Source organism: Coptis chinensis, chromosome 4 (genome assembly GCF_015680905.1).
Source record: "Coptis chinensis isolate HL-2020 chromosome 4, ASM1568090v1, whole genome shotgun sequence".
Taxonomy (NCBI): Eukaryota; Viridiplantae; Streptophyta; class Magnoliopsida; order Ranunculales; family Ranunculaceae; genus Coptis; species Coptis chinensis.
In genome coordinates this window covers 30,581,297-30,653,385 of record NC_141459.1, presented here as the reverse complement: position 1 = coordinate 30,653,385, position 72,089 = coordinate 30,581,297, and the positions used below count along the sequence as shown (strand labels likewise).

At 37.9% G+C, this 72,089-nt stretch overlaps 2 protein-coding genes, 3 long non-coding RNA genes and 1 pseudogene across 9 annotated transcripts; 5 read left to right on the top strand and 1 right to left on the bottom strand.

The window, feature by feature from the left end:
• Positions 1 to 5,836: 5,836 nt before the first annotated feature.
• LOC147503153 (ubiquitin domain-containing protein DSK2a-like) lies at positions 5,837 to 11,275 on the top strand. 5 transcript variants are annotated; one of them, XM_086607944.1, is made up of 8 exons: positions 5,837 to 6,118; positions 6,260 to 6,784; positions 7,262 to 7,431; positions 7,520 to 7,627; positions 8,654 to 8,709; positions 9,544 to 9,572; positions 10,746 to 10,838; positions 10,947 to 11,275. In XM_086607944.1, exons 1-8 carry the CDS (start codon positions 5,917 to 5,919, stop codon positions 11,093 to 11,095), a joined length of 1,332 nt encoding a protein of 443 aa, XP_086464070.1. In that variant the 5' UTR covers positions 5,837 to 5,916; the 3' UTR covers positions 11,096 to 11,275. The 5 variants fall into 5 exon arrangements, with proteins under 5 accessions (XP_086464070.1, XP_086464069.1, XP_086464068.1 ...); XM_086607943.1 differs by having other exon boundaries at positions 6,215 to 6,784; positions 7,268 to 7,431; positions 10,749 to 10,838; XM_086607942.1 differs by having other exon boundaries at positions 6,215 to 6,784; positions 7,268 to 7,431.
• A 7,184-nt stretch (positions 11,276 to 18,459) lies between these two features.
• On the top strand, positions 18,460 to 19,906 carry LOC147503152 (uncharacterized). The gene is made up of 2 exons (XR_015220131.1): positions 18,460 to 19,693; positions 19,802 to 19,906. It is a non-coding gene; the product is annotated as an uncharacterized LOC147503152 (long non-coding RNA).
• A 21,438-nt stretch (positions 19,907 to 41,344) lies between these two features.
• LOC147503151 (uncharacterized) lies at positions 41,345 to 43,675 on the top strand. The gene is made up of 3 exons (XR_015220130.1): positions 41,345 to 41,621; positions 43,141 to 43,194; positions 43,310 to 43,675. It is a non-coding gene; the product is annotated as an uncharacterized LOC147503151 (long non-coding RNA).
• Positions 43,676 to 44,992: 1,317 nt separating this feature from the next.
• On the top strand, positions 44,993 to 47,086 carry LOC147503150 (uncharacterized). The gene is made up of 3 exons (XR_015220129.1): positions 44,993 to 45,330; positions 45,931 to 45,995; positions 46,783 to 47,086. It is a non-coding gene; the product is annotated as an uncharacterized LOC147503150 (long non-coding RNA).
• A 3,457-nt stretch (positions 47,087 to 50,543) lies between these two features.
• Positions 50,544 to 51,590, top strand: LOC147503149 (zinc finger protein ZAT2 pseudogene; annotated as a pseudogene).
• Positions 51,591 to 57,467: 5,877 nt separating this feature from the next.
• LOC147503148 (uncharacterized) lies at positions 57,468 to 59,531 on the bottom strand. The gene has a single exon (XM_086607939.1). It carries the CDS (start codon positions 59,147 to 59,149, stop codon positions 57,890 to 57,892), a length of 1,260 nt encoding a protein of 419 aa, XP_086464065.1. The 5' UTR covers positions 59,150 to 59,531; the 3' UTR covers positions 57,468 to 57,889.
• Between the last annotated feature and the right edge of the window lie 12,558 nt (positions 59,532 to 72,089).

Here is a 72,089-nt window from a genome sequence, read left to right as displayed (position 1 = left end):
ATACCTCAGCTTCATCTTTGATTTCCTTGATTTTTTACATATCATTCAACATATATATATTTTTTTCCCGAAAATAAGCTAGGGTTAGGCATACCCTTACCTGTATTACTCAAAAACTATAGTTTGTTGTACAACTTGCCAGAGGCATCTTCCTCCACTATTACATTCAACTGTCTCGGGTACATATCTTTTAAGTCGGCATATTTGTAGCTTAAATGGATTTTTGATATTGTGAGAGTTCACGGAGATTTTATGGTTCAAGGGGAGTGATCTAAGAATTGCAGAGAGATCTCAGACCAATGAAACAAAATCGATTTTGGTGCTTTGGAGATGACTAACGTAGAGAGGAGATGAGTAAACCCAAAATATATCTTCGATAAATCTTGTGATTCTTTTTGACTCTAACAGTCTAACTATTATTCCCGCCGCTTCATCAGTATATCGAGAAGTAAGTTCTCTAGGCAAGCTTTTAATTTTCTCTTGATTTTCATGAGTAAAATTTGATATGGACACCTTGAGCTGAGAGAGCTCAAAAGGGAAGCTAGGCGAGGTGCTTCCAACTTATGACCCCTAGGAATCCAACTCACGCCCCAAGAGGGTCTAGAACATAAGATAAACAATACAATACTATATGTAGCAATTCAAAGTTCGAAAAAAGTTAATTACAAAGAAAAAGTCATACCTGATTCTAGTGTTAAGTTGCTTCTCCTTCTCATATACATATAACACGATGACAACTAAAAGTGCATATTAATGTCCCAAATCCCTGATTAGTTCACATTACAGATTAATTATAATCATCAGCCTAATGAAAACAAATAGTAGAAAATTAATTGTACATACGTGCCTATGCATTTACACAATAATCAACCAGGTTCTGAAAATCAGTAATGACAATATATAAGTGCTAAAAAGTCTTTGAGCCCTACTAACATAGGTTGGAGGCAAATCGTCCCACAAATAAATTTTAAAAAATTAATAGCTTCTTGAATCTGCAACATGTTAGGCTTAAACTAAGTTAAATAAGGATTAGTATAGTACTGGATCAATGACAACACATATCTGATAAAGTTTGGTTATCAAAATGGATATCTAACCAAAACTTCAATATAAGTATAATAATATTTTCCTAATCCAAGTTCATGTCTATGTTCTTTATTGTCATTATCTTTGAAAAACTCAAAGGCATATACATATATGGTTTTCAAAATTTTCCTATACATTATGTAACTTATTAAAAGCCTATTATTCCATTGTATACAATGGTGAGAGAGGGAGTCATCCATAGATAGATTAGGTTTTCCAAAAGGAAGCATTGAAATTAGTACAATATATGTTTAGAAGAAAAATGAATGCATAAATTAATAATAGAGGGAAGTTGAAAACAACAATAAATAAATAAAAAAAAAAAAAAAAAAAGAAGGAAAAACCATACCTTATTTAGTGTAAACGGAGAGGCAGAACTGGCTGGAGTGTCGGGAAACCAAAAAGTATAAGAGAAAGCTGCGAAAAGTGTATAGTGGGCCTAACACGGATATATGTGATGGTTAGATGTACACAAACTTTAGGTGTGATTACAAGGAATAAGAAGCTGAAAAACAAATTGTACAATTGATCAAAAAATAAGGAATTCGATTGTAATTCAACTTAGTCTAGTAAATTCATGGCAGACTAAATTAAAGTTAAGTTTGCAGTAAAAACGAATTTAAGTGCTTATATTGAAAAGGACAACAATGACCAAGGAAGCGGTGAATGCAGTAGATGTGAAATCTTCAATCTTCTGTGAACAATTCAAAGAAAAGTTTTAGATTCAGATAGTTGTCTTCAAGCAAGAGGCTGAAACATAGCTAACGCAATTTGTTGCTGGCTTAAAGACTATCAGATCGAGCTTATCTCTAATTTCCCAATAAAGCTCGTATGTCGAGTGGAACCTAAACTTTGATAGAGAACCATATCCGTTAGAGAAGCGTATAACACAAAGGTAAGAACCCAATATCAGCCTATAAATCAGAATATCAGTGTCTACTCATCCAGTTATGCTTTAAAGAAGAAAAGCTTAACAACTCAAACTATTAGGGCGTGAGGCAAATTGCTTCCATTTACGTTGGATGTACATCAAACATATCTACATTGGTGAGAAATTCAGCTCTTAGTACCTCATCCTCAAGTTTTCTTAGTAAGGGAAAACACGTTGTGTTACACAGACTCTAACACAGACCAATGAGAACCAACCCATAGGCCTTGTGTAAGCTACAGTTAGTGAGTGAAACCAAAGATAAATTACTGTGTATATACCTTTTACATTTTGTGCTTCTCATGCATCATGGGTTCACCGTTCACAAATTAAAATTTCCAACATCGTACATTCCATTTCATTATGTTCAAGCAATACCTTGTGCTAATGGTTAATTTTCTACACGTCCCAGTTTTTTAGTAGTTGATACTATTTTTGACTATGGCATAGGAGCACATCAAGATCGAAATAAAAGATGTTTACCTTCGAAGAAGAAGAAAACCAATTAGTTTGCCTTTGCAGAAAAGAAACCGAACGAGAAGCGATGGCGAAGTTGCTCTAGAAATTGCTTCAGTCTTCTTGTACATACTTGAATGGCTTGACTTGTACTTGAAGTGGACAGAGCAAGCAACCTGAAACCAACACCAAAATAAGATATCATCTTCTTCCAAAACTATTTGTAAAAGAGAATATAAATAAGACATTCCACTACGTTAAGAAAAACTTAAAGAGATGCAAAAAAAAATTGTACTATAAGGCAAACCCACAGTTTATTCAAAGCATCTGAATCCAGTATCCCATTCTTAAAAGTGGTGACCATACATATTGATTGTTGTAAGGTTCCAAACCTTTACAATAACTTGCACGATAAAGAACCACACTTTTTAGTGTCATTCTTGGTAGCAAGACTTTGAACAAAGTAGGATATTCTGAAACAGAGCATTACACAGAGATATGATTTCCTCGAAGTTGACTCTACTTGTTCCAAATTTTAATTCAAGTGATTACAATGATATCAAACAAATATAACATAATTAATTGCAGGACCTGGTTCTGCATGCATTTGCACAATAAAAAAATTTCTCGAAACAACCCTAAGAAAGAAATCTAATAATAGCATATAATGGTGCGTAGTTAATTACGTCATTACTCACAAAAAGGCAGAGTTGATTTCGACATTATTCAGCTTCTCAAATTTTTAAAAAAAAAATGTGGCTCTTAAGCTTTATGCATTACCTGCTTGTATGACTTATTTTTTTAGGTGGACGTTTGACTTAAAACCATATAAAATTAGTATTTTGAATGCAACTTACGGACATGAATTAAGTTACCTTTGGCTTGTAAATATTGGAACATTGTGTACATCACAACTTCTCATATCGTGTACAAACTGCAAAGAATAAAATAAGATTGATTATGCACATTGATTATAATTATTAGGGCGATCAAAATAGAACCAATTAGGCATATCATGTTAGACCCAAAAAAAAGCATGTCGGTTACACATTTAATATAGGCATATTGAATGAGCTTTGGTTCTCCTGGATCACATTAAATTCAAAAGTCTCAAACATGTAATCTCTATTACACTATGCATTCATCACTACTAAATACATATCATGAGGAAACATTCTTTCCTTCTGTACTGGACACCTATCTTTAAAAACTTAAATACATTGTTTCCGTTGCTGCCCAGGTTCAAACCTAATGGAAAACAAAATACTAAAAGCTCAAAACATTTGTTCAACAGGTCAAAAGTTTCAACACTCGACTAGTATAGATTAATGACAAATGGGAGGGGTAGCATGCTCGTCAAATTAATTTACTTAAAATACTACGTATACTTGCAGATTGAGATTTCGAATGATAGACTCCAGTGGCTGAGTGCGGTGAATTAACAAACGATAAATTGTTTTACGAAAGTAGAACATATTGATTAAAATCAGTGTAAAGAAAATAAACTGGTGTAGTTCTAATAATTGTTGAATCACAGTGTTCAAGACATAAACGATAACTTATTACCATATTTCTGGGATTAAACACGATAAAATTAGTGTTGGAAACCCTTCGATTGCAGAGATCTCAAATTCTATTTTTGGAAATATATAACGAATATGAGGAACTAATCTTCATCATCAGAAGTTCAGAACCAACCTTAAAAAATAAAAATCAACACTCCTAATAGAACAACTTCATTCAAAATAATATTAATAATAAAATAACTTCATTTTACCTCACAATCATGGAAGTTGTATTGAGGATACAGATGTAGTCCCTTGAAGATTACATCATATTGAAGTAAAATTTAAATAAGCACATAGATTGTTACATTTAGGACCTGAAGGAAAAAAGTAAACAGATAAAGACACCTGTATCACCATTTATCTATTTATATCGTCTTGTTACCATTTGTTTAAATAATAACAAACCTCATGTGAAAATTTGTTGAATGGCCATGCAATAAATACAATATATTTGAGTTGAACCAATAAAGACGAAGCACAAAACCATGTTGTACGTTAAAACAATGAACAATATACATACAAATTGCCTATGCTCTAATTCTAGAAGTAACAACAGTTTTATCTAGTAACCGATTTTCCTTACCAAAATACAATAACCAATTTCTACTATGACCAATCATTGGAGAGTTCAATTGATCCAATTGTGATTGCCTTAGATAACCCAAATTGCTAGTCCAGTCTTATTTTTATTGAGTGAGACTGCAATAAAAATCTGATTAATCAGTTCAATACAAATACAAACTAAAAGAAATTTAAAAATAAATAATCCTCGACATAAGAAGAGGAGGATTGAGAGAACGCATATATGAGTATGCGACTAAGAACACTTGTTATTTAGAAGAGAGACTTGAAGATGAACACTCGTAAGTCGTTAGGAGAGGGGTGGTATTGTATCATTAGAGTGGAGTTGGGGTTTGAACTTTGAAGATTGAGTCATCGCCGCGTTCTTCTTCGTGAGAGAGAAAGATGGGTTTGCAGTTTTTGCCGTATTCATAATGTATGAACTCAACCTATGTTCAAGAGCTGGAACAATGAAAGACTTGATTTTAGAGTTCGATCTAGGTTTCATCATTGTCGACAGAAAAAAGGGAGTGTTTTTATTTCCTTTGTTTGTTGATTGAATCCCGATATTTTGCCTTTGTTTTGGCTTTTCATTAGCCTAAAAGTCCAAGAGTAGGCCTGCTCCCCCTTTCCATTTAATCACTGACAAAACCTACCTTTCAATTTGACTTAACGAAACGACTTCGACTTTAGAACAATCAATTGAACGGCCAAGGTAAGGACCTATTCATAATCCCTATTCAAATTGCTTGCTTGACTGGTGGGTTTTTGCCTGTTGTTCCAATCATCGCGGGCTCTTGTTTGGTTTAGGAAAGTCTGAAGGCACAGAGGTGAAAAGTGTTTAGATTATAGAGACTGGTCCTGATTTTTAGGAAACACAATTAATTGAGACTCTTAGTTTCGACAGTTTTTTTTCCTATTTTTTCTTAATCCCCCTATTGGACCGCCCGAAAAGGACTGCTATTATATATATATATAAAGATAAAGATGTGAAATTTTATTTCATATATTTACACTTGATAAGAAATTAGGATTTTTTTATGAGCATGTCTTCAGTGCGCGAGATGTATGGTGCGCAGGTAATGTGGGCCTTTGGATCAATACTTTTGCCATGCAATACACACGCACCCCTTGGTATGAGTGGCCCAGATTTGATAGCATACCATACGAACTGCGCACCATAGATTTAGCCTTTTTTTATATATATAAAAACAAAAGAGAAACTAAAAGTTCATGGTATCCCCCACAAAAAAAAACCCAACATAAATAAGACTCCACTTCTCTATCTCTCTCTTGTACCCTCACAAATAAAACAAGATGAGTGGTGACGTGTCGTCATCTGAGAAAGTGAATTTGAACGTAGTCCATGGTTCGAAATTCTCAGTGGAAATAAATCTGGACTCTTCCGTTTCGGAATTCAAAGATGTTTTGGCTCAGAATTTAAACATTCCAGCTCAGCAACAGAGATTAATCTACAAAGGCCGCGTTCTTAAAGACGATCGAACCCTAAATAGCTATGGTATGTGGTACATACTCTTTATTTTATCATTATTATTTATTCATTTTGTTGTCCCATGTCACTTAGCTGTTACAGTTTTTATATATATATATATAGGTCTGCAGGCAGATCACACTGTTCACTTGGTCTGTGCTTTGCCAGCTGCATCCACCAATACAACTGTTGCAACCAGTGTGGTGCCGGTTGAAATTCCAAACTTTGGACAAACTCAGAATTCCGATATGATGATGAGGGATATAATGAATATGCCTGCTATTCAAAACATGATGAACAATGGAGACATAGTACGCGACTTAATTATGAGTAACCCTCAAATGCGTGAGGTCATTGACCGGAACCCAGAGCTGGCACATATACTCAACGATCCAGCTACTCTACGGCAGACTTTAGAAGCTTCAAGGAACCCTGAATTGATGCGAGAGATGATGCGAAATACTGATAGGGCTATGAGTAACATTGAAGCGTCTCCTGAAGGTTTTAATATGCTCAGACGCATGTATGAAACTGTTCAGGAACCTTTAATGAATGCTACAACAATGGCTGCTAACAGTGGGAGTCGGATGAGGGATATATCAAGTAACTCTTCAGCAACTGGGGCCGAGACAACTACTGCTTCTCTGGCACCAAACACTAACCCTCTTCCTAATCCGTGGAGCAATGCTGGTGGTAAGCTATCTTATATAGAGTACCGAGTCAAATGTTTCGAGAAGGATTAAATTCTTGATTCACAATTCTACTGTAGATTAAAAGTTTTGCATAGGAGAGAAGTAAGATGTCCACAAGTGGATATTCTTCACACATAATCAAGCTCTACCCATTTATATAGAGAATCAACCAGTGAGTCCAGAATATGACTAGTAGAAAGTGTTACATTGCTTTTGTAAGTTGATCTAATTGAAGGTATTTTTGTCCATCAGGCAATCATAAACCCAGTAGCATCCCTGAACTGTTTTCAGCTACTTCGGTGAAAGCCACAATCGTCTCGAAAGAATCATTCTCGTTTTTAAAAAAAAGTATCAGGCCGAAAATCCATCTCTAGTTCTTAACTGGCCTACAACTCTCTATTTTGTGTATTTCATCGTTTTGGTCACTGTCTCGTCATTTTACATTCATCTCAATTGTGAATGTTAAGTGTGCATTCAGCTGCAGGTGTTGCCCAGAGAAACACAGCAAGGTCAACCCGAGCAGGGGGAACACCTGGTATCGGCGGGTTAAGTGATCTTGGGCTCCCAAACATGGATCAGTTTGTGCCAAGTCCAGCTGTTGCACAACGTATCCGAAGCCTTCTATCTAACCCTCAGGCCATGAACCGGGTATATTTGAGATGAATGATAGTTGGATCGTTGAGAGTGCTGTTTTTTAGTTTTACGCTATATCCTAACACTGTTACATTTTATATAGGTCCTTGGTCCCCAAATGCAGAACATGCTTGATTCTAATCCTCAGTTAAGAGAAATGATGCAAAACCCCAATTTTGTAAGTCGTTTGACTTCTCCCGAGACATTGCAGGTAACTATAATTTAACTAGATAGGTTCCTACTTTACCTCTTAATTCTTTTAGTAAAATCTATGTGTCAGTTAGCAAGAATCCATGTTTCAGCTCAAACATAGTTGGTTCTGCTAGCTTTAGTGATCAAAGCAAGACTTGTATGGACAACATTTGTTGACTATTGACAAATTTAAGGTGTCACACTATCAAGGTTGATGTGCTTAAAGGATGTACCGTTAGTAGCCTAGTATGGATGTGAAATGACTGGGCCGGGCAAGATAGGCCCTCAAACCACAAAGTTCTCAAGCTTCGAGGCCTGGCCTTGGTCCAACCGTCATATGTATTGAGGTCCTGGTCTGGGAGGCGAGTACTTAAATTAACAAATCTGTATATGCTCCTCAACCGTCGCGAGAGGGCTTAGGGCTCAGTTGGAGTGCCTATTTTCAGTATTTTGATTTTTATAATCAATTCTTTGGTAAAATGGCATAAAATAAATCATTACAAATAAAAAACTATATTCGGTTCCTTAAGTAGTACTTTGCATGTTCAGTAAATTACATAAACCAAAAAGTATATTTGAAACTATGAGTTACATTATTTCATAAAGAGAGCTTATCAAGATTACGTAGGAGTGTAAGACTATTATGGTCAATGATCAAAGTTCTTAGAATGACATAATAAGGAAAGTAAACCTGAAATATATTTTGATGCCTCCTTTAGTATATTTTGATGACAATTTGGTAAACTGGGATAAATTACAAAAGATATAGGTATATGGACTTATTTTGTGTTCGGTACCTTATGTGCTACTTATTGAGGGTGGGCTGAAGTCGGATCTGAAGCTCCAAGCTCTTGGCCTCTACCCACCCTTCCAAGTCTTAAGGGCCAACCGACCCACCCTTAAATCCAATAGGGCCTTACTATGAGGGCTTTTTCAGCCCATAGACTGGGCCGGTTAGGGTCGTTCAGAGGGTCTTTTCACACTCTTACTTGTACATGATCTTCTCTATTGGTTCTTGACTTTTCCTTTTGTTCTTATTTCACAGCGAGTGTCGAGTCTGCAGCAATCACTCCTATCATTCAGTCAGCAACCAACAACTCAGTAAGTAGAAATCCCATATCTCTCTCTCTCAGATTCTTCTTTTGATATTTACAATAAGGTGGAGAAACATGGTGAATTATAAAATGGTAGCGAGGTGTAGCAAGGTGGATAGATAAAAAATTTATCTACTTTTAGGGTCTCCTAAGAGGTCGTAGACAACTCTAAATGTATGCAATCCACATAATTTGTTCTGTGTGTCTTGCCCAAAGGGTTGACTTGAGATTGCTCTAATACCAACTTTCACGGACATGTCCTAAGCAAATGCAAAGAGGGGACTAGCGTACATGATCGTGTGTCTCGACCCTTGCAAGCATGATTAGAATTGGTGCTCATGCACACATGGATATGCTAGGCTGAATGTTATCCCATTACACATAGCTGGTTTCTCAGGCAAGCTTGAGAGGAGACTGCACACAGTGCATTGGACGATATGGTCCATTGGTACAAAGAGACGATGCTTAGGAGCTGACCCAGTCAACACACCCAGTGTGTGGTAAGGAGCATTAAACAAGTAGCCCTCACAGTCCCAACAAAACCGTGAAGCATTAGCTGCTCTTTTGCAATTACAAAGCCTTAAAGGAAACTAGAACGCTATTAAAATTAATTACTTGGACCCTAAAATGAATTGCCAAGCTAAAATAAAATAGAAACAATAATTTAGATGTTAGTCTTGGGCTTGGATGCTTTGACTCACAAAACACGCATCATGTGCTGTCACGTGATCATTGCACTGCTCATGTTTAGCCTCATTATTATTGAGTTTCTGATTTCTTTCAGGCCTCACTTAATTCATAGTTTCATGTTTTTCTGATTCATGTCATTTTTTCGTTGCAGGGAACCTAGTCAGACTGATACTGGGGCAGGTATTCACATTAAACTCCATATCCATATTTGTTATGTACAGCCTACTTCTTCTTTTTATTTGTTTTTTACCATTTTTTTTTCGTATTTAATATTTTGGAAATATACTGAACAATAGCCCGCACAAACAATATTCAGCTGATACGATATGTCAAAATCATTTTTCTATAATAGCCTAGATTTTTCAACTTTGTGGTTTCACACCAATCAATCCAGACTGATCTAGCACTATGCTCCAGTGAAACCTTCCTACCAGATGTCACTCCTTAAATGATTTTAATTATTCGTAATTATTTTAGTTGGCAGTGGATGGATAGTCAGTTCTTCCCGAGAACGAAACCGTTCTTGTATACAACTATTGATGAACACATGAAACTTGGGACTCGGTCGGCTCCTAAAGGAAGTGGCTACTACAATTTGGGGTTGGAGCTGACCGACTCAAAGATTCATTCCTAGTCAGTTGCATATAAACCGGGTTGAAACCTGATTGATTGGTTTAAATTGTTTGACTTCACTGTGTTGCAAATACCCATTTATTTTTCTGAAGTACACTGTCCTAAAACAAAAGCATCTAATCGAACTTCGATTTTGAATCAGTATGATTTTATTCCTTGTCTGTTTTGACACACTCAACTCACCAAGATTCGATCTTGAGTTTACCAATTTCTTGTGTAACTCGGTTCTTTGTTCTCAACCACTCAATCTTCCAAATTCAGTCTTGGACAAACCCATATGAAAATTTTACTTCGTTCTGTGTCCTCCGACACCCCCATCTAATTTGGCTCAGATGATGAACGGTTAATGGAGAAACTCATGATCATTGCAGAATCTTATGAAGACCGTAAATCCAAGTCATTTATTATAGCGTTATAGGCTTACTACTTGACCATAGCCCATAGGACGTAAAACTATTGGTCCTCTATATCATTTATCCCTACAAATATTTTGCAAGCTTTGTTTCTTCTTCTTCTTCTTCCTCCTCGGGTTCAGCAATCACAGACACAACAATCTTCTGAGGAATAAAGATTCTTGGTGTTATGCTCGTTGTGTGTGATTTCTGCATATGATTCAAATTTCTTTTCATGTTTAGCACATGCACATCAACTACTATTGTCCCTTTTTGGTATCCCCTGCTTTGAATTTGGGACACGTAAATTTTTCTTTCGTATTATTAGCAGGAGGACTGAACAATATGGGGCTGGACTTTTGGATGAACATGTTAGGCCTTCTCGGTGCAGCTGGAGTTAATGTTCCGAACGCACCTAACGGTATATATTAATGTTTCCTGCAAATGGCCACCCATCTTTCTTTTGTGCATTTTTGTATCATTTTACACCCCCCCCCCCCCCGACACTGAGGGTTCTTTGTTTATGTAGTGCCAGCTGAACAACTTTATGCAAATCAGCTGTCACAGCTTCAAGAAATGGGTTTCTTTGACACCCAAGAGAATATTCGTGCCCTCAGCGTCACAGCAGGAAATGTCCATGCTGCGGTGGAGAGGCTCTTGGGCAACCCTGGTCAGTGAACTATTATCTCATTTTTCCCTTCTACATTTAACAGCTGCTCATTCGGGTATGTAAAATTGGTCAGTTTGGAGTGATGTATTGCGTTATAGTAAAGAGCTGGGAATTTTTGATGTGGTTATTCAACCATCTTGTACATACATACTTATAAGATTTATCTTATGGATTGTTTGCCTGATCCATTGGCAGTCTTGGTCGTGACAATGGTTCTAAGTTCTTGTCTATTGCTTTTTGTGAAATTAACGGAAATCTATGTAAACTCAATTTTGGTTCCTTTTGCCATATGATGTAGTAAAGACCAACTTATACTTGGTGTAGTTACTGTGGCCCCTTACTATAATCTGGCAATTTCACTTTCACGCTGTTTGATGTTCAGGAAAATTCTCGAGGCTCGTAAGATGTTTAGAGTCTTGCAAATTTTGATTTATAGGATCTCAAAATCAGAATTCAGAATGTACTGAGCTTTACTTTGTAGCTAGCATGGATTCCATAATTGCAAGTTTGCAACTACCCTTCTTTATTTGTGGTTAAAAGCTTGTCTAGAGTGTGAGATTGGATGGAAGGTGGGAACCACTCCCTTGAGTCCCTTCAACTCTCTCATTTGGCAACGAGCATTTGATATTGGGCTGCCAATGGATCCTTTCAGTTTTTGTATGCGGTTAGCCAGTCCAGTTATCCGTTGAAATTCATTCTAATCAGAAATTGAACTAACCATTTTAAGCAATGTGTTTAAGGTCCCTTATCTGAATGGACATTTCTTTTTTCTTGATGTTTTCTCAAATTTGAAAGGATAACTTTTTAAGCATGGATGAGAATTCTACTTTCCGGATTTAAGTTAAAAAAAAGGGTTAACTAGTATTACCCCTCCACTAGATGAGCCAATTAGGATTTTCCCCACTAGATGGGAAATTAGGGTCTCTTCCTAAATACACACAAAAAAAAAAAATCAAATTGGGTTGACCGAAATTTTTTTCTGTGTATTTAGGGGGGAGACCCTAATTTCCCATCTAGTGGTTGGGGGGGGGGAATCCTAATTGGCTCATCTAGTGGGAGGGTAATACTAGTTCACCCTAAAAAATTGGACTATATACATACCCTATATATATAGAGAATTAAGAAAGATAAAGTAGATTACACGCATAACTGTTACAAGCAAAATCTTGTCTATCGTTCCAAAATACAGGGTGCAGCAGTTTCATGGTCTTTTTTCAAAAAAAAAAAAAAAAAAAAAACCCAGTTTCATGGTCTTGATGTCGCACAATCAAAATGTATGAGAAACTTAGCAATGTCAAGGTTAACTTCGCTAGTTCGCTGTAGGTCGTTTTATGCACCCTGTTATTTATACATCAGAGATCAGACTCCAACACAGGGTAGCCAATTTATTTTGCAAGCTGCTACTTCATATGTCCTTCGATTACGCCTTAACATGGTCTCTAAAAAAACGAAATAAGATGGTATTATTCCCTTTGGTCTAAAAAGTTTGAGAGCATTCCTAATGGGCTAATGCAAGGTGACTATAGTCAGCTCCACCTAAACGTAGCTGCAGCCAAATATAGAAGAAAAAGGAAGGGTAAAATTCTGCCGACCGAAGCTGCTGGACTAATCGATTTTTCAGTGGCATTGGGTGAAATGTGATGGGTATACTTTTCATAATTGAAAATATCTACACTCATAAATTTGACATTTTAGTTTGGTTTGTTGGACTTCTGGTAAATGTCTTAAACTTCTCAAACCGCATATCTTTCCCTCTCCAAGCAGTCAGTCCGTGCAATGCTGAACTATTAGTAGGTGAGTTTACTTTGGATTTTTGTTTTCCATTTCTAGGCAAACGCTGCCCTATGACATTATTGTGAGAGACTGAGAGTGGTAGATTTGTTTTGACCATTATTAATTTCTTTGCCAGTTGTGAAATTAACTTATAGCTAGCGGATTGTAGGTTCATGAGAGCTTGAAATTCACCTACATTGTTTTGTTGTATGTACGTACATGTTTGCACTTTTACGCCAGTTCTTGGTACTAACTACCTAGAAATGTAGAAATTTTCTCTATATGGAAATATTATAAAAAATTGAAGTTACTTCTGGTAATTATAGAATGCTTCAAATATTTCATTGTTGGAAGCTAGCTATTGACATTAAAGTCCAGTTTCAAGATATGATAAGTTATAGTGGTATATCTGTGATGCTAAGCAGCTAAGGGCATCACCAATGCAGGCCTTTAAAATCTAGGGCCACGTCAGCATTTTGGAGGGCCACGTCAGTGTTTTGGAGGGCAATAAAGAGGAGCTAAAACTCTATATCTATGGGTGTTCCAACGGAGAAGATGACTGCTCATTTATAACATGTGAAACAAGACCAAAAAATAAAAAAGTGAAGTCACGTGCTGATTTAAGTGAAATCATGTGCAAAGTTTCAATTACACTTTGGGCTTCAGGTTTTTTATAAATCTTTTACCTTGTAAACAAAACTCCCCCAATAACAGTAGTTTTTTCCATTGATCGGATTTTTTTTTCCAAATTTGTCCCTTGCCAAATACTGATATTACGGTTCATGCCATTTTTATTTTATTGTTATTTTGTCTTTTTTGTAGGAGTGTAAAGGTAAATTAACTGATTGAGTTGTCCTATCACAGCAGAATTTTTTGGACAAGTTTGACCCGGTTAAGACAGTTGACCCGGTTAAGACAGTTGACCAAATTTGATCAAAAAAATAACATTTCAAAAACCTTCCAAAAAAAAAAACCAATAATACAGTTTCTGTCATTTTTTTGTTTTATTTATTTATTTATTTATTTTTTACAGTCCTGACAAATTTAATACAATTAGTTTAAATTAGTGTGTTAGTTGGACCTTTTTACATCTATAACAACAAATCGGGCCGGGAATTTAGATTTTTATGTTTGATTCGAATTTAAATTTTGGACTCGGAGTTTTTTATTATCTCGATTGATTTCGGTTTCGAAAATGTAGCATAAAATAATAGCGAAAAAAAACAGGCGCATCGTTTTATTTATTTTTTATCCCAACAAATTTAACATATTCAGTCTAAATTAGTGTGTTAGTGAGACCTCTTTACATCTAGAGCAACAAATCGGATCGGGAATTTAAATTTTTATGATCGATTCAAATTTGAATTTTGGAATCAGGGTTTTTTATTAACCCGATTGATTTCAGTTTCGGATAGTTAACATAAACTAAGTATGTAAAAAAAAACAGGCGCATCGCGCGTGCCAGAATAAATTTCACGCTCATCGTTTCGGATAGATATTATAAAATAAACACGAAAAACAAACATGCGCATCGTGCGTGCGTGCCAGAATAAATTTCACGCTCATCGAACATGCCCAAAATGCTAGTATCTATAGAAATAAAGACATATCCAGATGGTTAAATTGAAAGGCCTATTTAGAGGCTGCGTTGGAAACAGTTTTTCACTAAGTTCTGTTAAATTTGGAGATAGAGGCCCGTATCCATGCCCCATTGGTGATGCCCTAATTACTTCCAAATTATGTCGTGTTACACTTTCTTTTAGTTCCTAGTGTATCAGCGCTTACCATCACTTCTCACCTCAGAGAAGATTACCTAGATTTATGCTTCTTAATTTGCAACCGCATGTGAGCTTTCTTCTCTTATTCCCGATATACTTTCTCTTGACTGTCACTAAACTTAGAACATTAAGTGTACGATAGTTTCTGGTGGATGTGGAAGACTCTGTTCCAAATGATATAACTGTACAGTGTGAAGTTCAACTTCTGTGAAGCCTTATAAGTATGGGATATGTGTTGACCCATGTCTTTGTTACCAACAACAGTGACCATTTTTCATAGTATTCTTTGCTCCACCGATTCTTTGTACTTGGCCGTTTTGCAAAAATGAGGTCAAGAATTTATTTCCCTAGATCTTGTTAGGTAAATTTGTATTTTATGGACATATTGTAATGTCCGTATTTAAAATACGTATTTATTAATTAATTAATTAATTAATTTAATTATTTATTTAAAATTCGCTGGATTGGATTTGGGATATGTGGGCCTAATTTCTGAGCTCGAGTCTGTGTTGGGCTTAGGTTTCAAACCCGAGTATATATTCATAGTTTTATAGAGAATAGGGTTGGGAGATAAAAATAAAATAAAAAAAAATGGAGGCAGCTCGTTGGCTAGAGCGTTGGAGCGCGACGATTCGGACTAGGAGGGATTCCTCGAGTTGTTAATTAAGGTGAGTAGTTATATTTTTAAATTTTCAACTAACCTACGGTACTGTCAGAGTTTTGCTTCGGGCTAAGTATATTTTTGGCTATGCTTACTGTCGATAATCTTTTCCTCCTGTCGTTTTGATAAACTGTTAAATCTGAAACTATGTCGTATTGACTGTCGAAGCTTTATAAGTAGTTAACGGCGGCTAAAACAAAAAATAAATAAGTCGTCCTGCATGTTTTGTTTGAACTGTTATTGGTATGGTTTGTATTGTTGGTTGTTAGTCGAAGATGGGTGCTGGCGAAGCTCTGTTGAAGCTCGGCAACTGTATTAATGGCGACACTAGGAAATCGCCAGAAAAATTTATGTAACTGTTATTGTTATTTGTGTGTTGATTGAACTGTGTTTAGGGATGGATGTTAGGTTGGTGTTGCATATGGTTTGGGGTGTTGTGGAAGCTTTGAACCGGCGTTAATGGAGGCGCCTGCCCATAGAGATCAGTATTGTTAACTATTTTGAACCTCGATAATGTTTATTGTGGTGGTTGTGGGTTAGTTATGTTTGGTCGATTGAGTGTTGGGTAGGTTGATCGAGTGTTGGAGATGGGAGCTGTCAAAGCTTGGGGAAGCCATTAATGGAGGTCGAAAACTTCCAGATCTAGTTTGGAGGGAGTGAGATCGAGATAGCGAATTGAGTGGGGGCTTTTATTAAAGTTGTTTGGTTTTTGTCAGGGATCAAAACCGCTAGGTTGAAAGGGCGGACGAGTGGAGGTGGTGGTGGCCGATTTGGTGGCTGCTGGAGCTGAGAAAGATGACCGGTTGGGCCTTGGGCCGGTTTCAGTTTTTGGGCTTGGGGCTTGGGCCTTAGATGGTTTAGTTGCTGGGCCGAAATCTAGTTTTAGTTGTTGGGCCGGATTCATTTCTATTAGTTTTGTTTGGGCTAGTTCTAATTCTGTATACTTGGGCCGGTTTTCATTTATTTTGTGGGCTGGGTCATTATTGTTATGTGGATCCGGCTAACATTAGTTGAACCTTTGGTTGAGTCATAGGCTTGGCTAGTTGGGTCTGAACCATGGCTTTAACCATGACTTTAGCCATGAGCCCATGAGCCATGCACCTTTACCTTAGCCATGACATGAACTTTGACCTTAGCCATGAACGATGGCTATGACCATGAATTGTTGAACATGGAAACGACAGTTTGACTTTGACAATAACATGTTGATTTTGACTTTGACCGTTGACCATTGACTGTTGACCGTTGACTGTGGAATGTTGACTTTTTTTTTTTTTTTTTTTTTTTTTCAGATTTTCACATATTTAAGAATATGGACAAAGGTAGTAATAAAATATTGTCGAATTGTATGACCTTGTTTGGCATTATCTAATTAAGATTTGACGTGAGTAGTGTGTAAATAATATAATATTGGCACGTAACAAGAGGGGAATTCTTATGAGAATTAAACTACACATGGACTTAGATTCATGAACTTTAGTATTGGGCTTTGATGGTGGATTGAGTTCACATAAATATATTGAATGAATACATTTCATGATTGATTGTTATTATGAGTTGCTACTTAAGTGAATTGTAGTATTTATGAAGGTTGAGATATTCCGTATGGTGTAGTACAATATATAATTGGCACATAAAATAATAAGTTTCGAGATTTGATATAGAGATATTTGGATATCGTGCAATGAATAGTATTGACATGTGATAATTCGGATTGTATTATAACGAGAAACGTTGAACTTCAGTACAATTAAGTATACTGGCATGAGATAGAATAAGAATTATTCTGAGATATAAATGTATGACACTTGAATAAATTACGTAACGAAAATCCTAGAACCTAGCTACCACAACTCATGTGATTTGGCCTTTGTGATGGGCGTATGTGATATAATTGGCCTTTCGAGGGTTTCAGTGAATCTGAATGGCCCTTCTGGCGTAAGTAATGTGATTGACCCTTCTGGCGTTTCAGTGAAGCTGAATAGCCCTTCTGGCGTAGCCGAATGGTGGCTTGATTATTCCGTTCGCAAAATTTGAACGAGACGCGCGATATTTTTATGCCGAATAATGGCAGTACTCACATAATGGCTTTCGTGTGAGGGTTACATGGTGTGCAGCATTCCGCTCAAGGTAGTTACGCACGGAGTTGTTCATTAGGTGAGGGGAGGCATGTGGATGTACATGTTCGGTGTTGGGAGGATAGCCTAGGAAAACTAGGTAAGACATAGATACGACGTGATTTTAGGGACACGCAAAGAAAACCTTAATTAATATAATTATGGTAATGTGTTGGTTAATGATGTATCTTTAGATAGATGATTGTATATGGTTTTGCAGAAGTGTGTGTTAAACTAATTACTTGTGCAGAGACGACCCACTCTGTAATTGAGCATGAAATGCGGTAAGTATAGAATATGCTTGGCTGGTTATTAGTTTAGTTAGAACCTAAGGCGCCTTGTGGAAGAACTAAATGTCTTTTTATTATGCGTATAGTTTGTTGTGTGGTTAGTGGGAAGTTAAGGCGCCTCAGTGGAGGAACTACTTACCTTACTTATTGTAGTTAAGAATGTCGTATTAGTTGTTGGAAGTTAAGGCGCCTCGGTGGAGGAACTAACTGCCTTATGGATGGTATATGTATATGTATAAGTATATATTGTATTTTAGAACTACTCACACCAGCATTGTTTATAATGCTGACCCGATTTGCATGTTTGCTTATCGGGTGTGTTCATTAAATAAACATAGTTGATAAATCTTGACAGATTTCATGTTGAAGAAGGTTGGTTGCTGCTTGTGGTTTGTATTAACGTCGCATTTCAAGATATGTTTTGTTTTCCCTTGAGGTGAAATAGATTTTCAGTTGAGACAATGTCATTTGTAGTTTCATTTGTAATTTTAAATAAAGAGATGGAAAAAAGATTTGTAACCTAATCTTATTTGTGAATTTTTGTAATGAAGAGGACTTTTGTTTAATTGAAAAAATTTTATTGGTTTTTAATTATCCGCATATTTAAACTGTTTATGGGAGAATTATGGGTTTTTAGTAGTTGAGAGTGCGTCACAGCTTGAATATCGAAGAGTCGGGAACTAATATTGTTTTTCCGAATTCTGTCGAAATTCGGAGTGTGACACATATCTTAAACAAACACGTAAACAAACTCAAAATCGTTAGGGCATTTATAAGTTTTAAATTTGCCCAAAATTTTGTAGATATGATTTCCTAAATACTTTAAACATTGTCACAAAGGGCTAATTTTCTTATGAGTGTTTGTCATGTTGTATGTTTATCAGTATGCACTCTTTTCCTCGAGGTAATATTTACTTAACACTTGAAGTTTTTTGTTCTTTTTTAATAAGCACATTTCTTCCTATATATTCACTGCAAAAAACAAGAAGAATTTGTACTGCAAAATTTTGGTTATGATATAAAATGGTGTTTGAAGGGGTTCGTGTTGTTGTCTTGGTTTAGAGTCTCACTACAATACAACATCTGGAGGTGAAATTTAATCATCTTCTCAACTACTAAGTTAGTTGAAATTTTGAATAGTTTCTTCTTTATATATTGTCTGTATGATATATAGGTTTTATTTGAAGATTCTGTCTCATGACTGTTATCCTACGTTTTGTGTCCAGCTATTTTCTCGCAATGTACTAATCAGAGAAGATCTGTTAACATAGATATTACTAAACTAGCACAACAGTGGGGTCTACAGTTGATATAAAACATGCAGCGTTTATGGCGCAAATAAGAAACTTCAATCTAACAAACTTAGAAGACTCGAGGGAAGATGCTTATAATCCAATATGAGACCTTTATCTATAACAGCTGTAGAACATGATAGATATGTAAAGCAACAGTATGTGACACATCTTTTGAGTACATGACATAAAGACTATATCAGTCCTCTTTTAGCTGCTTAGCGTTCATTTTGTTTGTGATCTTATTTCTTTTGTGATTACTGTTGGGATGTAATAGATGATGTTGCTGTTGGAAATAGAAAGTCTTCCGACTCCGTTTACCGATTGCACCTACCTTGAATTTATTGCCAAAACCTTTATGTTGAACAGATGTAGAACTTGATAAATATTTAAGTAACAGAAGGTAACATACCTTCTAAGTGCATGACATAAAGACAATGTCAGTACGTCCTCTGTTAGTTCTTATTCTGTTTGTGATCTAACTTCTTTTGTGGTTGCTTTTGGGATGTAATAGATGGTGTCACTGTTGGAGAGAGAAAGCCTTCCTACTCCATCTACTGATCGCACTTACCTTGAACTAAAGGCCAATCGATCTCATCAAATGGGACCTCCCAGGATTACTAGCACTGCTGAGAAGTTCTTATAATCTTAATACATTGACTATAAAGAAGGGCGATAGAGATGGCAGCGTTGAAGTGCGTTCATGAAATCCTTGATGGTCTTTTATAAGCATTTTATTTTCGATTGAGTAGTGTAGTTCATGATATATTGAACCGCTAGTTGTGTTTCTTTTGGATTTGCAGTTTAGGGATGAATATCTTAAATGCTATGATTTGAATGAAGCAAACTACTGGAGTATAATGCTGGTATCCACCTATCTGATGAAAAAATTCGAGTTTGTTGATATATGAATCTGATGGTGGGTCTTCTGAGAATTATGATCAATATATATATGAATTCGATAATGGTCAATATTACTGGAGTATAATGTGCGGAAAACTTCTACACCAAGAAGAGTTACATCATTCGTGGATTAGTATGTTTGGTACTTTTTTAAACAATAAAGATGTTGTGAAATGGTCTATTCAGAAAGGGTTTCAAGGACGTAATGTTACTGATGCTTTATGCTTTAAGGGTATTCTTTTCCTATCTTGGTCATATTTTTGTTTTCTGTCTTTAAGAGTTATTTCCAGCTGTGTTTTCATTTAATTAAATTGCATCTTTAATGTTTATCATGAATTTAGTTTTATAAATAATACTAAAGGACGACAATGATAACTTATTGACAATTACTTTTGCATTTAATTTGATTAGTTTTTTTGAGAATTTTGAGCTTTAAATGAATAATTTGGATTGATTTTTTTTTTGGGTGGTTAAAGGAACATCCAAGCTGCCAAATTTCTGGGCAGATTGTGACTACAGATCATCACGAAGAATTGATTAAGGTTGGGTAAGTCCATCATTGAAAAGAAGTGAGTCATTTCAGAAGTTTCTTTATGTTATCTTCTGTGCTCCACCATTGCGAACTGCAAACTATCCAAGTAATGTTAGGTACTACTGAGAAGTGATCTTTTCTGTCACCTTCGCTCAAGCAGCACTGTTTACAGGTATCTATTGCAAATAGTTTTGAAATATGTTTTTTACTTTTGTTTCGCATCAGTTTTTTGGCTTCAATAATTGCTTCATATAATTGCAATACATATATTTTTTTTGTAGGACTGATAATGTATGATGGTGAGATAGACTTTACAAAGAGCAATGAGTGGAGAGAATGGGAGTGCTACGCAACACTGTGCAAACCCAAGGTTAACCTAGGTATTTCACACCTTTTTCTTACCAATTCTAGACTTTTTTCTAAGGATAAGCTCTCCATCTTCATGCCTTAGATAAAGCTTCCTTTTTTGGCATAGTTTGACGGGCTTTGACCTGTCAAGTTAGTACCTTTTTTATTCAAGAAATTTGGGCTAGAGAGTCTCATTTAAAAAAAAAACAACTCTAAAGCCCTATCCATAATTTTTTTGGGTTTTAATACCCCTACATTGTTTTTATTCGCCATAAGTGTTTTTTTATAGAAAATCTTTAGAATCTAAGCTTTTGACTCGAGACCAAGTGCCACATGTTATTTTTTAATATAAATTATTCTCTTTTTCACCCTTCCAAAATAACTACTTGTAGATAAGATAACTACCAGAATAAAGATTGAATAAGATAACTACTTTTAGATAAGATAACTACTAGAACAAAAAGAGTAGATTTTGGGTTTGAATAGAATTTAGCAAAAAGTACCGTGTATTGCTCCAAAAGTTAAATTTGACACTATCTGTTTTCATCTGAATGTAGACGTTATAAACTTATACATTTCAAAATGCAGATGCACCATGTTATAAATTATATATTTTAAAATACAGATGCACCACGTTATAAATTATACATTTTAAAATGCATACACACCACGCATTTTAAAATGCAGATACAAAATGCATTTGAAACGGGTTGGTTTAGAGTTTAATGTTTATAAATTTAGGATATAGGGATTAGGGTTTAGTGTCTTAAGGTTTAGGCTTTAGGCTTAGGGTCTAGTTTATATGGGTTAGGGTTTAGTGTCTTAAGGTTTAGGGTTTAGGCTTAGGGTCTAGTTTATAAAGATTTTGGGTTTAGTGTCTAGTGGTTTGGAGTTTAGACTTAACGACTAGTGTCAAATGCCTCCACAAAATATTGGAGGCATAATATTTTTAGTTTTTTCATTACCGAAAAGCTAGTGTGAGCAGGGTGTACTCAGCGTATAGCATCTGGGCCACTCATATAGGCACAAGTACTGGTGTATTGCAGCAAAGAAGTATTGTCCAAGGGCTCTCATTCCTGCGCACTCATACACTCTGATGCACCCTAGATGCCCTCTTTTCATTATATGCATTTTTAAATGTGAAGGCAGGTAGTTATAAGTGAATTTTTTGTGTGAAATTCAATTTTTTGTTTTGTATCCCACTATGTTACTGGGTAGATAGTTGGTTATGTTTGTTTCCAAGTGAGGATATTTTCGTCTATTCCTGGTAAAGTTGGATACTTGGTGGTTAGTTCCATATTCTGGTCAAATTGGGGTATTAAATTCTAAACAAATTTAAGAGGAGTCTTAGGACTACTAAATATTTATAACTAACTCCTCTAAACTAATTTTCTGCTTTTTTATTCCCCGCAACTATAGGGGTATGGCAAACGAACCAGCATGCCCTTGGGCTTTCTTAGAAGGTCTGGAAACACAAAACGAGTTAAATGTTGCAGATGGATGGAGGGGCTAACATCCCAACAAAGAACGATTACTTGAAAGGAACCGAGGAAAACAACGTCTCTTTTGCGACAAGGTAAGGGGAGAACAACCATGTCATCCGGATCTCTCGGATCTCCCTACACCTGAGATGAAAGGTAACATGCCGTCAATCAAACTACCCAAAAGAGCACTTTCGAAAGAGGAATGCAATCACGCAGATTCACTGGTGGGTAGATTTGGATTTCCAAAGGCTTAAAGTGGAAGAAGTTAGAAGAATGGCCACAGAGAAGTGGAAACCCAAGGGAATTTGGAAAATTATACCACTTGGAAAAGGATTCTTCATGATATCTGACCGGGTTTGCGAGAGGATTTTAGATCAATATGGTGTGGGGGCCGTGGAAGTTTGGGGAACAAATTCTCGGGCTCACAAAATGGACTCGACTTTGATCCAAATGCACGAGTGCTTCTAATGCACTTGGTATGGACAAAATTTCCCAAACTCAGCCAACAATATTGGGACTATGAGATCCTCATGGCTATGGGGAAGACTCTTGGGGCTCGGTAGGAGTTGATAAGCACATTTGGGCGTGATTTTGGCTTTCTTGCGAGTGTGTTAGTGGAAATTGACCTCGAAACCGATGCACGGCAAAATATGGGTCGAGGAGGAAGGCGGGACATCTTTTCTTCAAGAGATCGAGGTGGTCAAAATACCCAAATACTGCCCACATTGTAAAACCGTCGGACATACCATGGTTGATTTGTAGAATCCTCAAGAAGGTGAGAATTGATGAGGAAACTAAGAAGAAACAAATAGAGGAGACTACCGTAGCAACAAATAAAGAAGGACCGACTAAAAAGAAAAGAAAGAGGAGCAAGAAGAATAAGAACAAAGGTGGTGAAGCTAGTACTAAGCGGAGCCAAAGACATGACCGGAAACATAGTTGAGACACCATTTGTTGGTGAGGCGACAAGGTGGGAGAGTCGGCTATAGTTGATCTTGCTTTCAGGAAATTTGAGACACTGGTTGAGGAAACTTCGAGCGTTGTAGAGGCTAATATAGCGGTTGAGGTCGGTCCGACGCCACCAAATGATGAGCACCTAAATGCAGTTGCACTTATGCCCTTAAGTCTGCTTTAGCGAGATAATTCTCTTCTTTGCAACCCCAAATGATAGGGAATTTGGCGAGTTAAGTATTTCTCTAAATTTAAATGCTCCCTGAAAATGCACGGTAGCTCCTCAAACTCTATTGTGTGGAAATATTGCAATGAATGATGATAGTAACGGATCGATTCCCCATCTCGGAGGGGCGTGGTTGAAGACTCCCCTATTACTCCTCAATCATCTAGTGGAAATCGGCAAGCCACGAAGCACAAAGGTTCTTTGGAATCACCTAGTTAGGCGGACCAAACTGAAGGAGAATGGCGGATACAAAAGAAGAAAGGTAGCAAGTCGGGCCGGGAAGGAGCCCACTCCACCCCCCACTAGGACAAGAACTCTCCCAACAAGGTATAGATGAATTGCATTTCTTTGGAATGTAAAAGGGTTTAGGCGTTCTCGCCCTACAACCTACCTTGGGGAACCGGTAAAGGAGTATAAGCCCGGACATTATATGTCTAGCGGAGCCTATGATAAAACCCCCCACCCACACACCTAATTTTATTAGGAGGCTGGGTTATTGCAGGAACTTCGTTCACAATGATATTCCTTCAAAGACGGGTTTCCTTTGGGTTTTTTGGAAAGAAGAAATAAAGGCTACTGCTGTGGTTTCTTTGACATGTCAGCATATAACAATTCAGTTTGATAAGTTTACAGTTTCTACAGTTTATGCTAGCACTTCTTATGTTATTAGAAGAGCTCTTTGGCATGATCTGACGGGGATTGGGAGCAATGTGGATGTTTGGATGGTAATAGGCGACTTCAATTGCATCACTCAAGCATCAGAAAGAAAGGGAGGAGGCCTGCCTTGCCAAAGGGCGGTTAATGAGTTTGTTGGCTTTATGAACACTAACTGCCTATTGGATTCCACTACCCTGGGTCACAGATACTCTTGGTCCAATAGAAGATTTGGGCATAAGAGAATGGTACAGAAAATAGATCGAGCCTTGGTTAACCAAAGCCTTTGGATAGATCTGTGATTGGAAGTGCAAGATAGCCATGAGGAAGTATTCCGATCACTCCCCCATAATAGGTTGGAATGCTAACATACCGAAGCCTTGCAATATACCATTCAGGTTTAAGAAAATTTGGCTACAACATGAAGGTATCAAGCAAATCATTTCTAACAGCTGGAATCAAACATTGGATGATGTCCCAATTAGAAAGGTGATGAAAAAAATTGAAGAGACTGAAAGAAGTTTTGAAATACTGGAGCTGGGAAGTCTTTGGTAGCATAAGGAAGAATCTAAAGAAAATGGATGATGAACTGGACCTTATTTATCAACAGCTTGAACACGACCCACTACCTATTTACAACAACAAGAGTATGACAAAGAGCTCGATCTTGAAGAGCTTAAAGGCACCGACCTCAGTATTTGCAGCAAAAAGCCAGGACAAGCCGGGCTTTTGATGGAGAAAGAAACTCTTCATATTTTCATGCCGTAGCAAAGTCAAGAATGAATAAATCTCAGATAGCAGAAATCGAAGATGCACAGGGTTAAGTGATCAGGGAACAGAGGGACATAAAGAAATTTATTGTTTCATCGTATAAGTTGAAATACGAGCGCCAACATGTCACAGTGAACCCATACATCATGAACTTGATTCCACACTTGATTACTAAAGAAATGAACGACTTCTTGACTGCAATCCCTAATGCATTGGAGGTTAAGGAAGTCGCATCTTCGCATGGACCCAAATAGCTCCCACGGGGCGGATGGATTCCAAGGCTGCTTTTACCAAAGCAGGACATTGTTGGGCCAGGATGTAAGTAGTGCGATTATCTCTTTTTTTAGAGACAACAAGCTACCACAAGCCATGAATGCTAGTTTTCTGGTACTGATACCTAAGACTTAAAATGTCAGAGCCCTTAACCAGTTAAGGTCTCTCTGCCTTAGTAATTTCTTTTTTTAAATTATTACTAAAATCTTGTCTTTAAGGCTTAAAGTGTACACTGACAAGTTGATTAGTAAGCAGCAGCTAGCCTTTGTAAAAGGGAGAACAGGTATCACAGGATTTGCTCTGGCTTCAGAAATGATTAATGAACTCGATACCAAAAGAAGAGGAGGCAATGTGGGGCTGAACTGGATGTGACTCAAGCTTTTGACACACTCAGTTAGGATTTCCTCATGGAAGTACTCAACAAGATGGGATTCAATAGTAAATGGTGCAGCTGGATAAAAACTATTCTCAGAAGTGCTAAACTCTCAGTCATGATAAATGGTGGGCCTTGTGGTTTTTTCGCGGCTGCGAGGGGATTGAGGCAGGGGGATCCACTATCACCTATCCTCTTTGACCTAGCAGAGGATGTTCTCAGCAGGGCACTTCACTGGATGTATACAAATGGGCATGTAGACTATATGGCTTTCTCTTCTAGGCCATCCCATTTGCTCTTTGCGGATGACATTTTTATCTTTGCAAATGGAGGCATAAAAGGTCTTAGGAGACTTTGGAAATTACTACAAGACTACCAAGTCTGGGCAATTCTTTAATGTAACTAAGAGCTCTTTGTTCTTAGGTGGCATGGACGATCGAAAGAAAAGCAGGGTAGAAGACCTTTTTGGAATAAAAGAAGGAAAGCTTCCAGAAAAGTACTTGGGGGTTCCATTGTTTAGGGGAAGGGTTACCTCTAGACATATTCAACCACTTGTGGACAAGATCAAGCTAAGAGCATCGGGTTGGGCAGGAAGAATGCTTTCTTTCCAGGGCAGAGTGGTGCTAGCTCAATCCATCTTGAATAGTATTCCAGTTTACAATATGTCAGTGTGCAAATGGCCTTCGAGATGCATTAAAGAGGGAGAAGCAGCCATTAGGAATTTTATTTGGTCTGGGAACCCTACAAAGAGGAAGGGATCACTTTGAAATGGGAGAACGTGTGCAAACCAAGAGACGAGGGTGGGCTAGGCTTGAGAAAGCTTAGGGACATAAACTTGTCTCTCCTGATGAAGTTGGGGTGGCAACTACTTACACTTGACACTGACTGGAGCTGTTTCATGCTCAAGAAGTATAAAATGTTGAATGGGAACTGGCTCACTTACCATAAAACATCTACTGTCTGGCCTGGTATCAGGTGGGCCTTAACAGAGCTCAATACACACACTGGATGGGTGGTGGACCAAGAAAAGGACATAGATATGTGGAGGGACTCATGGGTGGGAAAAGCTATAACTGATTGTCTTCCCCAAGTAAACTGGAAAGGGTTCAAAGCTAGGGTGGAGGACCTAATAACGGACAACAAATGGGACATACCGGCTTAGGTCACATCGGTGCTTACTTCTTCGGGTATAAGCGTCCGCGAATTTCAGCAACCTCTTGGAGAACAAGACCAGGAGAATATGGAAGCGATGATCATGGCAACTTCTCCGTTAAGTCCATTTATGAAACGATTTGGGAAAAAGCGGAACAAGGTGAAGCTGGTGGAAATGGATCGGGCAACACATATTCATCCAAGAGCGGCGGCGCTTTGCTTGGAAACTTATCGAGAAAGTAGTTCCTACAGATGATTAGAGTGAAGAGCTGGTATCAAACTAGCATCCGGATGCCGACTATGTAGAAGCAATGAAGAAAGCAGTGGAACACATGTTATGGGATTGTCCTACTTGTCGAGAAATTTGGGATTCGTTTGCGAGGAGTCTTTGAAGTTAGGCTCACCAATTATAGCTTCCGAGAATTGATCAAAGCAATTAACAATAGAAGCCCGATTGTCAAAACACTATGGAATGTCGGTGTGGTGCATATCACGGTGCAGGTGTGGAAAACTAGAAACAATTTTTTTTTTGAAGAGAGATCTTTCAATAAAGACCGATTCAAAAGAGATATTCTTAAGGAAGTGAAAATAGCATCGTGGGTCGCCCAAAGCCACTATGCATATCTTGTGCATGGCTGGCATTCCTTCACAGATTGGGGGTCACTTGCAAGCCTGCAGTAGTTCTTATAATCAAAGAAGTCAAGTGGATCCTGCTAGAAGACGAGGAGATAAAAGCCAACACCGACGGCTCCTCTATTGGCAACCCAGGTAATGGAGGTGCGGGTGTTCTCTTTAGGGATAAAGAAAATAAGATACTAGGTGTTCTTGCACAAGGGCTTGGAGTAGTAACAAACTTTGAAGCAGAATATTGGGCAACCATCTTGGCAGCAAAACATGCCGTGCGTAGAGGATGGCTGAAGTTATGGATAGAATGTGATTCATTGGCTGTGGCTCAAAGCCTTATGGGAGAGAACACGCCATGGAAGATCAGAGCAAGATGGAAAATAGCCACTTCGAAACTTAGCTCTGGCGAATAACCCATACCTTTTCTTGAAGCTAAGCGATAAGAGCCCAAAAGCTGTAGTTTTAACCCCGAATGAGTTATACTATTAGACCAATTATGTGAGTAATAATTAAGAGTTAACACTGATTACGTGTTTTTATGCATTTCAGGTTTCAAAGTCCATTATGTGCATAAATGTGCCACTTTAGCGAATAAAGGAGCAAAGGTCGGTTACTAAAGAGTTCCGTGATTAAAGGCTAAGATTCAAGAAGACAAAGCCTTTCTAAAGCCCGATCAAAAGCTGAAAAGTCGACGCGGGCAGAAACAGCACACAAAGTCAGTAGAACTTCCGAAGGCCATATCTTTGGACTCAGACCTCAGAATGGGGCCTACCTTATGTCAAAACGACCAGCTCGGAAAGAGCTTTCCATTGGTCTAAGCCTTGATCTAATCAGAGGAGCAGAAGTGGACGAAAAGTCTGTTGAAGCCAACTGCAGCTGAAGAGACCTTTTTGGACTGAAAGAATTGGGTTTTGGGCCTGATTCTCTTGCCCAAAACATGGCTCCAAGCCCATGCACGATTTTTGGATCTGAAAGTATAAAAACCAAAGCTTAGCTCTTTGTTAATGGTAGATTTTTTAGTAGAGAATGGTAGATAAAAAGTAGCTTAAAATAGAAAGTAGCCATTAGAATAGCTTCTAGATCTAGATTTAATTGTTTTAATTAAGTTTAGTTTCAAATCCAATTCTTGTTTTAGATTAAACTCTTAAAATCATTACTCTTAATTAGTTTGATTAATAAAATAGCTAGTTTGTTAATTTCGATTCTTGTCATTTACATTTGTGTTATATCTGATTTCATTTATTACTTGTTATTCAATTCTTAGTTATTAATTAGATTTTAATTATTGTTTAATTTAGATTAGTAAATTTCAATTCTTTATATCATGTTTAGTTTAAATTTAATAGGAAATGATTGCGTAATGATTCTCGGCTAAACCTCCATTAGAGGGGGTTGAGAAACCTTGATGAAATCTTGATTCCGATTATCGTAGAGTCGTCGTAATTTCCTTTCCACTCTAGAAACGATTAGTTCACCATGAGAATGAGTTTAATCGTTCACATGCTAGTTATGAATTGGTAGGAATGCCATGTGTAATTAGGGATTAGGAAGAACCAAATTTGCGAAGCGATTCAATTCGATTCTGACGATTAAATGTCGTTAATAGGATTAAGTTGAGTTAAAGTGGAATCAATCCCCCTCTAACTCCTTATAATCGAATCAACATAGCATTCCCATAGTTATTTTGATAACCGACTAGTTGCATCTTGTGGGTAGTTGCATCGTAGTCTAGTTGCCACTTCGTAAATCTCTCATTAGACTTAGAGTAGAGTAATTAGACTAGAAAACACAAAGATCTTGGAAGGACTAGGAGTGGAACGAACTTCCTACTCCACTATATCTCATAGGATTGAGAGTAGAATCTTTGATAAAAAATAGACACGTAGATATTTTTAGTTTACTTACGTTTTGAGTTCATCGTTCATTTCGTAGGTAAACTATTCAATTTTATCTTTTATCAAATGGCACCACTGCCATCTTAGTTTTACTTTCGCATTATTTTCGTAGTGTAAGTACTTTTCTTAAAGTCCCATTTTCACCCACCCACCCTGGTTTGATTCATACTATGGTTTTCCGATTCATCGTTGAAAAGTTCCGGACAAAAATACATCGAAGCGCGACGGCCTTATAAGGAGCACTGCGCCTATAGCTGGAACACTTTGCTGACCCGCCCCATGTGGAGCGACCCCCCTAAAAACACTGTAATTTGAAAATTACCGCGGGCGACAGCGCTATATGAGCGCGCACCGCCGCTTTGCTAATTTTTTCCGAATTCAACGGTTTGACTCGAACTTTGATTTTTCAAGTTTTTCGGTGTTCTAACTTGTTATATACACCGAACACGCGTAAACAAGACGCTATTCATAAGCAAAGCAAGGGCCTTAATCAGGTATTCCTTTCTTCCACACCTCGCATATCCCCGTTAGAGGTTTATACTAGTATATCGTAATTGTTTGGAGTGTTGATGTGTTTAGCTAAGTTTGGTTTTAGCCTTGTATGAGATTAAGGATGCGTGGAACAAAACACCGAGCGTAATTACACAACAACGTCAACAAACAAGTCTATCTAGTATACCACCCACTACACCTCTAGCTACTAATTCACACACATCACGACACAATGCCGGCGAAGAAGAGACTCCTCTCTCGACTTCTACAAAGCCTTGGCGATAGCTCCAAATCTTGCATCGTTCTAGCGGACCGATTGGGGATTTCGAATCCCCAAATATTTTAATTTGTTACCCGTTTTTCATGGATTAGACCATGAAAAACCTTATCAACACATCGTAGGATTGAACAAGTCCTAACAACATTCCACCATCCTACGGTTGGTGCGGAACAAATTAAACTCGGGGTATTCCCTTTCACCTTAGCCGATAAAGGCGTCTTGGTTAAGCGCCCAAGCGCCCTAATTACGTGGACTCGTGGGCTAAACTTGTTCAATTTGTTTATGGAACATTTTACCCACCCCTAAAGATGGATGAGATGCTTTCCAAGATTCATTTCTTTTCGACAAAATCCTCATGAAACATTTTTTTGAGGCTTGGAATCGTTTCACCGATCTCCTTATAGAGTGTCCACATCATAACTTAGCGAAAGACACGTTAGTTCGTGCCTTTTCAAAGGACTTCTACACCACCATAAAGAAGTCCTAGACATAATGAATGGGGTAGTTTCTTAAGCAAAGGAGCCTCGGAGGTTTATAAATTTTTAGAGGATCAAACTAAGCGAAATAACAAGCGGGGGTAGTGATGATATGCACCGCTCCGCTAGTTCTTCTAATCTGAGTTAAGGCCGCGGTATGTTTGAAATTAAAACACGACCCGAGCTTAAAACTCTAATCGAATCACTCACTAAAAAGGTAGAGGCCATTTCGGTCAACAAAAGCCTATCCCCGTCATGAGCGTAAATTCAAATCCATGTAGTTTCATTTGAGCCACAGGCATCCCGACTCCCATTCGTCCTATTGCCTATGAACGGGCTTGTTCCATTAATAGTGAACCTAACGCCCCTTGGAGACAAAATCCCAACTTCGGTTGGAGAAATAACCAAACCGTCACACCTCCGTGGTACAATAATCAATATGTTAGGCCAACACAAAGTTTTAACCAAGCTCCACCACGATAAGGGCGTGGTCGGGATAATTTTAATAATTATAACAACCAAATGCAACCTCGACAAGGTCAAGCACAAAGTCAAGGTATTTATAATAATTATAATGCTAATAGAGGTATCGTTAGGTAAATAATAACTATCAAAATCCACCCATAAATAATTCACGCGAAATAGTTCCAAATACACCACCGTGACTACTACACCCACACAACCGGATCGTCTTGACACCTTCATACAAGTGAGCCAAAACTTTTCCAAACCATGGCTCAATCTAACCAACAACCTTTCTACAATCCGTTAATAATTTAACCCAACAGTTGGCTCAAGATAAAGCCCAACCCAAAGGTGTGTTTCCAAGTCACGAAATACCTAATCCTAAAACAACAAATACAGCCTTTGAGGTAACCGATAATACTAGTAATGAATATGAAAATGTAGGTGAGCTAAAGGCCATCACCACTCTCCGTTCTGGCAGAGTGGTTGATAACAAAGTAACTATGCCTATAATTACCCCACCAAGAGTCTCCCCTACACCGCTATTTTACTAGATAATCTTGAAATAGAAACTGAAGAGCCTACCACTGTAGAGGTACCAGTTACAACACAACCTAAGAAACAGAAAGCCATGATTAAACATCCAGGTGATACCATTGCTAAATATAAACAGAAACCACCGTTTCCACAAAAATTGGCCGTGTTAACTAGGGATACTAATTATGAGGAGATTAGGGACATTTTCAAGAATCTAACTATAAACCTTCCTTTCCTCAAAGCTATTAAAAAGCTACCACACCATGCTAAGTTTCTTAAGGAATTGTGTACTACTAGGCGTAAGACCAATATACCAAAGCGACACCTTTTAACGGAACAATTCCCAACTCTATCCGAACATAATGGAATTGTTAAATACAAGGACCCCGGTCGATCCCATTGCACAATGCACCTTAGGAGATTATTATACGACGACACGGCGTTATTAGACTTGGGGGCTAGTGTTAACTTACTCCCGTTTTATTTGTATAGACAAATAGGTCTAGACGAGATGCAACCCACTAAAATGACGTTGCAATTAGCTGATCGGTCTATTAAGTATCCTAAGGGAGTCGTCGAAAATGTTATGGTAAAAGTTCAGGATTTTTACTATCCGGCTGATTTTGTCATCTTCGACACAGAAGTCGTTAACGACTCTGTCCCGATCATCTTAGGGCGTCCTTTTCTAGCAACTGCCAATGCGCTCATTAATTGCCGCGATGGTTCAATGTCCATGTCTTTTGATCATCTTGTTGTTGAAGTCAATGTTTTTAAAACAAAGAAACAGTTACCCGATTTGTCTATGGATGGAGAGGTTAGCATGATCGAGAGCTTTGCTCGAGATTATTTCAACAACACGTTCCCTGATAATCATATGCCCAAATTTCTTTCCTTTGGAAGTTCAGACTCCAACATTTCCATCCCTACACTAGTCGATACACATATTACGGATGAGGATGAGATAGATGACTTTCTCAAAGATGTAGAGGACTATCATAGTAACGAGGATATGACCAATCTAGATGAGCAATTCGATGAGTTTCTTAGAGCAGGTGATGATTCACCCTATCAAGAACTACTTTGCACAACATCCACCTCGACTTCCCTCTTTCCAGCCTTTCAAAGGAATCTCGAGTTTGCACTCGATCCTTTTGTTTCTTTTGTGCTTCATAAGTTTTTAAATCCACCTAGTAAACAAATACTTCAGAAGACAAAAGCGTTTGACACCTTCATTTTCAGATTTGAGACAGTCCCTACCTACACCATGAATGAGTTTTGTGCTAAACCCACATCCTTATTTTTTACATGCTATCCTTCTACAACTTATCCATATCCACCATATTCTCCACAACCATTCACTTTTCCACACTTATTTACTAGAACACCCACTCGTTCAAAAATGAAAAAAGAAGGTGCATGCTAGGTTACGTAATAGGGTGATCCGACTTCGCTTTCATTTCACTAGGTTGCGTCATAGGAAATCTTGGTGCTTGATTGTGTTTGGATATGTTTTCTGTGATATTTATTTATGGAATGATCCATAACTATTTCAGTTGTTGATATATGATAAACTGCATGTTCATACATATGTTTAGATCTGATCTCGAAAGTATCGACTATAAACGACTCAACTTTTGTGTTTGGTGCATTTCCTTTCATTTCCATATATTGGTGAGTGCACCATTAAGCTAACAGGGCCCTCCCTATGGAGTGTGTGGCTGTAAGTACCGGATCCTAAGTCCATGTTTAACATAATTCACGTTTTCCACTCTTGCATGTTTTTCTCGGATTTTTGAGTCATGTTTCTCTATGGGGTGAATTATGTCTTTCTTGTTTATTGTGTTTCTTTTTTTTTTTAATAATAGTGTTTATTGTGAATTATATATATATATTAAATAATAAACATACTAATCTAGGAAGTCTCGGGAATCTGACTTTAAAAGACCCACTGCTAAAAACAAATTTTCCAAGCTTCGTTGTAAAAAAATTTGTTTGGGGGTGGGGTGTTCGTGTTTCCGTCCTAAAATGTTTTATGTCCCATTAGAATTACTTAGGCCATTTAATTGTAGTCCGATTCGGGTTGACATAATCTATGAATTTAGAGTTCAGTCGTTCGCATAACGTACGTCATGCACGCACTTCGAGGCATTTTCCACTATCTTATATGTCATCCACGGTCGAAATAGAGTGTTTTATGGATCATTGGATTGGAAATTCTCTCCTGATCATTTCCATATCTCATTCGCAAAAATCAGACCGGTAACGAAGCGGCAATTTTGATTTGAAGTTTCGCGAAAAAAATCAAAAAATTCACAAATTTCGATTTGGGCTTGGGCCCAACCCGCGCCCAACCCGTGCCCATCGACAGCGCACCGCGCCCTTACCTTCACCATCAGTTCACCGTTTTTTTTACAAACCGCCATTAACAAAGCTTCAAACAAAACCTTAAAAAAAATAAAAATAAAAAGAAAACCTTATTAACCCACGCCCACAATCAAGACCCAACCCAAATCGACTCAACCAAGCCCCCCACAACCTCCACCAAATTACATCAACAAAAACCACCGGAAATCAAAATAAAATAAAAAATTTTGGTGCTGCCGCGCCACCACACCACCACCACCATCGTTCCTTTTAGTGAGGTGTCCCTCATTGCTTCCCTTTACCTTCTACAAACCTCAAACCGTATTCAAACTTCCAATGGCTACAACAACGCCGAATTTTACCGGAACAAGCTTTTATAGCGACCATTTTGGCCGCGTTTTACGGTGACGAAATGATCGATCGAGCTGGAATAGCTTGTGGTACTCGACCGAAGCCTATTACCACAAAGACTTAGTCGGGACGGTTCTACAATACTGAGGGAGTTGGAAGGGACTAGGATTTTTTGTTGTGGTGGCGAAGAGGAGGAAGGAAGTGACTCTTGGGTTGTTGGTCGAGATTCTAGGCATTCCGCCTAGAATCCATCCGATGTCATGTTACAGGAGTCCCAATATAATGGGGTAGAGCCATTGATGAATGTAGCGATTCTGAAGGGAACTACAATTCGAGATCGTGATTGTGTTCGCCAGGCATCCCCTTAGGACCAACCGGTGGCCGCAGCTTTCGATGGATTGGTCGGAAGCGTCTGGGGAAGGAGAAGGTCAGCGACATTGGCACGAGCGCCTCCACATCTTATGGATACTCGAGGGAGCGAAGTCACGAAGTTCTCGCGATCTTGGAGTTTTTGCTTAGCATGATTAGGGGAGTAGGGAAGTCTGCTGCACCTCTCCCTGTGTTGATAACCAAGATCATGCTGAAGTTGAGAGCAGCTTAGGCGTCTTATAGGACATACATCACCCTACACCGAAACCCTCGCATCTATAAGGAGTGTGTCCAACGAGTTTGGAGGTTGGCTGAGGATAGAGAAGAAGACGAGGAAGATGGGGGAAATGAGAATGCCTCGGAGGATGAGGAGGATTTGACTTGTTTTGATGCGGATGCCCTGGAGAGGTGCTGGTCAGACGCAGAACGCATGGCCGTAATTCATCGTGGCATGCATTCGCTCAACACCATCTGCGAAGACCTCCGGACTCGACAGGCAACTATCCATCATAACTTCGAGATCCGTACCCAGAGAGAGGATGAGAGGTGGGAACAGATGAGGGCCGAGCTAGAAGCTCAGCGCCAGTTCCGGACCGACATGCTCGCACGATTCCCACCTCACGGGGACTCTCCTTCTGAGGACACACCATCGAGGCACGAGCGTCGTCGCCGAAGGACGAATGGTGCTGGCCCATCGGGAGCTCAGGAGCCATCTCCTGAGCGTGTGCCCTCCGCTACCAGTACAGGAGTGATTAGGGATAGTATCGTTTGATGTTCTATTTTTATTTGTAGTTTCATTATTGTCATTTATTTTCATGTAAGTTTTATTTCCGTAATTTGAATTTTGTAGTGAAATGTACTTCGAATGAAAATTTGAATATAATGTGGTTATTTTCATTATGCGTGGTTGTTTAATATTGATCCCACCTTCCCAATTTGTTTGGGAGTGGTTTTATCTATTCCAGTATTATTTTTATATGACCCTCGTCTTATAATTTATTGCAGAGTCAAGGTGAAAATATGGCCGTTTAGGCATATCTATGAATAAGTATCATGGTAGGATGAAATATCGATTAAATAGGTAGATTCTATCATAAATTCAACCTAAAAGATACTAGGTTTGTTTTAGAATCAAGAAAATGAGTTGTTTCCGTTTTCGGGTTTGGAAATTTTGGTATTTCCGGAAACTGCTGTAAAAACCTTTTGTCAACTTCCCGATCCGTTTTAGCAACTTAAAACCTATATAAACTTCATACATTCTACACTCACAACTCACAATACACCTAACCTCCATCACTCACCGTTCACTCCCACGAATCCCACGTTTCGTCTCATTTTCCGAGTTTCAGCAACTCGAAAGCACTTTCAGCCTCTGCATTTTTTTTCAGTTTTTGTCGAGGCTTTTTCGCTTCAAGGTGTGAGCCACCGCTCAAACACTGATTTCAATTCTTGAGGCGACTTTCACCGACTTCCGTGGACCTGAAAAATTCAGTTTTCTTCGGTAGTTTCGAATCATTGGCACCTATTCAGAGTGTAATTTTGAGATGACATCTCCAACATTGATACGGAACAGATCTTTTCGAAGATTTGTTCCAAAGCACTACTTATGGTGCTTGGTTTTGTGGCGATCACATACGTTGGTTGGGAGCCGCTTATGGTAAGACTGATGCACTTTATTCTCCAACACTAGCATCTTATTTTTACGATAAATGCATTTTCTTTGAAAGACCGGATGGAGAACAAGTGTTCTCCATCAACATTGATAATGAACCAATGGAAATTACCGTGTTCTTGCTAGCATTTGTTCTTGGACTTGCTATGCCCGCTGAAATACAAGACCCATGGTGTTATTGGGTAGATAATATGTATGTCTACACTTATGAGTTTTGCATGAGTCGTATGGGCGGGCATTTTCCGTGATCGAGGACCAAGGGACTATAACGTCGCTTTTGGTAGCTTTGTCCATGAACATAGGAACTGTTATGTTTTGGATCATGCTAAACATTTTAGGGAATGGCGTTTTTCTTCGTGAATGATGCCATTTGCGGCGTTTTCCTTGCTTTAGCCACGGACGTATGTGTCATGACCTTCCCGAACCTTGATGTCTAGTTTAGCTTGATCCCATAGCATGAGGCATAAGTTCCTTCTTATGCCTATTCTAGTTTCCCCGTATTATGCTATGTTTCTTTCCTATTTTTGTACACGCTTTCCACGGATTGGATTACGATGGCCTTTAATGTCACGACCCACCAATAGTATTATTCGATCCTTCCGTGCAATGACTTGGCAAGGGTGGAGGATACAACCTCATCAGGTTGCACCTTACACCCCGTCAGACCAAGTAGCCCTTAATAGGTTAGCAATAATAGATGATAAATGGCGGGAAGCCTGGCAAATTATCATGGCATGGGCAGCCTTAAAGGAACCTCACTTCTTTATGGAAGAAGATGATGAGGAAGATAATGAGTAATGCGAGAGATAAGGTAAGTTTTCATTCTAGTTAGTGTCTGCTTATGTCCCAAGCAATTTCATTCTTGTTAACCCCATAATGGGTAGAACTCGTATAGAGTTGCGTCAGTTTTTATTTCCTATATTAGGACGTTCTAACTTTGTTTTGCAGATGTTTCTGAATTTCACACGTTTCAATGGTATTTTTCCTACCCTCTTTATTTACAATACTTTGAGGACAAAGCATGCTTCTTGTTTCAGCGAGAAACACGTGTAATTAAGGCATCTGCTAGGATATAGATATGTATAATATGCATTTGTTTTCTAGTTAAAATTTCAAAAATTCAAAAATATAAATAAATAAGTTCATGCTATACACTTAGGAATATTGGTATTGTTTTCCTTCTCTATGCTCTTAACAATCTAAAAGTCTCACGTAGCTTTTGCATCAGAATAATTGTTAGGAACTTAGGTGAATATGTAGGTAATAATCTTTGCATCTATCTATAAATATATTACATGAGTATCTATGATTGTTAGCAGTAAGTTTCTGAAATCTAGGCTAGAGTACTTATTCTACAAATCCTGTGAGAATATAGCCTAAAGCCTTATATGAGTTTAAACATTTGAGAAATGACACAAGGGAGAAGTAAAATCCGGATAGAGAAATCACACGTCCACTTGCTTGATCACTAAACCATATCCTAAGCGAGAATTGAGGCCCTCTTTGGATCGATATAGCCAGAAATTCAAACCTATGAATTATTTTCCACTAGTAAGCCCCTCGAGCCTTTCTTTAGCCTTTCATAAACCACAATTCCTTTACCCCGTTACAAAACAAACAAAATAAAAAATTCAACTTACCAAATCTAGAATAAGTCGAGAATAGAATGAGTGAAGAAAGAAGAAGAGAAAACACGTGTAAACAAAAATTAGTTAGTTGCTTGAAAAGAAAAGAAGTTTTCATCCAAGGAAAAAAAAAAAAAATAAAAAAAAAAAAAAAAAACTCAAAAAAATAGAATAAAAGGGAGTCAAAAGCCAAAGAAAAGAAAAAAAGAAAAAAAATATGGCTAAGGATGGAAACAAAGTATAGAAGCAAAAGGAAATAACAAGGTTTTCTAAGTTACATAATATGAAAACTCTATTATCTCATACTTGTCCTTTTGAATATCCATTTATTTTCTTCTTAAACCATCTCCTAATCCCCGAACACCTAATAAAGACCTCTAGCTCAATTAGGAATAGGTTAGTGTGATAGTAAGTGGCAGATGTGTTTGATCGACTCGGCTTCCTTGTTGTCATTGAGATTGTAAGGTAAAGTGTGCCCACCGCGACACCTGGAGTAATGAACTTGAGTGGAAAAATCAGAGTGTTGTATCTTGACTATTATTGTGAGAACCTACTTAAGGGACGCTTATTCGAAGGTTTAAACGAACCTGCTAGGCATTTCATAGTATTACTCATTGTATATATGTTTATTGTAGATGATTGATTATTATGCATATATTAGCTTAGGTTTTGACTTGATTACTCTATATATGCATTAGTAGTGAGAGGTATAGTTAATTTAGAGCATGAATACGGAGACAATAGTTTTATTTCTTAGTCGTTGTAGTATAGATGAAGTTTGTGAGTACCTTCATCGGAAAACTCTCACGAGGTATATAACTCGTCCACTAGGGAATTTCTAGTGGTTTAAGGCCTTGTTGCATATGGTCAATGCAATTGCACTCAAAGTGAACGAGAGTAGATAGAACTCCATTTTGGTCACTTATTCTAATTTCTCATCTTTGCTTGAGGACAAGCAAAATGCTGTTTGGGGTGGTTATGATAAGAGCCCAAACTGTAGTTTTAACCCCCCATGAATGATCATACTATTAGACCAATTATGTGAGTAATAATTAAGAGTTAACACTGATTACGTGTTTTTATGCATTTCAGGTTTCAAAGTCCATTATGTGCAGAAATGTGCCACTTTAGCGAAATAAAGGAGCAAAGGTCGGTTACTAAGGAGTTCCATGATTAAAGGCCAAGATTCAAGAAGACAAAGCCTTTCTAAAGCCCGGTCAAAAGATGAAAAGTCGACGCGGGCAGAAACAGCACACAAAGTCAGTAGAACTTCCGAAGGCCATATCTTTGGACTCAAACCTCGGAATGTGGCCTACCTTATGTCAAAACGACCGGATCGGAAAGAGATTTCCAATGGTCTAAGCTTTGATCCAATCAGAGGAGCAGAAGTGGATGAAAAGTCTGTTGAAGCCAACTCCAGCTGAAGAGGCCTTTTTGGACTGAAAGAATTGGGTTTTGGGCCTGATTCTCTGGCCCAAAACATGGCTCCAAGCCCATGCACGATTTTTGGATCTGAAAGTATAAAAACCAAAGCTTAGCTCTTTGTTAATGGTAGATTTTTTTAGTAGAGAATGGTAGATAGAAAGTAGCTTAAAATAGAAAGTAGCCATTAGAATAGCTTCTAGATCTAGATTTAATTGTTTTAATTAAGTTTAGTTTCAAATCCAATTCTTGTTTTAGATTAAACTCTTAGAATCATTACTCTTAATTAGTTTGATTAATAAAATAGCTAGTTTGTTAATTTCGATTCTTGTCATTTACATTTGTGTTAGATCTGATTTCATTTATTACTTGTTATTCAATTCTTAGTTATTAATTAGATTTTAATTATTGTTTAATTTAGATTAGTAAATTTTAATTCTTTATATCATGTTTAGTTTAAATTTAATCGGAAATGATTGCGTAATGATTCTCGGCTAAACCTCCATTAGAGGGGGTTGAGAAGCCTTGATGAAAGCTTGATTCCGATTATCGTAGAGTCGTCGTAATTTCCTTTCCACTCTAGAAACGATTAGTTCACCATGAGAATGGGTTTAATCGTTCATATGCTAGTTATGAATTGGTAGGAATGCCATGTGTAATTAGGGATTAGGAAGAACCAATTGTTCTGCGAAGCAGTTCAATTCTGATTACGACGATTCGTCGTTAATACGATTAAGTTGGGTTAAGGTGGAATCAATCCCCCTCTAACTCCTTATAATCAAATCAACATAGCATTCCCATAGTTATTTTGATAACCGACTAGTTGCATCTTGTGGGTAGTTGCATCGTAGTCTAGTTGCCACTTCGTAAATCTCTCATTAGACTTAGAGTAGAGTAATTAGACTAGAAAACACAGCATGCGGAAGGACTAGGAGTGGAACAAACTTCCTACTCCACTATATCTCATAGGATTGAGAGTAGAATCTTTGATAAAAAATAGACACGTAGATAGTTTTAGTTTACTTACGTTTTGAGTTCATCGTTCATTTCGTAGGTAAACTATTCAATTTTATCTTTTATCACTAACTTTGGAGCTGACGCTGCAGCAAGGCATGCTTCAACTCTTGATAATAAACAAGCTGTTTGGAGTGAAATTCGACCAGGTTTTGTCCTAAGAGTGGAGTGCCCCTTTCGATCCTATTTTAGATTCTGTTAAGTCAGATGAAATGTAATCTTATTATCTCTCTGTAACACATTCTTTTATTCGTAATACTACTCCTTACTTGCGTGCAAAAAAAAGTATGATGGTGATATGATCAACACTTAACTTACATAGTTGAGATTCTAAGACTATCGCTCCATGTATTTTCAAGTTGATAATGCCTAGGTGTCGAGGTATGCAGTTACATTGAAGTGTTTAGATGTGATATTCCTAATAAAAATGTATGATTAGGTTGGGAGATCTTAAGAACCATGTAGAATTATATGTCAGACGTTTAACTTAAATACTAAGCAGTTAAAATCGTGATTAATCATGTATCGGTGGTTGAGTGATATATTTTTTGTCCGATTTCTCAGTAATTAATCAATTAACAATTTATTTCGGGCAAATGAGAAAAAAATCCACCGGTATTATTGGAATCTAACCGTTACAGAGGGAAAAAAAGCAACTTAATCAAGCACTTCTGAGTGGCTCAATTTAAAGAAATTGATGCTCATCCTGCAAAGGAGGTGGCACAAGCCAAGGCCTGTAAGGCCGTAAGAAACGAGTTGCAATGAGGAAGCTTGAGAAGGTTTGGAATAAGAAAACAACATTTCAAACCAAGATGACTAATAAGCTTTAATGCCACTACACCATAACTGTATTTTTGTGAGAGAGGCTTTTGGGGATTTGTGACGCCAAAATGGTGTCAGAAATTTTGTGACGCCAATTAGGCGTCAGTATTTGGTTTTTAGGCGTCACAATAAATCAAAAAGTTGTTTTATTTTTTTAAAGAAAAAACTGAAAAACATAGTGACGGCATATAGGTGTGAAAGGTATAAATATTTTAGCTAATAAAAATTAAAACTAGCGCACATGTTCAAGCGTGAGGAGGTCACACCCAAAACACTTCGGTTTCTTCTCGATCTCAACTCTCTCTGTACTTGACTTCTCAAATAAGCCCTAGGGTTTTTAGTAGAAGAATGGAAAATTGATTGTGCGAACATGAAAAGTTCAAACTCATATTCGTCAGTTTGAAGCTAAGCTTCTATTATTTGCTCTCAAGCGTTCAACGATCTTCCCACTCATTGTAGCCCTCTCAATTTTTCAGGTGGGTTTCGTTGTGGATCATGGACAACAAGAGTTCAAGTCCTGCCAAACGAATTGCTAAGTCCATCTGAAGGTAACTATTTCTTCAATCAATTGTTGGGTTTTCAATTAAGCTCAAGAAATGGCAAACGAAACCGAAAAGCAAGTAATTTTTTTTGTATTTTTTGATTCGTAGAGTTATTTTTATAAATTGATTTGGGGTTATGAAATTCACTGAATTGGGGGTTTTGCTTCACTGTGGGTTTGGCACCACAAGTGGAATTGGATTTTGTATAGCTCTGAAAAAATTCAATGTTATGTACTTCTATTGAAGAGTTTTATACTCTATATTTGGGAATATTTCTGAACTATATAATCACTTTGCTTGAACCTAGAGTTGCAAATCATATATTCAATTTTGGATCGATTATACAATTTTCAAGCTAGTGCACATGTAGGTATTATGAAAAGATGTAACTATTTGAACTACAACTTAAATGTCTGTATTAGCTGGAGATTGCTCTGTATTCTGTAATAATCTACATTAATTAGGTGGAGATTACTCAGCTCATTTAGAGGTAGGGATGGTAAATTAGTACAGCTGCTCAAGCTTGGCCACTTTGTTAGCTAGCTCAAACTCAACTTCGACTGTGTTATGAGATACGCAGAGTATGAACATATTTTAAATCCTGTACGTCTAAAACAAGTCAAACACTCAAACTTGAAAATATTGAAACTCATCGACTACCATCCTACAACAGTAGACTAACTGAGATACTCGAGCTCAGTATAGCTCGGATACTATCTAGCTCCTCGAACTAGTGCCAATTACATAATGAGTCGAGAGCCTCAACATACTTGTGTCATAAACCAAACAATAATTATATTGGTTGTAAATCAGAACATGCCTATAAATCATCGAATGATCTTTGTGGACCCAAAGCTTTTATTTATTTTTCGAAATTTTAGTTGCTTGAAGGTATGTTTTTTGAACTTCTAACATTAGTTTTCCACTTTAAAGTATGTTTCTTTATTATTATAATATGATGTCTAGTTTCTTTTTTCTTGTTTTTGGTTTTTTGTATAGTTTGTTTCTTGTATAAGTATTGAGCTTGTGTTTTTCTTTCTGATTGATAGATTATAAGTTATTGATATTGTCTAGTATTGTTCGATTGAGAATTATAGTTAGTTTTGATATCCTTTGTTTCAATGTGTGTTCATATCAATGTTGAAACCAACCACTTTTGATTACTTCTTTTCCTTCAAAAGTTGGAATCTTTAGTTGTTGGTTCTCTCAAATTGATTTTGGGGTTTGTAATTTCATGTGGGGTTTCGAAGTTTCACACAACAAATGGCAAGGTTTAATCATATTGGCGTTGTTTATATATAATGGAATTCTGTCATCTACATCAAGTGCGAGGTAAATCTGATTTAGAACATCATTTCACTGAATTTGTAAGTGAGAGGATTTGGAAATCCCAAATGACTCTCATCCTAGCAGAAAATGTCTATAAAAGAATGAGAAGAGGAAGTGCGTGGGCTCTGTTTGATGGGGGTGGCGTCCTTATGTCATTTTTTTGGCTAATATGTTGAATTTTGTTGTTGGTTTATAGTTCAAACGCCTAGAGAACAGGTAGCTGATGCTGAGGCATTTCTCGACTTAACCGGTATGTTTGCAACTTTTATTTGTCAAGTCGAAATGCAACGAGGGAATAAAACCATCTGATTTTGTAACTTTACTACTACTTTTTTTTTTTTTTGCTTTCTACTCCGAGAATTTAGTGGTACTCGCGCGCCTTGTTGGTTTGGAAGTACAATGGTAGTTTTGCACCTAAAGTTCTTAAGAACACATTGGGATTCGGCTGGTGAGGAAAGCGCTGGTGGATTTTAAGTGAGTTAACTATGGATGTGTGTTGATTTCTTGGCGAGACTATTTATTAGATGCAATAAAGATCTTAGTTATATGCTCTTTGAATGATTTTTTTTTCTTTTAGAAAAACATTATAATTATCTTCGCCATTGTTACTTAAGATGATTGTTTTCCTTGTCATTTATAAGTTGTTTAGTTATCAACTTGTTTACCATTAATTGGTTCGTGTTATCATTTTTTATTTAAGTGGTCGATTGGATTTTCCGTTTACTTGCGTAAACTTCTTTCTCATTTTGTGGTGGTGCGAACCAGTGCTGGGTACTACTCGCACTGCAGACTTCAGTCTTCTTGAGTGCATGAGTGTGTGCAGGTGGTGATGTGAGTGTCTTTGCTAACTAGTGTGTGAGTGTGTGCATGTGGTAATGTGAGTGTGTCTTGCTAGCTGGTGTGTGTGTGTGTGTATGTGAGTATGTGCAGGTGTTGTTGCTTTCTTCGGCTGCCGGTGGGGTGTTGTTGTTGCTTGCCGTTGGTGGTGTCACTTGTTGGGTGCTTGCTTCTTGCTTGGTGGTGGTGGTGTCATTTCTTTGGGTGCCGCTTGCTTTTGGTGCGATCTTTGGTGTCTACTACTGCCATGGACTGCTATGATGTATCATTGGACGGTATCAATCATGTTTCGGTTGGACGGGGTATCAATCAATGACCTAGTGTTTTATAAGTCACTTGCATACAACTTCTTTTGTGGACGGGGACTTCTCCTTTGCCAAACACCTAGACTAGGCTAGCTCATTTATTTCCTTTCTTTCTTCAAGATGTTTCATATACTTAATCCTTTAGTTCCCCCTCCAGTTCCTTTTTGATTTAGTCACTCTTCTTCAAATCTGGTTCAGTCATGGGATGTACAAGGTATGAAGGTGGACTAGGATAGGAAATTGGATTTTATGTTCCAGTATCAAACTGGTTACCTTTTTAAAAAATATCAATAGCGGCAGTATGAGACATAGTTTAATATTTTCTCATTTCCGGGGAGGCTAATCATGGGAGTGAATAGTAAATATTTACTCACTAAAATGAGATTATGGTATATTAATTCTAGGAGTTGTGGAATGATCAATTTGTGTTCAATAAGAATACTGCTGTTTTGCTACTTAAATTGCCGTTTCTTTTATTATTTCTCTCTTAGTGAGCTCTTTTGTAACTAGTATCATCCAATACCAATACACAATAAAGCCTTCCATGTTTCATTTTCAGCAAAAAATGTTTGAAAAATATAGTATAACAATTTGTAGCACTTAGTTAAAAGGGAAGCAGAAGAACTAGTTCTACTACTCGTATATGATGTGGAGATGACATCTGTACATAAAATGAATGATATATAATTCAGATAGCCTCCATGTTTACATTCGCTTCCTAGAGATTAGAAGTCATATTCCATCGATGATATTAATTTCGTAACTAGGCATTTTTTTAATTGAACCATTCTATCCATTAGTGTTGCTTTTAGAAGAGACACATCGGTTGTAGTTGACCAAATAATTTAGACCAAGAATGTTGCATCGCATTAACTTAGTCCGCTTTTCAACAATATTTTCCTTAAATTAGCATGGATTAGCATAAAGAGATTGTCCCATATGTTTCTATACGAATATGAGTTTCAAGTAAAAGAAAAACAATGTATATAGCTTGTGTTCATGTTCTCAAAGGCATATGACCACAATTGTCTTTCATCTCACGGAACAGATGTTGGTAGAAGTTGGCATGGGATTTTTTTACCTGTTGTTCTTCGTTTTGCTGTTTAGGTTTAATCATCAATGCTTTAAGCCACAAGTTTATGTCTTGCTCAGTGCTGAGGAAGGCACAGATTTACTTGCAGAGGAACTTCATTTGATTAGGAGTTTGTATACAGCTACCACAGAGGAAAGATATCAAGATGCAGGTACTTGAAATCATAGTACAAAATATCAGGATATGGATATTTATCGATACTCAATTTCTGGATATGTATCGTGGATATATCTTTCTCTTTGGGGATATTTGACATTGTTTCACATGCAAATATCGTGGATATATCCAAAATATCGACAAATATCGTGGATATTGTAGATATTTCTTGATATATCATGATAGATTATTTATATTTATTTAAAATATAATGATAAATATTAAATAAAATTGTTATATACACAAAATATCGCTAAATATCTCCAAATATCGCAAAATATCCCCAAATATCGCAAATATCATCAAAATATCACTGATATTTGCAGTCGTATATATCTCTTAACATATCGTGATATTTATATATCTTTTTCTGAAATATGGATAGATATCTCCAAATATCGCGATATATCGGGATATTTTGTACTATGCTTGAAATAACATATCAATTTACATTTCTTAGTGTTCATTATGTTGGGGCAGATACTTATCAGAACAATTTGCTTTATCTTGTCTGATTATTTATTTTACCCCTTTTTTAAATAAAAGCTGAGCTATTCTTGTATTTCCTTACTGATGTGATACCTATTTCTTCTAGTGATTATGAGGGACAAACTCACAAAGCTTCAGACACCCAGATATGAATTTTAATTGGTTTTGGAGGTACAACCTTACCCTATATAAAAAGACAGTAGACTATCCACTTTCTTCATTTTAAAATTATGGCGAGTAAATTGTGTATTTTCAAGTTCTCTCAAGTCTGAATTAGTGATTGCATAATCATACAATTCTTAAGTCATAAGTTTCAGTAAAGTTGTAAACAAGTTGGTAGTGCTCGTAGCCATATATACAAAAGTGCTTACTATAGTTATTAGTAGCCATTGATTGTATTACAGCCTTCAGGGGTCTCTCATTTTTGTTTTAAATGTCTGCATATTGTTAAACATATTTTGTACTTGTGATCAAGCGTGACAGTAGTTAGGACTTTAGGCATTGTTTTATGCAGCTAATAGATGATGCTTACTTTGACCTTTGCATACATGTTTATGCGTCACAAGTTTGATACAATTGTATTTTCCCAGGAATAGGATCCATACAAATAGTGAACAATATCAGCAAACTATACAAGCATGGAATGTATAGTACTTATAAATAGAAAGGTTTCACATATGTGGATCTGATGTATCCTCTTGAACTTTCTATCAGCTATTACTTCCACAACGCAGTAGTCAGTAGAAGATAGTACTTGTATATTTCTAATATATCTTTTAGAAGTAGATGCTTGGTAATGTTACCTTCACCCCATAATTTCCAGAAGATGATCCTCATAAAAACGATGGGGGGGGGGGAGGGTTAAGTACCTTTCACTAGACATAGAGTTGGTTAGTTTTATATTGAAGTAATCTACTGAATAGACATATTGATCATATGCTCCATTTATTCCTTGTAGGTGGGAAGAATGTGGATGTTTTCATGGGAGAACTATTCTGGAAAGCTTCAAGCAGAGCTATTTTTTGTAGTGTAAATTTATGAACACTTTCGTACTGTTTAGTAGAAGCTTGTGTTGTGTTTGGTTTCTTTAGTTTTACACTTTTACTTTTCTTTTGTACATGTTTAATGTTAATACAAGTGGAATGTATAGTTTGGGACTATGTGGAAGGTGTAATGTTAAATATATATTGAGTATTGAGAACACAATGTTGTGTAAAGTTTTCTTTTTTTGTATCTATAAAAAAGTGATGTAGTTATTGTTCTTGTTAGGACTTGTGTGGGTGAATGCAAATTCTAAGTGATTCTTGGACATATTATTTAGAGTACGTGGATGTAGCCCCAAATTTGGGGCTAATTGTGCAATATATTTTTTTTTCAAATTAATTCAATTTTAGTGACAAATATTTGTGACGCCAAAATGGCGTCATAAATATTAGTGACATCGTTTTGGCGTCACAAATTTGTGACGTCAGTATGGCGTCACTAATATTTGTAACGTTAAAATGGCGTCACAAATATTAGTGACGTCGTTTTGGCGTCACAAATTTGTAACGTCAATATGACGTCACTAATATTTGTGACGCCATTCCAAATTGTGACACCAAATTTCTGACGCCAAAATGGCATCACAAAAAATATTTGTGACATCAAATTGGCGTCACAAAAATACTGTTCTGGTGTAGTGTGCTTTATCGATCAGAAGGCAACACCAAAGAGGCCCAAGAAGGAGTATGCCGTAGCTAAAGAAGGGGTTTTGGCTAAGGGACGAGAAGGGAAGGCGGTTGTGATGCAAGAAAGAAGATGGATATGAGGACTCGTGGCATGGGTAGAAAGACCCTAGCCCGAAGGCTTACATTGCCCGAAGGGAACCTAGCCCGAAGGTTATCGCTAATGCGCCACTTTGAGTAGACCCAACCGCCTTCCACTTTGTCATGAAGACTTGTTTTTGCTCTTCGGCCCACCTATCATGGAAACACCATGTCTCTAGCCTGAAGGCTCACCTGGTCCAAAAGCCCATCATATAATTACACAAGAAAGAAATCCCGACCAACACTTGGTGGGATTCGAACTTGCAACCTCTCCCATGAAGAGAGGGGTACACAACCAATTGAACTAGAAGCTCTTGTACAAGTACTAATATGATCAATTAGTACCTTGTTGTTTGCCTATTTTTACTTTGGAATGAATATGGTATATATCAAAATTCATTACTCATATATATATATATATATATATATATATATATATATATATATATATATATATATATAGATAGTGATTTTACTAAATTGTTTTTAATAATGGACTTAATGTTGGTGCTATTCTAAATTTATAAGGTATATTTGTATATAATAATATATAATCAAAATTTTTTTGGCAAGTGTGTTTTAAATGAGATCAATAACTCTTTGATGCTGGCGGGGTTCGACCTCTAGACCTCTGGTATCATTACCCAAATATTTTTATTGACTTTGCTAGTCAGCACCTACAATATATAACCGATTAACAGATTAAATCACTGATTAACTGATTAATCGCATATCGCTCCTAGACCGATAAGCTCTGAAAACCGATATTAACTACTTAGCTTAAATATGACTTTGCGACCAAGGTATCTACTTAATGCGAATGGAGCAAGGCTAGCCCAGGAAAATACGAGCTTTGACACCAATGGATATATTGAAGTTCGTAGAATATGATATATATGGATGCTTGCCAAGAAGTGTTGTTGGCGATGTTATTATTATTATTATTATTATTATTTCTGATAATGGTTCTCACAAGTCAAAATATGTCCTAATTCATAAATGGCTACGTATAGGAATCTGCGTTGTAGTGCTACAGTCGATCACACATTCAAATTTGGAAGTGTAATCAGATTCCCTGAGAGCCATCCAGGCTATTCTTGATAAGGCTAGCCATTTAAGCATATTATACGTCTTATTACTTGGCTTATTATATGCTTAAGTTGTATTTTCTTATAATTTAGTGTACTAATCTCTCTTTTTTCTGAATTTGTTCATAATGAAAGTTGTATAACGGAAAACCCACCTACTAAAATGAAAAAAGAGATTGTGCTGCGGTATTTAACCAATTGTTTTATGTATGTGGTTGCCATGTTCTTCTTTCTTTTTTTCTTAACCATAAACTGGGTGTAAATGAATGCAGCCACATTGCCACTAATTTTTTCCCCCTTTTGCAATTGAATGATACATGCAACTAAAATTTTTGTGCATGCAACCATATTGCCATGTCTTTAATTTTTTTTTACCCCTTAATAGTAAACTGGATGTAGATGAATGCAAATCCTTATATATATTTTTTTGTTTTATTAAATCCAACATTTATTTGAGAGCAATTTTTTTAGTTATGCAGATTGCGGAACTAATAACGGACCCCTTAACAAAAATTTCATTAACAAAGTGAGTCGAGAGCTTTTATCATTTTTGGACAAATAAAAGGGTGAGTCCATCACAAGTAGAATGTTTGTGTTCATGTGTTGATAGGTTGGAGGTCACTATCTAAATCCAACTTTTATATGAGCTGCATGTTTCCAAACGTTATGGATCGGAGTTGCGACATAAAACTCAACACCACTATTTCTGCATTTACTAGACTTTGGATTCTTCAGTTACTTTACATTGGACAAATACACAGTCTCACTCTTATTTGTGTGCACTGCATGCACATAGTGTACAACAATTTATGTATTGCGGATATATATTATATATCCATTAGCGTATGAATGTTGCAGCAGTTTTTTTTTTTTTTCAAAATATTCCAGGGGGCTGCGGGTGGCCTCTAGCATCTTTGGGTAGATGATGAGCATTAGAAAAAATTTGGTTACAAGTTCTTCAAATGGCAGACTATTTAAATGTTTCATTTATTCATTTGTTCAGAAAGAGTAACTGTGTTGCAGATGCTTTAGCTAAGCTTGCTACTAGTCCGGATTGTCACGATGTTCGTCTTAGAACATATGAATATCGCAGTAGCTTATTGTTCATATATCCATATTATCACTTAAAATTATAGCCATCAAAAGACGGTGAATGTTTAGACAAAAGAAATGATTTTGTTTTAACCGATAAATAAATTATGTTAAATTTTTTCTACTTTATGATTCCCATACTAAGTGCTAAGAAGATGGTATAGTTAGTACTTAGTAGGCAATTACAAATATCTTAGATAAGTTGCACGCTAATATTGAACAAACACATCCCAAGACTTTAGTAGGCAATTACAAGTATCTTAGATAAGTTGCACGCTAACATTGAACAAACACATCCCAAGACTTTGACGCTAGTATATATAAACATTACACAACGTGATAACTAGGTTTACCATATTCAAAAACACACCAGGGCGAGGAGTAGAAGTAGAAAACCTATACGGCCATTGAGCATGAGCAAGCCATTGCTACTTCTACTGGTCCAAAAAGAAACATATCAGTATTTTTTAATATATAGGGGCAGATCTGAAATTAGATAAAGTACTGTGAAGTATAGGGCAGTATCGCAATTTACCCTAAAGCATAGTGGGTAGTTTCGTAATTTCAATTATGAATTTCTCCTACTCAGCGAATCGCGCGCTTTATTAACTGAAAAAATAACTACCCAATTTTGAAGAAACGAGCAACCGCCCTTAAACAGTTAAACTTGAATAAAGTTCTCATGAAAGTATTCTCTTCAATCTTTTTCCAGTCCCATTTCCATAAAACTAATGAACAACTCAACAGATTCTTCTTATTCTTCATCATCTACTTCTTCAGATTCATCTAGGCTAGAAATCCAGCAAAATTTTTCTACGCCTCAGATAATCTACAACAACCCAAACCTCCACCGAAACACTGCTCCATTACCCACTCATCATCGAAAAAAACGAACAAAAGTTGTTCGTATTGGTGGTGAAACTAGTGGGTCAACATCGTCATTTTCGAAACCAAAACCCAAACCCAAACCCAAACCAAGTAAAAAACCTTTACCTGATGCACCATTGATTACACATCCATGTACTGAATGTGGTAAAAGGTTTTGGTCATGGAAAGCATTATTTGGACATATGAGATGTCACCCAGAACGTCAATGGCGTGGAATTAATCCGCCTGCTCATATTCGTCGACCTTCTGACAATGCTGTCCCTAGTAGTGCTAGAGAAGGTTATAGTGCAGATGATCATATTGTTGCAGCAAGTTTATTAATGCTAGCATTTGGTTTACCAGCAAATGTTGCACCATTAGCGACGGAATATGATCGACCTGCGTTGGATAATTCGTCTGGGGCTATGGTTGTTTACGATGATGGGGCTGGTCCATCCAGTTCGAGTTCCCAATTTGAGTGTAGTGGTTGTAAGAAGGTGTTTGGGTCACATCAGGCATTGGGTGGACATAGGGCTAGTCATAAGAGTATCAGGGGCTGTTTCGCTATTACTAGAAATGAAGGAGAGGAAGAGTTTCAAGATGGGGTTGAAAATGAGGAAAGGGGTGTTGGAGATGAAAGTGGAGAAGGGAGATCAGACAAGAGTTATGGACATAAATGTGGTATTTGCTTGAAGGTTTTTCCAAGTGGACAAGCTCTTGGTGGTCATATGAGATGTCATTGGGAAAAGGGTGAAGGTTCATCATCACCACAGGCATTGAACAATAATCCTTCTACTTCAAGAGGTGGTTTTGATTTGGACTTGAATTTACCTGCACCAGTGGACACTGATGGGAAGGACTCATCTTCTTCATCTTCAAGTCTAGGTTTGGATTTAAATTTGGGAATTTGAATAGGGGTATGATAATATACTATGATGTAATCTAGAATTCTTTGTTGTTGATCTTAGGTACATTTTATTTGTGTGTTGTTATACTGTGTGTGTATGCTACTAGCTAAATATGTTTCCTGAATTGGGGGGCATTTATAACATTGGTTAAACAATAATATTACTTTAGAAACCTATACTTTCTTTGATTGTTGTTATATACATGGTGTTGTTAGTTGTTATCAATGGACCAAACATCTGTTCTGTAATTACTTAGCATCTGAAAGGTGGCGTATTTGGTTCCTTTTTTTAGTCTGTTTCAGAGATAAGCCTTGGCTCTTGGAGGGAAAACTTTCTCTTTCGAGCTGGTTTGACCGGTCAAATCACTCTCTTCCGATCATTTTGCTCATGGATCCTTCTCCTTGCAACATTGGTCTTCAGAAAAACCCAAGTTGTTGTCCGTGGGGTTTCCTCGATGGGCTCGACACACGAACCCCAGCATTTGTTGATGTTCAAACCACTCCTCATATTGAACAATCAAATCTTGCTGATGCTCAAGCTTTACAGGTGGTACAAGCTACTATAGCTGATGCTACACAGGTAGAACGTGCTACAATTGCTCAAACTGTTGTTGCTGAAGCGACATCCGGTAATGATGCTGCCACTAAGCAATCTTATGCTAACGCGACGAGACCCAAATATGGTCGCAATGTTGATATGTCTTCATTACCTACCCCAGGTAGACAAGGTGAGTTTCCCACAATTGAGCCCATTGACGATGAGGTAGAAAAGGGTTTGGATTTCTGTAAATTTTCTCTTGTTGGTAGATTAGATTTAAAGGAAATCAAATTCGATAGAGTCAAAGAAGTGGTTAAGCACCTGTGGAAACCAACTGGGGAATGGCAAATGACTCCACTTGGTAGGGGATATATCATGTTCAGATTTGTAGAACAGAACGATTACTCTAAAGTTTGGCTTCAAGGCACCTGGATGGTAGACAAGCATGTTCTCAGACTTAACAAGTGGTCACCCAACTTCTCAACTGAGAAAGATCTACAATCTCACGCTCTCGTTTGGGTGCGCTTTCCTGGACTCAGCATAGAATACTGGGAGGTTCGTAACATCCTAGCAATGGGAAGGGCTCTTGGTCGACCTTTACATGTTGATGAAACTACTGCAAAAAGAGAACTTGGTTACTTTGCAAGTGTTTTGGTGGATATTGATATGTCTGCTAACATACCTGATAGAATTTGGGTTGAATCGAAAAAATTTGGCATTGCATTTTGGCAAAATGTTAAACTGGGCAGAACCCCCAAATTTTGCAATCACTGCAAAACCGTGGGACACTCAGTAGTTGAATGTTACTCTCTGAAACAAGATCTAGCTAAGGACAAAGAAAAGAGTTACAGTGAAGTTAATGCACTTTCTCATGTTGACCCAAACATGTCAAAGAACCAGAAAAAAAGATGGAAGAAGAAGAACAAGCATAACACTTAATCTGTTGATGAAGGAACATCGAGATCTAAAGACAACACGGAAGTGGTGGAAGTCTTAGCTGAACCCGATACATCTTTTGCTGTGGAGGGAGGAGTCCTAGAATCTATTGTTGTTGCACCCACAGTTAGCATCAACTACACTGCCTCAGAATATAGCAACTCCATTGGTCACTTCTTGTGTCGGTAGTGGTTCTATTCAAAACCCCCAAGCTAGTACTACTAGTCGTACGTTTACACAGCTCCTGAACTCTTTTGCTGTTTTATCCGATGTGGCTGATGATATGGATCCTGTAATGCAAGACATTTTAGTGCCATGCCACAGGGATGCTGAACCACGTGTCCACACGTATATGTCTCTCCATCTCAAGTGAATATGGTTGAATCACATGAGACTATCATCCCAGTTGCCTCGATTACCAGAAGGGGGAAGAAAATCCTTCGGTTACTACTAGAACTGTTGAGGAAAATCCTTTGGTCCTGGAAAATGCAGAGATGGAAAACTCTGACCTCCGGAATCAAGTCATTCTGGAAGCTCAACACATATCCAATTTAATTGCAGGGGAATCACCAATTCCTTTTCAACAATGTCCTTTTCAACTTATCAGTACCAGAAAAAAGACAAAGAAAGGGAAAGGTGGTAAGGCATCTCCTAGTGTCTCCCCTGGTTCTACCAGCAGCAAAGACAAGGTAACCCCCTCCCTGCAAATTTCCCAATGAAGATCTTCTATTGGAATATTAGGGGTACTAGAAAAACAAAAGCTATTGCAAGACTTAAGGATCTTTTAAAGTCTTTTAATGCTGATATCTTATGTATTTCCGAGCCTTTAATAAAACCTAACTCAATCTCCCTTAGTGAGTTAGGTCTTGATAACTATGATGTAAGTTTTTTCATAATGATCACTGACAAGCTTTGTAACATTTGGGTCCTTTGGAGAAGAGGCATTAATGTCACGAAAACTGATATATCAAGTCAACAAATCTCTATCTGGGTGGAAGATTGTTTGATTTCTTTTGTGCACGCCAAATGTTCTTACCTTCAGAGAAGAACTTTGTGGACAAAGTTACAAGATCTGTATACTGACAAGTCTTGGCTTGTTATTGGTGACTTCAATGTGGTTCTTAGAAGTGAAGAAAAGAAGGGCAGAAGACCTATATTTGCTTCAGCTACCAATGAGTTTTATTCCACAATCAATACATGCCATCATCTTATGGAGAGTACGTACTTACACAGGCATTAAATATTCCTGGTGTAGCAATCAACATGGTACAAGTCGAGTTTTATGCAAACTTGATAGAGCTCTGAAGCTTGGCTTGACAAGTTTCCAGGGTGGAAATACAAAGTCCCCTGTAGACTTGGATCTGATCATGCCCCTCTCTTGGGTCAACATCAGATCGTACAAAAGCCTAAGAATATCCCTTTCCGCTTCAATAAAGTCTGGATCACTCATGACTCCTTTAAAGACTTTGTTAAACACAGCTGGTATCAACCTCTCACTGGAACTCCCATTCTTAGATTGGTTCATAAGCTAAGGAGACTCAAACAAGATTTAAAGAACTGGAACACTGAAGTTTTTGGAGATGTTGATCAGAGTATAGCCCGAGCACAACTGGATTTGATGGATGCCCAACTTGCATTCGATGAGGATCATGAAGATCTAGCTATGGGTGCTCAAGTGCAGAATAAGGAGGCCCTTCTAGAACATGCGCTATCAAACAAAGAAGGATTCTTCAGGCAAAAAAGTAGACTGAGAAACTATGAACAAGTTGACCGGTGTACAACCTTCTTTCACAGAACATGTAAGATCAGAACTGACAAGTCTATCATTACAGAGCTCGAAACTGAGGACGGAGAGCCCATTACTGAACAGGAACATATCAAGCAACACATGGTGAACTATTTCGAGGATAAGTTTCAAGCTATGCCTGTTTGTAACAACGAAGACCTCCTATCACTGATTCCCAATGAAGTTTATGAGGAGGACAATGCTGAACTTACTCTTATTCCTTCAGAAATATATCTTGGTATTCAGCTTGGAACTCTCCCAGAAATATATCTTGGTATATGATTCAAGGTAGAGTCAAGAGAATTCACTTTACTGGATTGCTTGACAAGATCAAATCAAGAATAACTGCATGGCGAGGAAGGCATCTCTCTCTTCAAGGCAGGTGTGTTCTCATTAAATCAGTTCTTTCTAGTATACCAGTATACAACATGAGCATTTATAAATGGCCGTCCAGCATCATCATTGATTGTGAAATTTTGTGGACTGGAGACCCCTTTAAGGCCAAAAAGACTACAGTTGCATGGGATAAAAGTTGCAAACCTTCGAGTGAAGGTGGACTGGGTCTCCAAAGAATGAAAGAACTCAATCTTGCTCTGTTAATGAAGCTTGCTTGGCAAGTATTAACTACATATGACGAATTCTCAGTTTTTATCCGGCATAAGTTTTTTACTTACGATGGAGAACAAATTCAATACCACACATGCTCTTCTATCTGTAATGGTATTAAATGGGCTCTCTCTAAAATGGTTCCTTATGTCAAATGGATTATTGGTGATGGTCGAAAAGCAGATCTATGGAGAAGTTGTTGCGCTTGTACTCATGCTATTAAAAATGCACTTCATCTGAGAATTGAAGATCTCAAACACTGTAGAGCTTAAGTCTCTAGTCTCATTGTCAATGGGATTTGGAACATACCTACACAAGTCAAGGATCTTATTCATCTCACCGGATTTTGTTGTGATTCTCTCCCCGCACCTGATGTTACTGTCAATGATTTAGTCGTTTGGACTCATGACCTCAGGGGTAAATTCTCTGTCTCATTATCTTTTGATTGTGTTAGGAGAAAAGCTAATAAAGTAAGTTGGGCAACCATGCTTTGGAATTCCTACATTTGCCCGAGAACCGCAGCACTGGCTTGGAAACTTTGTCACAAGGTTGCAGCCACTGAACCTTCAGCTCAGAGAAAGGGTGTTAAACTTGCATCCATGTGTCCCTGCTGCCGAAACAATGTTGAAGAAATCACTAATCTCTTATGGGAATGCTCACATGCCAAGAAACTATGGGACTGGGTCTCTAACAGGTTTCATGTTCAACATAACTTCAACTCTTTACCGCAAGCTAAAGCCAAAATGAAAAATGGAAGGACCCTTCTTTCTCACATTTGGAATGCAGCCATCATTGGAGGCTTAGTTGGTTTGTGGAAGCACAGAAATAGAATGATCTTTGAAGCTAGACAAGAAGGAATATTTGGATTTCTGTAAAAACGAAGTCTGGAAAAGCATTCGACAGAGTGGGCTTCTCTCCAAAGGCACAGTAAAGAGCTCAATTGATCAGGCAATATTGAGGGGTTGGGGAGTTACGATCAAACTTCCCAAAGCACCCCAAATCAAAACTTGCTTATGGAAAGCTCCTAATCATTACACCATCAAAATCAACTGTGATGGTGCTGCAAGGGGAAACCCAGGTCCAGCAACTATTGGAGCAACCTTTAGAAACTCTAATGGAGATTTTCATCTGGTTCTATGGAGGAAAATTGGTGTCAATACCAATTATTTCGCGGTGTATGGCTATATTGGAGAGTGTAGAAACGGCAGTGGCAAGGGGATGGAGGAAACTCTGGATAGAATCTGATTCTGGTGCAGCTGTACAAGCATTTAACTCAGATATGTTACCATGGTAGATGCAACAGAGGTGGAAGCAGTGCAAAAAAACAATACAAGAGCTAAGGATCTCCAGCACTTGGAGAGAAGCTAATGCATCAGCTGACACAGCAGCAAACTATGCATTTACAATGACTAGCAATATGGCTTTCTTGTTTGAAGGGAGACCCAACTGGGTCACCAAATGGGAAATGCCTTTTATGCCAATCTATAGATTTGTAAACTAACCCAGGAGTGTTGTGCATATGATTGGTAAATGTATATAGGACCTACCTAATAGGGAAGATATCCTATTTACAATGATGCAGTCCTCCCCGTCAACTAACCTGACGTGTAATGTACTTATGTATATTTCAACTTATCAATACAATCTGCTCACTTAGCAAAAAAACGAAAGCTTAGTTTGAAGAGTTATTGTTTAGTTGTAATGAGGTACTGTTTCTTAGGATTTTAATCCAAAGGTCCCAACGTCAGTTTCTCAGTTATGATTATCAATAGTGTTTTTTGTATATATAGTAATTCACATTACAAACCCCTTTTGTCAAGGAACACCTTCATGTGAATCACTTGCAGCCCACACACAAAAAATATTTGTATATGTTAGTGTCAAAAGGAGAAGTGTCAAAAGGAAATTATACATGTTCACAAATTTGGACAGAATTGAACTTTTTATTTTTATTTATATTTGGTGCTGAACCCAAGTTATTTCTGGGCTGCCTACGTACCATGGAGGGGGTGAGATGTTGGGGAGTACGCCTGCTGCACCCTCTAGTGCTGGCTCTGCAGACAACGTAGCCAGGGAACGGATTGCTATGGCGACTGAAGGTCAAGCTAGGGTTTCTCCACTTTCAGGGGCAGGACATTCTAGAGCCCCAAGTGTGAGTCATGAAGAGCCTACAGTGTCAAGCCGAGCGGAAATGCCAGCGGCGTCGATTGCTTTGGTACGACGTCAGCAACAAAGAATGGCCAATTTCTCACTGCAGTGCTTCATGGAGTCAATTGGAGAGATGTCTTCGAGGGAGATGTGGAAATTTTGATTCTTTCTGGATTCCCCCACTGACAGGATCAAGCTAACACGTAGTTCTTTTTTCAATTACAATCAAGAGGATTCAGTTCTAGTATGGGAGAATAGGCTCCCAAATCCCGATTTGTGGTCGCTTCCTCTAGCAGTTCACTGCAACTCCTTTGCTACACCAGGTATGAAAACCAAGTACCTTGTCCAAGTCAGCGTTTTTTGATATCACGTTGATCGATTGCCCTTTTTGCTGGAGATTTCGGCCATTAATATCTTTGTCTCCGCCATTTTCTGAAGATGCTTCAGCAGAAAAACTTTCCTCCTCGTCCTCAATAAGAGCTGCCTGTGCCTTCAGTTCTTCGATATCAAAATTCCAGTTGCTTACTCCCCTTACATACTGATTATGCGATATCTCCTCCTTTTGTACATCCTGAATATTACTAGGTGCTTGCATATGTTCTACGTTCACCTTCACTGTTTTCAGGCTCTTCCCAACAGTTGAAGGAATCTTCTCCACAAGTGCTCGTACGCAACTAGACTTGTGATTCTTAAAGAATCGATCCTTCAAAAGCGTTGTTGCAGAAGGTCTTTTTGATGGATCTTTTACTAAGCACTTAGCAATCATCTGTTTAAATTGCTTTGAGAACTTCTGATCTTTTATATCATCTAAACGCGGTGGATCTTCTGTTAGGATTGTAAGAAACAGTTTCACAGGAGGATACTCTGAGAAAGGAGCATGACCGTGGGCAAGCTCTATGGCTGTGATGCCGAAGGACCATATATCTGCTTTAAAGTCGTATCCATGCCCTTCTTCCATATCCAGGATCTCCGGCGCCATCCAGCAAGGTGTCCCTGTTATTGTATTTCTTTTGGGTCGCCTATCACCAGAATCAAAAAGAGAAGCAGACACACCAAGATCTCCGAGTTTAATTGCTCCATGTGAGTCGACTAAGATGTTTCCAGCCTTGACATCTCGATGTATACACCCTTGACCGTGAAGATACTCCAAACCCTTCAATGCCTCATATAGAACAGTACAAATAACCGCCTCGTCTCTCAACCCGTGTTTATAAGCTGTCTTAAGTATGTGTTGAAACGATCCTGCTTCCATAAACGGCATCACAACCCATAAATCATTGCCGATAACAAAAGCACAGTGTGCTTTTAAAATATTAACGTGGTCGACAAGTTTCATAAGGCGAACTTCTTTTGCAACCTTGTCGGGGTCTTCATGATCAAAATCCAGAATCTTTATCGCAACCGTCTCCTTCAAAGGTTTGCACAACGCACGGTACACTGTTGCAGCACCACCCTTTCCTATTTCTTCGTATAGCTCGTAATGTTCTTGTCCTACTGGAAACTCCATCACCCTTGTTGCCGCAGGAACATGTCTCCAGAGATGAACCATTGCTTTGTATATTTCTTCTTCTTCTTCTTCTTCTTCTTCTTCTTCTGTTTTTTTTTTCTTCTTCTTTTCTTGCAGATCGAAAACAACTCTAAACACAATTATTATGAAAAGGCATATTTATATAGCTTGTGTTGCGATTCCGAATTGGAGAAGGACTCCTTTTTCAGTTAGGACTCGGAGTCGGTCTGTGTTAGGAATTGGAGAAGAACTCTTCCTATTCCTGTTTTTGCGGCCAGGATTTTGAGAAACATTTCTTCGAGCCAAGAATTTGTGTTAGGATTCGAACTCAAATTTTCCTGAAACTCTTTTAATTTTCTTGATGTGCACTACTGGATTCTTCTATACTAGTCCAACAACAACTTTGAAGGGAGTAGCATGATGATGTCTCGATGGTGCTTCTGAACATTTTTCGAAATAATTTCGAAAATTGCAAAAAACCACTTTCTTGTGGGCTTGTGGCACTTGAGTTTAGGCCTCACAGCCTAACATACAAGCCCACTAGTACTGAATCATACAGGCCCCGCCCAATAAGGTCTTAATATTGAGAAACACGTCAGCAGAAGGTATCTCTAATTGGAAGCCCAAACTCGTACTGGAATTCACCTTACTGGATTGCTCGACAAGGTCAAATCAAGAATAACTGCAGGGCGAGGAAGGCATCTCTCTCTCTCTTCAAGACAGGTGTCCTCTCATTAAATCAGTTCTCCCCAGTATACCAGTATACAACGTGAGCATTTATTCTACAAAACGAGATATATCGTGGTTCGGCAATTTGCCTACGTCTACACTGCGAGTTCCAAGCTTTACTAGATGTTCAGAGTAACAGATTACAAGATCTCTCAATTCACTCACAAAGAATGAACACTCAACTCACTAAGAATTGCTCTCTTACAATCGCTTCTTCTTGGTTTGGTTTATTTGGTTAAGATTATTTTTATGTTAAAAAACTTATATTTATAGAATATTTGCGAGACAATTGTCGTAAAACTTCCAAAACAATCAGCTGAATTCTTGCATAAGGAACATTAGCCATATGTTTTGTTCCTCCATTGAACAAGGAGAGAACTTTACCAAAAGCCTAAAATACCCATAGCTTTTAAAGGTATAGAAACCGACTTTGCATTATCCATACCAAAACGAAATTACTTTTATGAAGGTGTTTCTTTTGAGATACAACTATCCGTAAACTTCTTCCTATCTCGTGGAGAGTTAATCTCTATGCCCAATATCTTCTTGGCTCTACCTATGTCTTTCATCTCAAACTCAGAGCTAAGTTGAGATTTCAACTTGTCTATCTCCACCATGCTTTTGGAAGCAATAAACATGTCATCCACAGGAAGGGGAGATAGATGAAGTCATTACAAACGAAGCCTACATAAAGTAAACATAATACTGACCATACTTTACTTGGTGTACTCATGTTGCATCATGAATGTGTCAAAGCACTTGCACCATTGCCTTGGCGATTGCTTTAAACCATACAATGACCGATTCAACTTGCACACATGATCTTCTTTCTTAGCAACAATATAACCCTTAGGTTATCTCATATAGATTTCTTCCTCCAAGTCCCCATGCAAGAAAGCAGTTTTCACATCAAGTTGCTTTAACTCCAAGTCGAAATGAGCAACTAAACTCAATAACACACGAATGGAAGTATGTTTGACCACCGGGGAAAATACCTCATTGTAGTCGACTCATTCCTTCTATGAGAAATCCTTTGCTACCACTCTTGCCTTGTACCCAAAAGATCTTTGTCACGGACTCGGGGAAGGACCTCTTTCTTTCTGAACACCCATTTACTGCCGATAGTCCTTTTGCCCTTTGGCAATAAAACTAGGTCCCATGTATGATTTTTATCAAGAGATTCCATCTCTTCTTGCATAGCAACCAACCAATCTATGTAATGAACATCTCTAATAGCTTCCTTGAAGTTATCTGGCTCATCATCTTCAATATTCAGTACATATGCTACTAAATCCACCTGACCATAGTGTTTCACCGGCTTCTCGTGCCCATACTTGTGCACTTCTTTAACTTGTCTCTTTGGCCTAGGGTCAACCACTACAAGTTGCAGATGCTCATGCTCTTCTTTCTGTTGTTGTGTGGTTCCACGATCTGGTACCTCATCATGAACCAACCAGTCATCTGCTGCATCAGACAACTCAAGCTCAGTAGCTTGAACTTCTATAGACTCACCATTCTGCCCAGCTATTTCTGGCTTACTGAAAGATAACACGAAAGTCTCATCAAAGGTAACATCTCTGCTGACTAGGAACTTGTGGTCTTCTAGACACCACAATCTGTATCCCTTTACCTCATTTGTGATTCCTAAGAATATGGTCTTTTTAGCTTTAGGATCTAGCTTGCTTTCCCTCACATGGTAGTAAGCAGTCGATCCAAACACTCTCAAAATACTATATAATCAGCTGGGTTACCTGACCATACCTCATAAGGTGTCTTGCAATCTATAGCTGGAACTGGTGACCTATTATACAGGTAACACGCCATGGACACTGCATCTGCCCAATACTCTTTGCCTAGACTAGCATAAGACAACAAACATCTCGCTATTTCAAGCAAGGTTCTATTCATCCTCTCTTCCATTCCATTCTATTGTGGCGTGCCCCTGACTGTCCAGTGTCTGGTAATTCCCTATTGCGCACAATACTCTTGGAAAGGCCCATATGTATACTCTGTACCATTGTCAGACCTTAGTTCCTTGAACTTCATATCTGTGCGATTCTCAACCCTTGCCTTCCACTTCTTAAATGTTTCAAACACTTCATCTTTCGTTTTCATCATATACACCCACACATAGCGAGTATGATCATCAATGGATGGGACATAATAGCGGTTACCCCCTTTAGAAGCCACTTTGGAGGGTCCCCAAACATCCATATGCGCATAATCAAGGATGCCTGTTATCTTGTGCTTGCTTGAACTGAACTTGACTCTGCACTGCTTCCCATAGACGCAATGCTCACAGAACCCCATACTTGGCTTCTTCAAGTCCTTCAAGAACCCTCGTTTGCACAACTCAGACAAACCCTTTTCACTCATATGCCCTAGACGCATATGCCACATCTTAGTACACTCAGAATCATCACTACATGCAACCACTGCTATATCGCCTATCACCGTACTACCCATTAAAGTATACAAGGTTCCATGTCTTTGACCCTTCATAACAACTAAAGAGCCACTAACAATCTTTAGGACTCACCTTCTCCCATAAACTTGTGGCCTTTGGAATCCAAGGTACCAAGAGAAATAAGGTTTTTCTTTAGCTTAGGAACATGCCTCACATTGGTTAAAGTCCTCACTACACCATCATGCATCTTGACCCGTATAGTTCCAATTCCTACCGTCTTACAAGCAATGTCATTATCCATCAAAATGGAACCACCATCAATGCTCTCATAAGAAGTAAACCACTTTCTATTCGGGCACATATGGTGGGAACATCCGGAATCAAGAATCCACCTTTCGGCCATATAGTCTTGTGTGGACACATAGAGACTCACATCGTCCTCTTCAGAGCCTGAAGCAAAACTTGCCTCAACTTTAGCCTTACCTTTCTTTTTAGCATTGTACTTGCTATCTTTCTTCGGGTGAGGATAATTACTTGCGTAATGTCCCTTTTCATCGCAATTGTAGTATTTCACATATGTCAAATGCTTCTTTGACTTGGACCTAGACTTCTCATTGCTTATAGAAGCCTTTTCATGCAACCTTCCTCTTGCCACTAGCCCTTGTCCTGCATCATTGCTATTCTCTACACGTGTTTTCTTCATTAACTCATAAGAAAGAAGTGCACTCTGAACTTCGTCAAGATTAACATCTTCTCTGTTAATAAATGTAGTCATTAGATGCTCATAGCTTTCTAGCAAAGAGAATATTAAATATGCCGCTTGATCCTCATCATCCATCTTCATGCTAACATTCAAATAATCCACTAGGCGTTGACAGAACTCACTAACGTGCTCTTGCATCGTTGAACCATCTACCATCATGTACCGATAAAGACGCTTCTTAAGGTACATCTTGTTCATCATGTTCTTGGTCATATACATAGATTATAGCTTGAGCCAAATACCGGCAGCGGTATTTTCTCCCATCACACTATACATGACCTCATTAGCAAGACACAACCAGATTGATGAACAAGCCTGTAGATCAAACTCTTCCTAATCATCATCACTAATAGTCATAGCCTTAGATTTAATCCCCCTTTAAAGCCTTATGCAAACCTTGTTGGATGAGGATGTCCCTTACTTGGACTCTCCAAATCCCAAAGTTATTCTTCCCATTAAACTTCTCTACTTCAAACTTAGTATTTGACATCTTGGGATCCATTTTTTAAGCCACACACAATAACAAAAAAAAAAAAATTTCATTTCGGAATTTTATCGAACACCTTGTCTGCACAAATTTTGAGCACTATGGTTCTTCACCAAAACTCAAAATCCTAGGTCGTAAACCTAGCTCAGATACCAATTGTTGTGAATAGAACAATATGGAAATAATGTTATCCACAACAAATAAATCAATCCTATACAAAGATTGATCCTTCTTACTAGACAAGACTTCAACACCCTCCAAGTAATATCCCAACATTTCTCAATGTAAATAAACAAGCATATACAGTAAAACAATTAATGTAAAGGAAGAACAAACCACAAGACGAGATATATCGTGGTTCGGCAATTTGCCTACGTCCACACTGCGAGTTCCAAGCTTTACTAGATGTCTAGAGTAACAGATTACAAGATCTCTCAATTCACTCACAAAGAATGAACACTCAACTTACTAAGAATTGCTCTCTTACAATCTCTCACTTTCTTGGTTTTGGTTAGGTTAAGTTTTTACAGAAAAAACTTATATTTATACTATTTAAGAAAACTTCCAAAAATAGTTGAATTCGTGCTGAAAAACAGTGGAGCGTAGACGTGCCCTTGGCTAGGCAAAAGTCGAGCATGGGCACGCCTAAAGTACTGGAAGTCGCTAAAGAGAGGAGCGCGTGCGCGCACTTGTCCAGGCATGCATAGAGCGCGGGCGCGCCTAACACCAGAGAGAGAAAAACATCTTTTTCTCTACAATGGAGAACAAATTCAATACCACACATGCATGCTATTCTATCTGGAATGGTATTAAATGGGCTCTCTCTGAAATGGTTCCTTATGTCAAATGGATTATTAATGATGGTCGAAAAGCGGATCTATGGAGAAGGTGTTGGGCTGGTGCTCATGCTATTAAAGATGCACTTCATCTGAGAATTGAAGATCTCAAATACTGTGGAGCTTAAGTCTCTAGTCTCATTGTCAATGGGATTTAGAACATACCTTTATAAGTCAAGGATCTTATTAAGCTCACTGGAGTTTGCTGTGATTCTCTCCCCACACCTGATGTCACTGTCAATGATTTAGCCATTTGGACTCATGACCTCAAGGGTAAATTCTCTATCTTATCATCTTTTGATTGCGTTAGGAGAAAAGCAAATAAAGTAAGTTGGGCAACCATGATTTGGAATTCCTACATTTTCCTGAGAACCACAGCGTTGGCTTGGAAACTATGTCACAAGGTTGCAGCCACTGAAACTTCAACTCATAGAAAGGGTGTTAAACTTGCATCCATATGTCTCTACTATCGAAACAATGTTCAAGAAATCACTCATCTCTTATGGGAATGCTCATATGCCAAGAAACTATGGGACTGGGTCTCTAACAGGTTTCATGCTCAACATAACTTCAACTCTTGACCGCAAACTAAAGCCAAAATGAAAAATAGAAGCACCCTTCTTTCCCACATTTGGAATGCAGCCATCATTGGAGATTTAGTTGGTTTGTGGAAGCACAGAAATAGAATGATCTTTGAAGACATGGAGGAAAATTTGGATTTCTGTAAAAATGAAGTTTGGAAAATCATTCGACAGAGTGGGCATCTCTCCTAAGGCACAGTAAAGAGCGCAATTGATCAGGCAATATTGAGGGGTTGGAAAGTTATGATCAAACTTCCCAAAACACCCTGATAAAACATAAAAATGATAGTTTACCTACGAAATGAACGATAAAACTCAAAACGTAAGTAAACTAAAACTTATTACGTGCCTAGGTTTATCAAGTTTTCTACTCTCAATTCTATCGAAATGGAGTGGAGTAACAAATTCGTTCCACTCCTAGTTCTTTAGCATGGAATGTTTTCTAGTTTAATTAATTGGTCTTAAGTCTAATGAGAGATTTCTTGAGGGAATTCTATACTACGAGGTGAATTCAATTAACAAGTTACTTAATAACTTAAAATGATAGAATGCTAAGGGGGTTGAATCTAGATAAAGAATTAAAGGGAATTGAATCCACCTTAACTCGACTTAATCCTACTAACAAAGACTCATCGTGATCCAAATTGAATGCTTAACATATCAAAATAGTAATTCTAATCCCTAATTATACATGACATTTCTACCAATTCATAACTAGCATGTGAGCGATTAAACCCATTCTCATGGTGAATTAATCGTTTCTAGAGTGGAATAATTATCACGACAATTTCTGAGTTTAACAAGGATCAAGCGTCATGAAGGCTTCTTCAACCCCTCTAATGGAGGTTTAGCCTTGATTCATACTACTATCATTTCCCATTGATTTAAAACTAGACATCATATAAAAATTCTATCTTTATGCAACTTATCTAAACAATAATTGAAATCTTAGGTAATAACTAGGAAATGAATAACAAGTAATAAAAGAATTTAGATCTAAACAATGGTAAATGACAAAAATCGAAATTGACAAACTAACTATTTTATTTATCAAACTAATGAAGAACAATGATTCTAAAAGTGTAATCTAAAACAAGAATTGAATTTAAACTAAACTTAATTTTTATTTAATGAAAACTAGATCTAGAATTATCTATAGTTTTAGGTCTAACTAGCTACCATTAACAAAGAGCTAAGCTTTGGTTTTTATATGTTCAGATCCAAAAATCGTGCATGGGCTTGGATCCATGTTTTGGGCCAGAGAATCAGGCCCAAAACCCAATACTTTCAGTCCAAAAAGGCCTCTTCAACTACAGTTGGCTTCGACAGACTTTTCGTCCACTTCTGCTCCTCTGATTGGGCCAAGGCTTGGACCATTGGAAAGCTCTTTCAGAGCCGGTCGTTTTGACATAAGGTAGACCCAATTACGAGGTCTGAGTCCAACAATACGGCCTTCGGAAGTTCTGCTGACTTTGTGTGCTGTTTCTGCCCGCGTTGACTTTGACTTTTCAGCTTTGACTGGGCTTTAGAAAGGCTTTGTCTTCTTGAATCTTAGCTTTTAATCACATAACTCCTTAGCAACCAACCATTGCTCCTTTATCTCATCAAAGTGGCACATTTCTGCACATAATTGACTTTGAAGCCTGAAATGCATAAAAACACGTAATCAGTATTAACTCTTAATTATTACTCACATAATTGGTCTAAAAGTATGACTGTTACAGGGTTAAAACTACAGTTTTGGGCTCTTATCACACCCCAAATCAAAACTTGCTTCTGGAAAGCCCTTAATTATTACACCATCAAAATCAACTGTGATGGTGCTATAAGGGGAAACCCAGGTCCAGCAGTTATTGAAGCAACCTTTAGAAACTCTAATGGAGATTTTGATCTGGTTCTATGGAGGAAAATTGGTGTCAATACCAATTATTTCACGGAATGTATGGCTACATTGGAGAGTGCAGAAACAGCAGTGGCAAAGGGATGAAGGAAACTTGTTGGGTTGTGAAACCGTTGAGTGAAGCTCCGGTATCTCACCAGCAAGCTTGGACGATGTCGAAGTGTCGATGTTGTGAAGCACCCACGATATGCAGATGTCGGTTGGGGTATTTTCTCCTGGAATTTTGACGGTTTGTCAATATTTCGGTCCAAGCTCATTTTCTCTGTCGATATTTCGGCCCAAACCCATTTTCTCACAAAATTTTCTCCCCACATATAAAAGGAAACTTATGATTAGGGTTGAGACAACTTTGAGAGATTCATTTTCATGGGAATTGTGGAAGCTCTATTGAGTTAGGGTTTGAGTGAGGTTGTTTGTTCTTGATTCTAGTTAATTCTTGTAAACTCTCCAATCTTTACTATAAAGAAAACTTGGCTCTTGTGTGGATATAGGTAACATTTACTGAACCACGTTAAATTTTTGTGTCTCTTTGCATTTACTTTTATACTTATTGCTTGCTATTGATTGCTTATGGATTGAGTAATAGCCTTTATTGCTTTATTGAAGTTTGTTGTGGTAACTACCAAAGTCTTGGGTGGGTGACTTTCTTGGTGTGATCTCCAAGAGAAGTCATTTGGGATAGAGAGTAACTAGGTTGAGGTGTGACTTCTTAGTGAAATCTCCCAACAAAACTCTGGGTAGAATCTGGTAGAATCTGATTTTGGTGCAGCGGTACAAGCATTTAACTCAGATATGCTACCATGGGAGATGCAACAGAGGTGGAAGCAGTGTAAAAAGACAATACAAGAGCTAAGGATCTCCAACACTTAGAGAGAAGCTAATGCATCAGCTGACACAACAACAAATTATGCATTTACAATGACTAGCAATATGGCTTTCTTGTTTGAAGGGAGACCCAACTGGGTCACCAAATGGGAAATGCCTTTTATGCCGATCTATAGATTTGTAAACTAACCCAGGGGTGTTGTGCATATGATTGGTAAATGTATATAGGACTTACCTAGTAGGGAAGATATGCTATTTACAATGATGTAGTCCTCCCTTTCAACTAAACTGATGTGTAATGTACTTATGTATATTTCAACGTACATGCTATTTATCAATATACTTATGTACTTATGTATAGTTTTTATGTACTTATCAATATACTTATGTACTTATGTATATTTCAACTAACTTGATATGCTATTTATCAATATACTTATGTACTTATGTATATTTCAACATGTGTAGGACTTACGTGATTTTTTTTTTAAGTGGAAATTTTATTGATACTGATGATGAATTTTACAAATAATTAGGACAAACATGCAATAAGCTGCGCCGAAAGTCCTTTATGAATAGCAAATCCTATTCTTCTAAAAACAAACTCGTTAGAACAAGCTGTCATAACGTTACTGTCCATAACTTTCTGAAGTCTCTTGAGAAGCTCAATAGACTGTTGTTCTAAGAAACCGAAAGTGTCGAAACTAAATGGAATGAAACAATACTAGTTAGCCGTGCAAGCTTCCTCATGCTTCTCCATCTTCCCTGTTGCTACTCTCTTAGCTACTTCTCCCACCTCAAAGACTCCATTCCCAAGCCCTACCAATGGAGAGGTGCCAGTTACATCAACACATGCATGTCTCCCCTCAGACCAACTGTATATCAATACATCCACAGGCTGAAGTGTAGATCTTCCTTCATTCGGATCAGTGAGAAAATTCACGGGAGCCTCCTTCTTCACTTATACCCCAGCCCTCCAAAATGCATCACATAAAATATCTCTGACATGATCATGTCGGTATTTGAAACCTAGAAAATGTCTACAATGTGCTGCATGGTCCCCGAAAGCATATAGTCTACTCTTTTTGCAAACAGGGCATAGGCCACCATCAGAGTACAAAGGAATCATGAGACGATACCGGAGAATAGAACGATACTCCACCGGCGACATACGCTGTCCAAGTCCCTCCATCGGAATAGCAAAGAGAAAATTCTTTGCGTGTTCTGACTGCAAGCATCCAATGACTATTTTTTTTTTGCTCTCGTGGTGTTACGGGCGATTATTTTGGCGACTTCGAGTTTCCACCTTACAACAGACCTTAACAGTCAAATTTCGAGCCATTGTGCTCGCCGGCGCTCATTGGAGCAGACATACCACCATCTCCTTCGGGAACTCGGTCCACCGCCCTAGTGGCATCTATGTCCGCTCTTCTTCTACATAGAAATGCCCCCCACCCTCATAAAAAAAAATAAAAAATAAAAAATAAAAAAATAAAAAATAAAAAACTCTTTTTTTCTTTTCTGATGGGTGAGAAACCCAAAGGCGATCCTTGAGCTACACTTTTCCTGCTTACACAAGCTATTTGAATAGAGTCTAAACTACCTTTTTGCTCTCTCAAGCATTTGAGAACTGCCGTGCGTGCCATCGGTCGTGTCGTCGAGCGTTGAAGATCTGACCACCTCTTTTTATGCTCATAGCCTCTTCCCTCTTTTCTCTCTATCTTACTACTAAAAGCAAGAGGAGGAAAACCAATATTTTGTTGAACACCCATTTTCTGCTGGAGTAATTTCTGCTGGAATACATCATGTGCTTTCTAACATTTCTAGAAGAAATTATACTCTCAATATAAGTAGGAAGAATTGAATTTTAGTTAAACTTTGGGGAGTTTCATTTGTATACTCTCTCTATCGATCTTGCTGAAAAGGGAGTTTAGTATAGTATCGTGACTGACTGGCTAGCAGCAAACATGTTTTGAGCTCCCAATCCTTAACGACCCTTTTACCACCTCTTGTCAGATAAGCTCTACTACGCTCCCTTTTATATATATATATATATATATATATATATATATATATATATATATTTTTTTTTTTTTTTTGACTTGACATAGTGACACATACCACTTTAAGTTTTTCAGTTTTGTCTGCTTCTATTGTTTTAGTTGGGCTGCACTATAGTTTCTCTAAAGTAGTTCATCATGCGTTACTTACTACTGATGACTATTGTTTGCTACTGATTTATGCGTTATGATTGCTACTAATCTATGCATGCTGCTACTATTTGTTATGTTTTTATTTTGAGATGTGTATGCACTACTAGCTTCCAGCGGTCGCAATGAGTATCTTTGCTTGGAATTATCGCGGAAGTGCCCCATCCGCGACAATTCGAGAGGTTAAAACCCACATAACCACCTTTAAATCAAATATTTGTTTTCTTTATGAGACAATGCATCTACCACTCTGCAGAGATTTTCCTCTCTTGGTTTTCAACACTCAGTGAACTTTCCTGCAAATGGGCAAAGTGGGGGTTTATGGCTCGGATGGAATAACAGCATAGACCTCGAGGTTATTTATTCATGTGAGCATTATATTGCGGCCATAGTAAAAAACAATCCGGTTGACACGGAATTTCTATGCACCTTTACTTATGACCACCCGGAAAAAAGCCAAAGGTCGGAATTGTGGAAATCTTTCGTGGATCTTGCCGCAAACCACAATTCGCCGTGGCTCATTGTTGGAGATCTAAATGAAACCACATGTCAAGAGGAAAAAAGTGGCGGAACTCCTTTAAGCATTTCTCAAGCAGCCCACTTTCTGGACTCTATGTTCTCTGCAAATTTTGTGGATATAGAATATGAAGGTGTTCCTTTCACATGGACAAATAAGAGATTCAAAAATAATGGAGTTGGCCTAATAAAGAAGCATTTAGACAGAGCTATTGTGAATATAGAATGGAGTACTTTATTTCCAAATGCAAGGATTATAAATCTCCTTATTATTAAATCCGATCATGGACCCATTGTGGTTTACTTGAAGCCTCTTCCTGCCCCAACACGAAAGCAATTCCATTTCAATCGATGTGGGTAAATGAACCAAAATGCAAAAAGGTGATATCTAAAGACTGGAATACCAGATACCGAGGTTCACAATCCTATAAGCTCAAGAAAGTTAAGAATGACTTATAAAAATGGAACAGAGATGTGTTTGGAAATATTCACCTCCGCATCCAAAGCCTTCAAGAGGAGATTAAAAAGTGCCAGCTCAATCCAAATACAAACCCAACTGTCGAAAACAATCTGCTATAGGATCTTGATCAAGCCTCCCATCTTGAAGAAAAATTATAGAGAGACAATTCTAGAGATACAATGCTCCATTATGATGGGACCAACTCCCGTTATTTCCATCTCTCCACTGTTGTTCGAAGAAATCGGATCGAGATCAATAAGATTAGAAAAGCATATAGGACTTGGGTTGAAGAGCGAAGTGCTATTGGAGATATAGTTATGGCGCACTTCAAAACTCTTTTAACCTTTTCAAATCCCCAAACTCATGTTAAAGACCTTAACATTGTTGACACTGTCATCATTGATGAACTAAATAATGACCTCACTAGAGAGGTCACTTTAGAAGACGTCAAGGAAGCTATTTTCTCTATGGAGCCCCATAACGCTCTAGGTCCCTGTGAGTACCTTCCGTTCTCAAACTATCTATACAGCCCACGAACCTTAGTCATAACTTCAGGTCGACACCACGACCTATGTACCACCTAGGCACATCAGGTCATGGATACAACCTCATATCAGATCGTTGTAACGACTTTAGAGATAGGTCGCCCAACACTATCAAGATCATTAAATGTATAAGGAATCAAACATCTTGTAAAGTACAATTACTCCCAAAGCTCAGTCAACACAACATTAATGGAGATCATTGCTTTACAACGAGTAGATTGAAAGAATCATAAAAGAGAGTAGCGCATGAGATCTGGAAAAGGAAACGGCTCAAGACAGAAAAGGAAAGGACATCTCTACGCTTATAAAATGGAAGAAGAACTACGAAAGGCTTGATTCAGGTTTACCCAAGAGACTTGATACGTAGGCAGCTCCTCTCTCAAAAGAAGAGTACATCCATTTTTTCCATCAAGACCGATCTCATCAATAGGTTACAATTTTATACCTTAACATTAGTGCTGTCTGCCGGTTCATTTTCTTGAGAAACATCACCAACACTAGCATATTTCTCAAGCCCACGAAGCCTGGCCAATTATGGAAATCAACTCAAACTCCTTGTAGATCAAGTGCAAAATCTACAAAACTCTTTCTTAAGTCTTTAAGAAGAGAACCAAGCACTTCGAGAACAGGTGACCTCCAACACAAACAACACAACTCCAGACGCAGTAGACAACAATGTCATCACTGCACTTACCAACAACACGAATCAACATCTAAACGAAC

Excerpts from the sequence above, each read along its gene's own strand:
- LOC147503153 (XM_086607940.1), top strand. The coding sequence starts at position 5,917 with ATGAGTGGTGACGTGTCGTCATCTGAGAAAGTGAATTTGAACGTAGTC. Across the intron at positions 7,432-7,519 it reads ACCCTCAGGCCATGAACCGG|GTCCTTGGTCCCCAAATGCA; the intron begins GTATATTTGAGA and ends CATTTTATATAG. Across the intron at positions 10,839-10,946 it reads TGTTCCGAACGCACCTAACG|TGCCAGCTGAACAACTTTAT; the intron begins GTATATATTAAT and ends TTGTTTATGTAG.
- LOC147503148 (XM_086607939.1), bottom strand. The coding sequence starts at position 59,149 with ATGGTTCATCTCTGGAGACATGTTCCTGCGGCAACAAGGGTGATGGAG.